Raw genomic sequence first — 72089 nt, forward strand, 5'->3', positions numbered from 1 at the left:
ATCATTTGCTGGGCATGGGAAGATCACATCATGATCCACTCTGCTAGACTGCTTTACTGATGCACTGCTAAGATTGCCACGTGCCCCATGCTAGCATTCCATAAGTACCTATGCATACCATTGAGAGGTTCATTAGACGGCTTCATGACTGAACAAAACACCTGACGTGAGCTACAAGCTGCCTGCAAAGGAGAACTCTGGAAAAGTATTCCACCGATGCAAATTTCTCTTGAGCAGTGTGCAGTTATTTTTTTTGCAGTCATTTAACAAAATTTTGATACCACTTAATTGCAAGAAAGCCTCCAAGTGGCTTACAGAAATATGAAGTATTTTGATCTTTAAAAACAGTTAAGATTGATATTTAAAAATATTCAAAAGATTAAAATCAACAATAGCTAACTAGATGTAAAACACATGCAACTTCTGCATGTTTCCATAGGCTTGGGTAAACACACACATATTTAAGCAAGTACAGTGGTACCTCAGGTTAAGAAATTAATTTGTTCTGGAGGTCTGTTCTTAACCTGAAACTGTTCTTAACCTGAAGCACTTTAGCTAATGGGGCCCCCCGCTGCTGCCGTGCCGCCGGAGCACAATTTCTGTTCTCATCCTGAAGCAAAGTTCTTAACCCGAGGTAATATTTCTGGGTTAGCGGAGTCTGTAACCTGAAGCGGATGTAACTTGAAGCGGATGTAACCTGAGGTACCACTGTACTGAAAAGAGTACAGCCAAGGCACCTAATGTCAGGAGGCTGGGAGTTCCAAAGATCAATTTCTTACAACAGACCCTCCAAGCGTCCCTATTTTCCAGGGACATACCTAATTTAGAGAAGCCATCACGGTTTCTGATTTGATCCCAGAATGTCCCACATTTCCTTAAGGTAAAGGTAAAGGGACCATTGACCATTAGTTCCAGTCGTGACCGACTCTGGGGTTGTGGCGCTCATCTTGCTTTACTGGCCGAGGGAGTCGGCGTACAGCTTCCGGGTCATGTGGCCAGCATGACTAAGTCACTTCTGGTGAACCAGAGCAGCGCACAGAAACACAATTTACCTTCCCGCCAGAGCGGTACCTATTTATCTACTTGCACTTTGACGTGCTTTTGAACTGCTACGTTGGCAGGAGCAGGGACCGAGCAACGGGAGCTAACCCCGTTGCAGGGATTTGAACTGCTGACCTTCTGATTGACAAGTCCTAGGCTCTGTGGTTTAACCCACAGTGCCACCCGCGTCCCTATTTTCGTTGAAGAAATGTTGGAGGGTATGGCATTATCTGACCCCCCAAGCCATCCTGTATAGAGAGGGGTTTTGTAAAAAAATGTTTAATCTGTTATTATGTTTTTATGTATGTTGGAAGCTGCCCAAAGTAGCTGGGGCAACTTGGTAAGATGTCTGGGGTATAAATAGTAAAATTATCATTATGGAATGGGATGTCCCTATTTTCCTCAAAGAAATGTTGGAGAGTATGTTACTAGTGCAGAGTCTGTATTATGTGGCATCTATAACAGTACCAGTTCCACAGAATAAAGTTGCCAAGTGGGCATATGTGAGGTGAGGAGATCCTGCAAGTACAGAACACAGTCTATCAGGACGGTTCTGTGACAAGACATCTGTGACAAGACATCTGTGACAAGACAGCTTAGTTCTCCTAGTGCATGGGTAGGCAAACTAAGGCCTGGGGCCTGATCCGGCCCAGTCGCCTTCTAAATCCGGTCCACAGATGGTCTGGGAATCTGCATGTTTTTACATGGGTAGAATGTGTCCTTTGATTTAAAATTAATCTCTGGGTTATTTGTGAGGCAAAGCAATTCATTCATTTTTCTCTCTCCAAAATATAGTCTGGCCCCCCACAAGGTCTGAGGGACAGTGGACCGGCCCCTCGCTGAAAAAGTTTGCTGACCCCTGTCCCCTAGTGGTTAAAAGATTAAAGGTGATGGCCCTTAATGATATCTTCTTGGCTCCCTTCTCCAATTTTAGCCAAATTATGACCCCACCTCCAGTAACTTTCTAAGAAACAGTAACTAATCATGGGATTTCACAGAATATGTGGGGCCGGCCTCCCTCTGACCCTCTGGAATTGGAACACCAGTAACCCTGGAAGGCTCAGTATTCTGTGTCATTTGAAAATCTGAGCTATCTGACTGAATGTCTTTATGCAAACACTCATGGAGTCATGGAATTGTGGGGTTGGAAGGAGTCACGAGGATCATCTTGTCCAACCCCCTGCAATGCAAGAATCTTTCACCCAACCAACGTGCAGCTTGAGCCCAGGGATTAAGTGTTTCATGCTCTACCGACTGAGCTATCCAGACTCAAAATATGATTAAAATTAAACTGGCAGCTGCTTTCACATTTCCTTAAAAACAAATCACTAAACCATTTCAGGGTGAGCCTCCTAAATAAAATCAGGTAATCTATCCATCTGCAAGACTTCCTAACAGCATAAGCCTAATCGTGTCAGAAGTCAGTCCTATTGAATTCAATGAGCCTTACTCCCAGGTAGGTGAGATGAGGATCGCAAACTCAGTATGACTTTCCACCTTATAGCAAACATACATGAACTGTGGTTAGGAGGAAAAGAATAAATCCATTAATATTTAGTACTCATTTAATTTTATTTTAAATTGTATTTTTAAATTATGATAATAAACTTAGCAATCACGAGATTTGCAAACCATTTGGCAAATATTTTATTTGCATCCTACTATCAGAGCTTTTCAGATATGAAGTTCACAAAATACTAGCTACTGTTCACAGAAAATCAGAGGCAAATTCTGGTATGGATATTGTTCATCTTTGGTTTAAATTCGTACATTAAAAAAAGAAAAAGGAAAAAAAGGAAAAATGTCAAGTACTCAGCCTTATCTCTGTTTATATCCACAAATCACTTATTTTGAAACATATTGCATATTAGCAGATTTAGCAGCTGTTTATATTCTGGGTTATGGCCATATTATGGGAAACATTTTATATGCAAAAATTAAGCCTACAGAGCCACCTTCTGGTCCTACATGGTTACTACAGCATTATTTTTTAGCCGTTTATTATCCTAAAGTGCCTTTAAAAACATACACAAGACAGTGTTTGGAAAATCAAAATACAAGGGTAATTTAATATTGCACGAAAACTATATTAAAAATCTGATTCCCAAATGCCTCAGAGATAATTATGGCATTTTCCAAATCATGGGACAAACAAGAAGGAAGAATAAATATGTATCTGCCCAACCTTCATTTGTTTCCCTCCCCCTTTTCTTAATGGCATCTCAAAATCACAAGGCAAGCTTAGAGATAAGGAGATCTGGAAATCACCAGGCAATGATTTCATTCAAATTCTGATGTTAGCGCTTTTCAGAGACGCTGCCTTTACTACGCACTGAATCCAGACAAAGTAGAATGGATATGATATGGATGGTACACATAGCTCTGATTTATACTTGACTTCCTGCAACACAACCACTTCATGGTTCCTCCACAAGCTGCTCAACATTTGCATTATTTTCTGACCACATAGTTATGCTATATTGCAGCTTTCGCATCCATGCAGGTTTAAGCAGTCTAAATTTCCATGTGGCTCACTGCCACTGTATGCCTGTGAGGTTCATACAATAAAGACTCGGATTATCCTGGAAGGCTTCAGGCCCATTTTCTTGTTCATTGCACGATGAGTACATTCCCTCTAATTCTTGAATAGAGGTGTATTTAACTGGAGGAGGAGGTGGCTTGAAAGACGGCGGTCTGTTCAGACTAAAATGAAAAAACAACACCCGGTGTATTTAAAAAGAATACTCAGCAAAACACAACAGCAACACACAATAAAATGGTAGGGAAGGTAAACAAAATTAAGAAGTCATCGTTCTGAGGAGAAAACGGCCTCATACATAAAGTTTCTGGACAATATACAAGAGCAGCCCCACATAGAGCAGATTACAGCAATCTAGTTTTGAGGTTGCCAATGAATGGACTACATTAGCCAGACTACTCCAGTCCAGAGATGGGTATAGACCATGCTGATAATCCTAACCACAAAGGTCACTTAGGTCTCTGATGGCAAAGGTGCATTGAAGGCTACCCCCAAGTTATGCATGTGCTCCTTCAGAGAGCGTGCAAGCCTCGGTCCAGTATATCTGAAGGAGCATCTCCACTCCCATTGTTCTACCCAGACACTGAGGTCCAACGCCGAGGGCCTTCTGGTGGTTCCCTCACTGCGAGAAGCCAGGTTACAGGGAACCAGGCAGAGGGCCTTCTCGGTAGTGGCACCCGCCCTGTGGAACGCCCACCCACCAGATGTCAAAGAGAACAACAACTACCAGACTTTTAGAAGACATCTGAAGGCAGCCCTGTTTAGGGAAGCTTTTAATGTTTGACACATTACTGCATTTTAATATTTTGTTGGAAGCCGCCCAGAGTGGCTGGGGCAGCCCAGCCAGATGGGCGGGGTATAAATAATAAATAATAAATAATAAATAATAAATAATAAATAATAAATAATAAATAATAAATAATAAATAATAAATAATAAATAATAAATCATTATTATCAAGAACAAGCAAATCTGTTAAATTAGCCAAGGTTTTTACACAGCACCACTCTTGTTGTATTCCAGTTCTTTAATGTGATGCGGCCCCCAAGTGGGGCAAGTCAATGTGATGCCTTGAAATGTTGCTGGATTCCACTCCCATCAGCCTCAGCCTAAATGGCCAATGTTGATGGGAGTTGTAGTCCAGCAATGTTGAAGAAGGGTGCCATCTTGGCTACCCTGCATTATGCAAATCAGTGAAGATGCACTGAACATGCTCAAGTCCCACTGTGGTCAATGGGGCTCAGCAACTGCAATTTCAAGTATACTAAATTACTGTACACACCATCCTAATCAGATTACAAATCGCAGGCATGCATGAAGCTGCTTTATATTGAGTCAGACCATTGGCCCATTTACCTTATTGTCCACCGTGACTGCCACCATTACCCCAGGTTTTTGAGACAGGGGTCTTTCTCAGCCCTTCCTGGAGAGGCTGGGGACTGAACCTGGGAGCTTTTCCATGCAAAACAGTTGTTCGGCCACTGAGCTATGGCCCTTTCCAAGTGCTTTCATTGGGGATTTATTTCACAACAGCACATTTTTTACTAGCATGCAAATTGCCAGGAGGGCATGTACTACTTACATTTCTCTTTGATACTGACACCATTTTCTGACTCCCAGAATGAATAAGCATGTGCATAAGAGAAGCAGAACGGCTACAACTGCTGGCCAGGGGAAGGAAGTCTTTCCTGGACTAGTTGCAGTACCTGAAAAAAGAACCCCAGCTATCATAGGCAAAAACAATACAACTTCAAACAGCTGCTTTCTCCTCCCCCATTTCTAAACCAAGGGCTGATTCAGACAATACATTTTTCTTGTCAACATGTGAGTTGTACCTGGTAGTCACAATGAGAAACAAATTGTGTGAAATTGCTGCTTGCAAGTAAAGCAGCAGTGCTTGTTCACAGCAGCTGGTAACTGAGGGGCTATGATTCTGAGGTTCCTCTAGTGGAGCTGTTAATTGAACATTCATCCTGATTTGATTGCACAATGCATTCATGGCGGTTATGCAATGTCCACTATTTAATGAGCATTCCTTCTGATGTGTTTGTGCAGAGGCCATACGACTTCCCGTCAACCAACCACTATCTATTTCTAATGCATCTCCCTGTCACTTTCCTTATAGCAAAATGCCTGGGTGTTTCTTTTTTAAAGCAGATTTGTTGTGATAGGGTACTTTAATCCTTTTTAATTTCACAAATCTGCATTTTTGGTATGCAAACGAATCCCTCCCACGAAACAGTGACAGTCTGGAGGCGACCCTGGAAGCTGCGACAGCCATATCTGTTTTTGACTGATTGACACATTAATACACATCTCAGTCATTGCAGCTTTGGAAAGGTAGAAGTGCCAGTTAGCTTTGTGAAACAGAAGCTTGAGACATATGGTTGTCTGAAGTACTGTCAAGATCAAGGAAGCCTTACCCTGACTGGTACAGGCTCTCCAAGATTTCAGACAGGGGTCTCTCCCAGCCATATCTGGAGATGTTCGGGATTGAACCTGCAACCTTATGGGTGCAAAGCAGATGCTCTTCCTTTGAGCTTTGTCCTTTTCGTCCCATCACCTTTTGTGATAGGACAAAAGGTTCTGCTTCTAAGCAGGCAAACCATCCCCAATGGTTTGCAGTTTCACAGTCAAAACCAGCATCTTGCAGCATGCCTAGCAAGCAATAAAAAGTAGCTCTGAGCTCTGAGCAACTAGTTCCCACTCAGGATGTGAGTAGCCACATCCTGCAGTTTCAGTCTTTCAGGGCAACTGCATGTATGTCACATCTATGTCAATAGAAGCATTTGGAGGGAGCTGTTCAAGTGCTCCTTTGCCTGTTGTCCTCTGACAAGGGGAAAATAGAGGCTTTTGCTTATCTCTGCTCTGCTCTAACCTATATTTTTGGTGTTGCCCTTTCTGCCCACACAGAAATTCTCAGATTGGTCTCTGAGGAGTGAATGGTGCAAAGGGAAGAGCAAAGAACAGGAAGCCTAATTTAGTTTTGTATGACTGCTCAGGTGGTTATAAATGGCATTGTGAGACACTGACATATGCAAACTAGTGGCTGTTACTTCGAGCAAAAGGAAATGAGGCAAATGTAAGATGTTTCTCTGGAGCACGTACCATGGCATAATGGTCACTGAGGATTTTTAATTTGAGTCAAAATAAGAAAATCAAACACATGCTCATGTCTCAAATTGTCTGTCGGTTCACCGGATGTATGTTTCAGCCTTATGAAATTGCTCTTGGCGGATATGCTTAGAGTTGCTCTGTGCCACTTTTAGGGCTTATTTGATTGCATTCACTGGCTTTTGTTAGGCTGTTTTATTTGTTTTTGTTCCGAGTACATTGTTGTATTACAATTCAAAAATATCACAAAAGCTGTACAATGTACACACACATACATAATTGGTATGCATTAAAAAGAACTGACCAAGAATAGCACATGTTTCCTGATTAAGAAAGGGCAATTTATGCACAGATTTATATCTACAAAGAGCAATTTTTGCATGAGATTCTGTGCTACTCATTTTTCTGCATGTGCTCTGTGACAGATTAGGTCTCCCAATTAAAAAAAAACTCATAAGGAGCACCCACTGCTCCTGTACCACATACACAGTCCCAAGTGAATGGTTAGTACTGGTGGTGTTCAAACAGCCCACTCCATGCAGACATCTAATATGTGGCTGCACCTCCAATAGTGTACAGTCTGCTGGCACCATCACCCTCTGATGTCCATGTGTGACATTTGAAAGAAAGCCAGCCAACGTATGTACAACTGTAAAGCATGGGCTCGCCATCCAGTCAGCTGTCCTGTGAACAGTTTTTAACTGAATGGAGAGCCCATGAGCTATACTCATGTGGGCTCCCGTTTCAAACTCTATGCTGAGCATGTGGACAAGGAAGTAAAAAAAAAAGGGGAAAAAAGGGGTAAAGGAGCCCTGGATGGTTAAGTCCAGTCAAAGGCGACTATGGGGTTGTGGCTCTCATCTCTCTTTCAGGCTGAGGGAGCCGGCGTTTGTCCACAGACAGCTTTCCAGGTCATGTGGAAAGTCCAGGTCATGACTAAACTGCTTCTGGTGCAACGGAACACCGTGACGACAACCAGAGCACATGGAAATGCTGTTTACCTTCCCACCACAGTGGTACCTATTTCTCTACTTGCACTGGTGTGCTTTCAAGCTGCTAGGTTGGCAGGAGCTGGGACAGAACAATGGAAGCTCACCCCGTCAGTGGGATTTGAGCCTTCTGATCAGCAAGCCCAAGAGGCTCAGTGGTTTAGACCACAACGCTACCTGCATCCCAGATAAAGAAGATAGGAATATGGAACCCATGGTACTGGAGGTGGAGACACCAGGCTCAACCTGGTCCTCCCTCCACTCATTGCATGTATGCATAGAAAAGGCCATTTGAATGCTCTTACTGCTAGATTTAATGGTGTTGTGGTGGAGAGCCAGTATGGTGTAATGGTTAGAGTGTTGGACTAGGACCTGGGAGACCAGAGTTCAAATCCCCACTCAACCATGGGTGACCTCAGGCCAGTCACCATCTCCTAGCCTAACCTACCTCACAGGGTTTTTGTGAGGATGCAATGGGGAGGAGAAGAACCATGTACACCACCTAGAGATCCTTGGAAGATAAAGGTAATAGATAGATAGATGATAGATAGATAGATAGATAGATAGATAGATAGATAGATGATAGATAGATAGATGATAGACAGATACAATCATTATCATCAAGGGTTGAAGGGTCGGATTTAAACATGAATCCCCTTCATATAATTCTCTCACCTAAGAGATACATGTTACCAGAACCAGCACTGGAAAACCTACTAGATCTGGGCCCAAATGAAGTAGGTTTAAAAAAGAAACAGTAACTCACCTGTGCTTTTAAACTGGTCCTTTATTGTGGATGAATTATCATGGCTAGTCAGAGGGGTTTCTTCAGTCACTCTTCTGGTGGAGTTAAGATCACCTTAAAAAAACAAAAACCCAGTGATCCCCACATGATATGTTACAGAAACTTTAAATTCCTATTCTGAAATGTTAACCATCTTAGCCTTTTGTTTATCTTGATGATAAAATTGTAGCCAACTAGATAATTTCCACCTTGAAAAGGGCTGAAACTGGCATCAACATAAATAAAACAATCTTAAAAGCTCAACCACACCCCAATGGGTTATAATTAAGGGCTAATTTGTTTTGTTTCAGGCACTTAAATTCAGTAATGCACACACACAAAAAGCATGGAAATGGTAAGTTAAGGTACCTGCCTTAACTTTTGTACACGTAAGCATTAGCGCATTCTCTAGCTGCACATTTTGTGCTCACTTGTGCCTGAACCTTCATATATCCAAATGCATATGATGCCATGCAATTAATTTTTATGTATATGCTTGCTCATACACAAAGGGAGACCCATAATGAGCACCCAGTGCCCCTGTACCAGGTAAACACTTCCAAATCAATGGATAGTACTAGAGGTGTTCAGGTGACCCCTTTCATGTGTACAACTAATGCATTCCCTCTTCTTCTTTCTTCTTCTTTGGCGATCACTTGTAGCTGAGTAAGATTGTCTTCCATGAACACGGTTTTAGCAGTGAGTCCATAAGTGACTGTGGAGGCCAGTTCTGGATCCACACGTCCTTCCACAGTGGGGTCATAGGTTTCTAGGTGGGAGTTGATCCTGGTGAAGGTTTGCCAAGCGTGCCTTCCTCTTAGCACCTTTCTCCCTTTCATCCTGAGTTTGAGCATCTTCAAAGTCCATGACACCTTTGGTAAAGGCTGTTCTCCAAATGGAGCACTCACAGGCCAGTGTTTCCCGGCCAGTTATCAGTGTTTATACTACATTTCCCCCCAATTTGCCTTGAGAGAGTCTTTAAACCTCTTTTGTTGACCACCAGCATTACGCTTTCCATTTTTAAGCTTGGAATAGAGTAGTTGCTTTGGAAAATGATACTCAGGCACCTGCACAACATGACCAGTCCAATGAAGTTGATGTTGAAGAATCATTTGCTTTGACACTGGTGATCTTTGCTTCTTCCACTTCTCTTGCACCCTGCAAGGTTGGAGGATGGATGGCGGCTAACTGATTGAGGTTGAATCCTGACAAGACAGAAGTACTGTTTTGGGGGGACAGGAGGCGAGTAGGTGTGGAGGACTCCCTGGTCCCTGAGGGACCAGGTGCACAGCCTGGGAATCATTTTGGACTCGCAGCTGTCCATGGAGGCACAGGTCAATTCTGTGTTCAGAGCAGCTGTTTACCAGCTCCATCTGGTGCGCAGGCTGAGACCCTATCTGCCCGCAGACTGTCTCGCCAGAGTGGTGCATGCTCTAGTTATCTCCCGCTTGGACTACTGCAATGCGCTCTACATGAGGCTACCTTTGAAGGTGACCCAGAAACTACAACTAATCCAGAATGCGGCAGCTAAACTGGTGGCTGGGAGCGGCCACCGAGACCATATAACACTGGTCCTGAAAGACCTACATTGGCTCCCAGTATGTTTCTGAGCACATTTCAAAGTGTTGATTCTGACCTTTAAAGCCCTAAACAGCCTCAGACCCAGTATACCTGAAGGAGCATCTCCACCCCATCATTCAGCCTGGACACTGAGGTCCAGCGCCGAGGGCCTTCAGGCAGTTCCCTCACTGCGAGAAGTGAAGTTACAAGGAACTAAGCAGAGAGCCTTCTCAGTAGTGGCACCCGCCCTGTGGAACACCCTCCCACCAGATGTCAAAGGAAAAAGCAACTACCAGTCTTTTAGAAGACATCTGAAGGCAGCCCTGTTTAGGGAAGCTTTTAATATCTGAAGGACTATTGTATTTTAATATTTTGTTGCCAGCCGCCCAGAGTGGCTGGGGAAACCCAGCCAGATGGGCGGGGTATAAATAAATAAATAAATAAATAAATAAATAAATAAATAATTTTCTAATGTCCACAGGTGACATCTGATGGGGACTCCAAACATATCCAGCTGTACACACATCAGCTCCACCCAATACACAGCCCTGTTTGTGAACCATTCTCAATGTAGAGCCGATACGTACATATCTGTACTCTTGAGGGCTCCCACTTCAAACATGGTGCTGAATATATGGACAGTGAGGGAAGGGTTGCTGTGACACCGGAGGGAGAGACACCAGGCACACCTGGTTCCTCCAACACACATTTGCTGTATTCGGAGAGAAGGTCATTTGAACATCCCTACTGCCATAATCGATCGTTATGATCATGGAGATTTAGGGAGGGGGAATTTAAGCATGAATCACCTTCCTTTATTCCTACACCTCCACCCAAGAGATCAATGGAAAGATTTCTAGATCAGGATCAAAAAGAAATGTTTGCAGCAGGATACATCTGAAAGAGAAACAGTAACTCACCTGTATTATTAAACCAGTCCTTCCCAGTGGATGAAAGATCAAGTGTAGTCAGTGTGGTTACTTCCGGCTCTCTGCTGGTGGATAGATTCCCTTTAAAAACAAATCCAAACCAACACCCCCAACATGATATATATTATACTGGCTTGATTTCCGTGTTCTGAAATTGTAACAATCTTAGCACCATTATTTATTTATATGATAAAAAATTAGCCAACTAGATATTTCAGTTTTGTAAAAGGGCTGCTGTTGGCATCAACATCAAGCAAAACGAAAACATTGGTTAAATGATGAACTAGTGAGTGTAAGATGTCACTCACTGTGTTGTATCTCAGGGTTGCCATATTTTAAAGCGTGAAAATAAAGACACAAAAGTTGTTGAGTTTTGTTTTGTTTTGCCAAAGTTGTTGCGCTTTGGGCAAAATTGAAAAAAAATAATATTTTTGAGATATTTTTAAGAAAAATCAGCAAAAAAAAGGACATAGGTTGCCATACATCCAGATTTCCCCAGATATTTTTTGCCAATTTCTGACCACACACTGCTTCCGACTGCAGTATTCCGGTAAGCCCGGGAAATTCCAGACATATGACAACGCTATGAGCAGAAGTGATGGTACATGGTGGCTTTAATTATACATGTTTACAATTAAACTGCATACACACAGAGATTTTTGAATATAACAAAAGCAAAAAAGCAAAACAGAAAAGTAAATAATGTTCTAGCATTCCTCTGCACATGTCATAAATATATGTGGACATATCTTCACTTAGCCCCATATCTGAAAATAACCTTTGTTGTCTGGGCAATTTAAGACATTGTGGAACAGGACGAGGGAGGAAATCTGTGAGAACTGTCCCTCCTTTCCCCAGATTTCCATTATAATATCCAAAGCTTCTCCCCCCGTGGTGAGGGCATTGAGTTCCCTCAGAATCTGCAGCTCTTGCACCTCTGCATTGGGGAGATTTGAGCGAATTTAATTTCTTTTCCAGTGATCTATTGCAGCCCATGTATTTGGGTGGGTGGGTGAAGGAGGAAAATGGTATTCTTGTCAGACCCTTGCCCTCCACACTTCATCCGACACTTCTCACTTGTGTAGGAAACAGTTTGGGAGCGAGCGATCAATATTAGTTTGTTGGATCCTAATTGCGTGTTATGTATGTGAACTTTTAAGCAGAATGACTTGCCACAGGGAATAGCTTTTCGCAGCTTGTAAGTCAAGCAAGCATCCGCAGCCTGAAAGAGGAGCAGCTTGCTAAGCGTGTTAGACATGAGAAATGATTGTGTTAAGAGAATTGTAATTGTGAATAGCAAGCACTAAGCCTTAGGCCACTGGTTAGAGTCTTCCCGGATTAATGACTGGGAGCCTTTTTCCAGGCAGCAAGACATGCCAACATTTCAGTCGGAGCAATATGGTACATCTGGGGGGGAAATCTAGCACGGGTTGAACTATTCAGTCTCTATGGGAAGGGCAACAGAGGGCTCAGAGTGTGGGTGAGCCCAGAGTAGAAGGCAGAGGTGTAGTGGGACAGAGACAGGCATGGATGTGCTCCTGCCACTTAATCCACAGCAGGGAGGAGGATATAACCTTCTGCGTGCCAAATAAATGAGCTTTTATCAAAGAGAAAGCCACCTGATAAGGTAAGCAGAAGAAGGGGTTGGTTGTATCTGCATGCCCAGCTAAGGGTTATATTGCCACATTTAGTTTGATAAAAAAATAATAATCCCAAATTCCCTGTCTTATGGACAACCAAAACGTCACAAAATAGTGAGCAAGCTCTATCATCTTTCTTCGATCGTACAGTCGTACCTTGGTTCTCAAACGCCTTCTGACTCGAACGTTTTGGCTCCGGAATGCTGCAAACCCGGAAGTGAGTGTTCCGGTTTATGAACTTTTTTGGGAAGCTGAACGTCCGACGTGGCTTCTATGGCTTCCGATTGAGTGCAGGAAGCTCCTGCAGCCAATTGGAAGCCACGTCTTGGTTTTTAAACGTTTTCAGAAGTCGAACGGACTTCCGGAATGGATTCCATTCGAGAACCAAGGTATGACTGTATATGCAAAGGGATAGTTTGCATTCCTCTTCACTTCTGGATCTTTCATTGAAGCTAACTTCCCTCTCCCCCCCCCCCGCCAAACCAAAACAACTGGTCTCTGTTGGGCAATGGGTCAGCGCATCTGGCTGTTAACATAAAAAGCTACTATAGGCTACTTACTTTGCGGCACTGCAGAGTAACTGGAGATCTTAGTAATGGTGTTATCTTGCAGGTTTTTAGTCGAAAGCCCGGGCTCTGTGGAAAACAAAGTGTCTTTAAGGTCCTTGTTCAAAGTGTTGCATCAATGCTTTGTTGAAGAGATTTCCCATGGGATAGGTCGCAACGCTAGTGAGAAACCTTCATTTTGTGGGGATACAAATGTTCATTCATTTGAACAACATATGGACATGAAGTGTGGCTCAAGTGGGGTGTGTGTGCTGTGCATAGCAACACCAATGCCATGTTGCTGCCACCTCCATCTCTGAAGGGGTATTCTTCCTGCATTTGGAAAGCGGACTTAGAATCTTCCACATAAACAGCGGGACATACTTAAAATCTTCCTGAGCTTCCCTTTAGCCTCCTTGCCTCCCCCCCCTTCTTCTGGCTTCTTCCCCATTTCTCCCTCCTCCTCCCTTCTACTGTAGGTTCCAGTGCTTTTGTCCCCTTAAAAAATATTTAGGGCGACTCTCATTTTGACTCAAGAAAACCACCAATTTATAGTTCAAATCAGGAAAAATAAAAATAGTAAATGGACATTGTGGGTAGCAACGGAACTTATGATTCACCGTGCTAGAGAAGAATCTAATTTTTTAATTTTTTTTTAGTTTTTACTCCCATTAGATTCACAAAATGTTTAGGGGTACACGTACCCCTGTGCCCCCCCCGAAAAAAATGCACTGGTAGGTTCCCTCCCTTTCCCCCGGCCATAGCTTTCTCAATACCTCTTGCCCAAATTTTACAGAGTCCATGTTTTGAAGGATGAAACATTTCAAAGTCTTATTTCAGACATTTCTATGGGAAGAGGTCAATCATCCTTGACATCTATCTGGGTTTGGGGAGAAAAGAAACTGGCTCTTTGACACTGGCTACAAGCCTGAGAAGGAGAAATGTACAGTGATTAACACTCCGTGTCAAAGTGTCTCTTAGTGCCTGGCGCACAAAGGATGTTCCTATGGAAGCTAAGCACCGAACAGCTGTCATTCGGATTATCTCACTGAGCAAAGTTGAATGGAAAACTTTTACAGTGAAAAGAAGAAGGCAAAGGGAAGTTACAGCTTTATTAAGGCAAGCAGGGGATTTGTCAGACAGCAAGAGCAACAAAAGCACTTTGCAACCAACATGACATTTATGAACCATGACATGGGACGTCTAAGGAAGTCGAGTGCCCTGTTCAATTCGGCAGCAGAGATATTCCACGCACGCAGTACAGATAGTCATGTTGAGCAGTGCCAATCAATGAAGTGAATAAAGAAGGACTTCCGCAAGTGTTTTCTCATATAACATTGCTGCATACAAAAAAGGAGGCTGTATCAGGGCCCCCTACACATCAGCTAGATAAGAGAGCAGACTTGAAAGCAATTGAGTTTGTATTCAGGTTCATGTTTTTAAAAGGCAAGTACATGTTGACATTTCAAAGGAGCATAGGAATCTGTTTTATACTGGATAAGGATCCCTCCTTGTTGTCCTTCCACTGGCAGGTGAAGACTTTCTTGTTCCAACAGGCTTTTGGGAACTGCCTGCTTTTATTGAAAGAGCTAGTGCCATGCTGTTTTTATTGGAATTATTGGTATGTTTTTAGCATATTTTACACACACACACACACACACACAGAGAGAGAGAATATATATATAATTGGTTTTTAATGATTGCTTTTTCTATGTTTTTAGTGCTTCTTATTTTTATTGCAATCCATTCTGAGTCCCACCAAGGAGAAAAGGTGGAGTATAAATATATAAGTGCATTGGGCCATCTCAGGAGCTGGAGCCAAGCAATCAAAGCACAACATGGTTTCAGTGAAATCAATCCCTTATTCAAGAAACCAAAACAGCGCAGAGCTAGTGATCCCAGCAACCCTTCCCTTGTTGCTCCAACAAGGCAGTTGCAAGGCTGAAGGTCCCCACCTTCCCATCACTTCCTAAGGCTCCTCTTCTCCAGGGTCTTTCCCAAGCAGTCATAAACTGTGCCTGCACACAACCCCCCTCCGTTCTGCCTTCTTCATTTCTTTGAGTTCTAGGAAACTGGTGGGGTGGGGGGAGAGAGAGAGACAGAGCTGGTCGCAACAGGAGGGGGAAACTGCCTGGGTTCTTCAGCAGCCTGCCTCTCTGTCTCCTGACCCCACTCCCCTCTAGCCTCTGCTTCTGCCTCAGAGTCTGAACTGCCCTCTGCCACAGCCTCTTCCTGCTCACCAAATCTTGTTACCGCTTCTGCTTCTGACACCTTCTCCTCCCAGTCTGCTCCTTCTTCTCCCTCTGACCACTCATGGTCATTCTGCCACCACTCCCCTGGCTCTGAGCCTTCTTCCCCTAGGGGTGCCCTTGGGGGTTCCGCAGCTGATGCCTCCCGCCACTCCTCAGCATCCAGCCAGTCCATGACAATCCATGTAGCTCAGTAGATGGGTGTCAGACATTCAGCGACATTCTTGGGTTTTAGACAATGTATCTTCCCCATCCTATCTTGAGATGTCAAGTATCAAACCTGGAACCTTCTCTGTGGAAAGCAGATACTCTACCACTGAGCTACATCCCAAACCCTGGCACCGATGATCACTTTCTCACAGGCATTTGTGAAAGAACTTAAGAAATAATTTAGAAAAGGTTAGTTTGGCGACAAATGCGGCCGCAAGAAAACAAGCTCAGGAGTAGGTGAACCTGAACTAAAAAAAGAAAAGGAGAAACAGCCGACTGCTGCCCTTTGTCAGATGTATGAAATCCCATCATGATGCTATGCTGTGCCTGTCCTACAAGGAAATCTGAGCCAGCTCAAGACAAATGTTCAGCAAACAGCTGACTTGGTGCTCCATCTGGACCTCGGCAGCTCCTAATGTAATTTCACATGTGCACAATGGCTCCCAGGAGAGATGGATTCAGAGAATATTTTAAGAATCTCTCAGATTGCATTCCCTTTTGGGCTGCATCACTTGGCTATGATGAAGTCACTTCACTGCCGGTGCCTTGTCTGCTTATTTTACGAGGTGGACTTAAATATGTATATTAGAGATTTGGCAAATAAAAATGCTGCAGATGAACAGAGGAAGCGGGTTAGTCTTTTGCCAAGTGACTTGGCCAGGGAAGGCAAAATGAAGAGAAAAACAAAGGAGAGGACACAAAACCACCCTATAAGAACTTGGAGAAACACACACATAGATTTTATGCTGCTTCATGTTCCCCTCTCTCCTTCTCTACCTTGAAAGATCACATTCCTATATGTAGGAGCAGATGGGGGAATATAAGGAAAAGGGAGATGGTGGTTGAGAAGATTTGGCAGTGGTGGTAGATTAGCACAGGGATGGGGAAACTCAGGCCTGAGGGTTGAATGCAGCTTTCCAGGCTTCTCTATATGTCTCCCAGAATCCTCCCCAAACCATACCCCCGTCTGCCCAGACCAAACTCCTGCTTTCCACACTCATTGCCTGGCTAGATTGCATCTTTGAACTTTGCTCATGCTTCCTGTTTGCCTGGATGGGGGATGGAGAGAGGTATGCGAGTCAATCAATATTTTGCTTCTGGCCCCTGCCCACCACTGACCTGTGGCTGCCTGTTGGGAGGTTGGCTAGAAAGGAACTGCAGCTGTTTGGCTGGAAAGAGGTCCTCAACCCGAGATCAGAACATTCTCCCTTCCTTACATGAGTAGTGTGTAAGAGCAGCCTGAGAACATATTGACATACTTGATATATCTTTGGTCTATTGAGGTGCAAATCAGACATTCCTGAATCCCTGCACAACACCGCACTGAAGGAAGCTGCTCTAGACTGAGTCAGAGCAGTGGTTCGCCTTACTCAGTAGTATCTGTTGGCTGACAATGGTTCTTCAGGTTTCTGGTTTTGGTTGTTTCTAAGCTTTACCTGGAGATGGTGGGAATTGCAGCCTAAGATTTCCTGCAGGCAAAGCACACACTCTACCACTGAGCTACCACCCTTTTCCCATCCTTAGGCTTTGAGGGAAAAACTTGATGCTAATTAGCCTAGGGGCGTTGCATGGAGCATGTGGGTTCAATTTGCCATATTGAACTTTCCACATAAACAACAAATGTAGTTGGACCATCCTAGGTGGAATGGGATACATGTTGGAATAGCAATATCAGAGCTTGGTAAGTATTTTAATCATTTATTGTTGGACGAATTTCTCAGAAAAGTGCAGAAAGTGTTTCATACATATAAACATAACTTACCGGTACTTTTTGTGAGGGAATCCAAAACTGGAGTAACCTGACTACTGGATGTTGAAGCTTCCATCGTCGTAGTCTGAAGCCCTGTTGAAAATAACAATAGTCTCAAATGTAGTGGATGAAATGTCTAATAATAGCTTAAGAACAACTTAGTACTAACCGTGAGATTTGATTCTTGATAGGTGAAATCAACAGTAGGGTTTGTATGGTGGGGTAAGTCAAACCATGATTAAGCAAAAGTTCAAGAGTGCAAGAATGCAGGTTTCTCACCGGTCATTTTGCCACTGCACATGTGCTGTGCCATGGTTTGGCTTAGGATATTGACTGAACCTGGTCTTGTGGTTTAGCTCTTCCAGCTTAGTGTGGCATGCTAGGCCAATGTCACAAAACATGATCTAACATTAGTATTAATAATGATATAGTAGTTTGTATATGTGTATTTTAAGACACACAAACACATTTGCAGATTTCCCAATGAAGATGTCCAAAATACATTGAGATAAAATAATTTCATTAGTTTTGCACCTGAATATCTTTACTTGTTAAATTCATTCTTCTTACAACAGAGTTACTTCAGCATGCAGCTTTAGTAACCTCCCAGAAACTTTATGGTTCTGTATTTAGGTGGGGAAACAACATCATGGCAGCTGAGAAAAGGCTCTACCATTGCCACATTTACTCTCAGTATTTATGTGATTTTTGTGTGTGCAGGTTTTAAGAAAAGCACAAAAATATAGACTTCACTTACTTTGTGTAGGGGAATCCGAGACTTGAGTAACTTGAGTAACAGATTCTGAGAGTGGCAAAGATGTAGTCTGAAACTCTGTTGAAAATAACCATTGCAGTGACAATCCAATAATAGGTTAATGACAACATCACAATAACTGAGAGTTTGATTGGATTCTTGATGTACCAACACAATACACACAAAACATGACTTTTCATCAATATTGCAGTGAACTTACAATGACAACACAGGCTAATCCCTTGAGGCCAATGTTTTAAGATGAGAATACAAATTTCTAAGTACTCTGTGGTGCTGGGCAACATAATAAAGAGTGAAGTTTCATGTCTATTCTAAATAATTTCTAGATTATGAAAATATTGTAGAGAAATTGGATAGAACTTTGAGGCCACAAAAATCCAGCAGCATTTTTTGCAAAACAATGTTTGCACTGACATTACAAACTTTTCTCCAACAAACGAAGACATTTTTATTTGCCCAGGCATTTTAAATTTGTTTTACTGCCTGAGCCTGCTTCATAGTATTGCTGCCTTTCAGGGTTTTTTTTTCCTATAAAAGATGTGTGGTGTTGATGTGATGTATTATCATTTTTACTGTTGCTGTACACCACTGTGGATTCTGTCATAATTGTGGTTTAGAAATTTTATAAATAATACAAAAAAAAAGAATATATTGCCTGCTGAATATGCATTAGTACTGAATATATACCAGCATATTCAACTGTTTTCTTAGCATGACTGAATTTATACCTTGAAAACATGTGTGCAGTGATTTATGGAACGAAGTGTTTGTCTTTTGTTTCTGCAGACTTTGCATTGTCAAAGAGGCTTCAGTTAGATTGAGTTCATGCATATCATATGCTCTTTGGATTTCAGGTGGCTCATAACTTAATTTGACTTACCATAAGGGAGAACTATTTCTTCAGATGAAATGTCATTTCCAGGGAAAGGATACACAGACATGCATTTGAAAGGTTGATAAATGGGTGGCCAAGTTGTACTTCGTATTGTCAACAGTGATCTCCTCTCATAAAAACCTCCCTCAAACTTTGCATCTTCTTTTTGTATGGATATTCCTTTGAAAAATAAGAAGAAATGAGATCGGTCTTTATGTATTCCTTTTTTTAACCTTTAAAACTCATATTCAAACCTTTAAAACTCAAACCAGCTAACAAGAAGGATAAAACCATAGCTCAGAGGTTTAGCACTGGGCCACAGTAAAGTGACAGAGCACCTACCGGTATTTTGCATGCAAAAGATCCCGGGTTAAATCTTGGTGCTTCCAGAAAGGGCTGACAAAGACTTCTGCCAGAAACCCTGGAAAGTCAATACTGAGCTTTCTGGAGCAATGGTCTGACTTAGCTTAATGTGAACATCATTTCAGTGCCAGCTTAAATTGCACCTCTTCTCCCTGCTTTTGTCGAATTATGATAATGGAATCCTTACTGTTGTGTGTGCCTCTTTCTCTGTATTTTTGAGGAAGGTGGAATATTAGTTTATCGTTAAATGAGAGTTGTGTTCAGCATAAAAGCTGCTTTTCCTCCCACATAGATTATGAATGTTTACATTCTCCTGCTCACAGAAAGAGTACTGTGCTCTCTGGTTACAGCCGGATATTTTTTAAAAGTGAATTTTTGAAATGCCATTTTAGACAATGTTTGCATTACCTCTGGATTTGTCCTTCAGTATCTCTCCACCCATGTACCACTGAAGGTCAGGCTTAGGAAATGCCTTCCTTACCACACAAGTAATATTAGCCTATTAGAAAATCAAAGGAAAACAAGTCAATAAAGGCTTGGCTATAATGAACATTACATTGCAGAGTAATGTTGAATCTTTGTGTGGGATAATCAGCTTCACATAACCTGTCCTTTTGTACTTATTTATTTATAGCACTTATGTGCTTATCTGCCAAGGTACCCAAGGTGGTTCACACTTTTAAAATACCCAAACAATTACATGTTATTAAATGTAAAGTTGCCCTGTGGTGGCGATGAGACTGTCCAACTGATGTTTTGTTTACCTGTCTCCCTCATTGCCTTCTTCCCTGAAGAAGTCCCAGTGTCCTTTAACCTGAGGAGGAGAGCAGTTTGACTGGAACAGGGACAGACCTGGAACAGGGACTGGAACAGGGACAAGCCCCCCTTGCTTTCTCCTTCTTCCCCCACAGGGAAGATGGTTTAAATCACCATAGTAAAGGTGCCATATCAATCAATAAATCAATAAGATGTTTGAATATGTCAGGGAACTGCCATCGGAGCCAAGAGTGGAGGTAAGGCTCCCCAACGATGCAGGAGAAGGGACCAGCAGGGAGAGAGAGAACACTTCCTTTGGGGAAGGAAATCGGCGTGACACCAGGAAGAAAGGGGAGCAGGGAAGGACTTCGGAGAGATGGCTCCAAGACTCTTCCGCAGAGACCAGCGGGGAGAGCCCAGGACCTCCGCTGGCCACGCCCACTCTGCGCAGAAGACTTCCACGCAGGGAAGCTAGGCGGAGACTTGGCGTCAAGCAGCTTTTATGTTGGAAGAAGTTCAGGAAACACCCACTGACGGATTCTGCCAGTGACTGACACAGCCACGGAGAAAGGGCTGTCCAGCCAGGGAAAGGTTTAGCCAGACAACGTTGCCTAGAGCAGCAGCCCACTTACGCACGAGCAACCCCAATTCCCTTTACAGAATACTTAAGGGCAAGCTTTACAGAAACATTCAGTCTTTGATCCTCTGTCCCCATAATCACCCTGAACATTTTGTACAGAGCTGCAGGTGTAATGAAACCACTAAAATATTACCGCTAAAATAGTTCAGAACGTTAAGGAGAGGATGATTATAGCTGTGGCTCCATCTAAAAGCAGAGAGGATGTGGTTTGGTACCCTGTAGACAGTGCTAAACATGAGGACACCGTGAGCAGACCACAAGAGCCTTATTCTCGATGCATACAATGCAAAATACTAAACCACCTAGAGAAAGATGAGCTGTTAAAAAAACGCTTTTACCTTCATAGATCTGCTTGTACCTGCAGAGTGTTTTGTTAACTGAAGTTTTAAACTGAATGTGATCTGAGGTGCAAAATATAGTCAGGGACTTAACATTTCCAGCCGTTTTAGAAAGCTCAGAACTGTGGGTGGTTCCTGTATTTTTTACTGCCCCCCTGTTGACCGTATAAATAATTTATTTCACTTTTCTCTGCGGGTATAAAACTGAGAACAAGAAACGCAATAGGAAGATGGACAGATATAGGAACAACAACACATGAGATTGAAATGACTCCTTAGGCTATCGAAGCAGGGATTATGTTAAAAGATGGACCTGTGTTTTCAAGCATATCAAACTTAGGAAAAATGTTATGATCTGAAATGGGCCAAATAAAACATTTTATTTTAAAATTAAAATAATATTGTTTTAATACTATATATATATATATATATATATATATATATATATATATATAAAATAGTCTGGGATGTGTAGATTTTAAAATCTGAATTAGACAGGATAACTCCTGGAGCCTTCTTCGGGTGTTCTTCTTGCATGTAAATATATACAGTTACCAGTGTACAAAGCTTGGCTCCCATTACCAATCCCCTCTATGCACTGCCTGATAATGCATAGAGTGGATTGGTAATGGGCGTGGCCTGCTCCTGAGACAATCCCATTCATAAGAAGGGAACAACATGGAGGGGAACGACATGGGCAACTGCCTTATACTCAGTCAGAGCATTGGTCCATCTAGCTTTTCATTGTGTACATCGACAGGCCTCAGCTCTCCAGGATTTCAGAGAGGGGACATTATGAGCCCTGGAGATGCTAGGAATTGAACTTAGTGCCTTTTGTATGCTTCCAACTCTATGATTCCATGATTCTATTCAAGGCAGCTGCTCCAGCACTGAGCTACAGCCCTTTCCCTGTGGTCAGGTAAATCCTGAAACAGGTTGTATGTGAACAAAGGACAAGGATGAGATAACGAGATAATGTGTTGTTCTTTTCTATTCTTTTATGATGCCTGCAGATGTCAAAGAACGAGTACTTCAAGCTAATGAGCATTCTGAATTCTCTCCTTTAAAGGTTCAATACCATCTGAGGGCCACATAATTACTAGGAGAAAATTCTGACTGGATGATTCCAAACTTGAGGGGGAAACGTTCCCAAATCAGTTGCCCTAGCTGGTTTTCTTGTGGACGAATTCTCAACTTTGTCCCATTTGATTGGATGACTGGAGCAATAAAGCTATACACTAACTCATGCATTGGTACCTCTAAATTTACTCACCTCTCTTATGAAACTTGCTTGGAGGCCAATAGAGATTTCTGGTTTCACTTGTGCACAGAAAGAAAATACACGTTTACATTAGTTAGACAGCAGCCAAGTCAGCACTGCAAATTCTTGCACAATAATCATTACTTTGCATTTATGAAACAGATTCAAATAGAAGAGGAGATGATGTTCAAGAACAGTACTACAGATACTAGGATCCATTCAACAGCCTAGAAATAGCTCAGTTATGGCTTTGGTTTCAACTCCCCACTGAGTACAGTTTCTTGGGGGAATGAGACTACCGTAGTTTCCTTATTTCTACTTTGCCAAAATCTGAAGGACAAATCACAGAGGTTTAGTTATTAAATTAAGACATTTTCTTCCCATTTCTTCCTATGCAGCCACCTGCATCCTTTCTCAATCTTGGGTCCCCAGATGTTGTTGGACTACAACTTCCATCTTCTCTAGCTATCAGGCCGGGATGATGAGAGTTGTATTCTGACAACATCTGAGGACCCAAGGTTTGTTGCAGATATTAATATTGCACAGGATGAAGAAATTGGATGCATAAAAATGGAATAATTTTGGAATATAAATATCCATAAGTATTTTTCAAAGTTCTTCAAAAAACAGATACAAAACCATCAATGATACATCCAGAAATTTGTATAAAGCATATGCATATTCAAGCATAAGCTCTTCTTCTTAAATATATAACATAATTGTGATCAAATCAAAGATCAAAGCTCTGTTTCTTTCATATCCTGCATTAGTCTGCATCCAGCCTAAGGTTATGCAACTCCTAGAGAGGAATCTTATCATATCCTTCTACCACTGTACCAAAAGGCAAAGGCAACTACCTTTCAAAATGAAGATTTACAAGTGAATACATTGAACATGTGATCTAAGTTTAAACACTCATGTGAAGGCCAGCAGAGAACATCAACAATTAATTATTAACCCAGCTAGAAGCTCAGAGAGCTCTTTCTAGCTTAGTATATTCCAATGAAATTTTCCAATGTCAAAGCCTTAGCAACACACATACAAGCATTCTCCATCTCAGTGTGCAATTAAACAATTAACAAAGTTGAGCAAGGCTGTTCTAGAGGGTCAGAGAGGCTTTCTGAACAAGGTGAGGTAAGGCACAGATGACTGCTGAGAAAGGATTTGCCACAAATTGGGCTTGGATCCTAAACCAAGATAATTTAAAGAAGTCCCCAGAAGGAAACTTTGCTGTCTTTTCTTTTGTCCCCTGAGCAGCCCCCTGAGCCATGTCCCACATTTTTCAGGAACAACTCCCCCTCTGAGGAAGGCTATAGACTGGTGGAAGAACATCTGCTTGGTCAAAGGGTTCACTGCTGCAAGTGACCGCAGACCGTGCTAAGCTAGATGGAGCAATGTTTGACTCAGTATAAGACAACTATCTATGTTCCTCCATAGAGACTTTCTTAGGGTTGCAGATGGCAGGTAGTGGGAAGAGATGACTGGAAACTTTCATTCTGTGAACTCCCTTCAAGTCACTTAGATTGGGGTCCAAGGCAATTTTCCATCAATGGCAATGATCTATGGGCAAACTTAGATTGTACGAGTTGATGAAGCTGTCCTCACAGCACCCCATCTCAAGCCCAGAGGCCAAGCACTGGGCATTCCAGCACATGGATACTGAGGCTATTAAAACACTCCAGATATCATAAGCCACTGGTACACCAGATCATCTGAGGATTTGGGATAATATCAAACATGCTTAGGATTGCAATGCTGTAGAGCAGAGCCAACAAAAGGATGCATTTCCTGAGACTTTATAAGGTAGGCATTACTCTCCCCTCACATCGTTGGCATGCCTTTCTTCACTCAAACTCCCCAGTAGAAAGTCTATTTATACAATTAGGATGCAATGGGTTGCAATGCAGTCATTCTGTTATAGCAAGGACATTGGTAAAGAGATTCCTGTGGCAAAGAGAACAGCCTGCTTGTAATTAATTTTTGGCTCCTCTGTGAATGTAGACTTTGCACTGAAGAGCACCGGCCAGAATGTAACACAGGAGAGGGAAGAACTTGTGGTCCTCCAGGTGTTAGAATCCTAGAACCATAGAAATGTCGAGTTGGAAGGGACCCTGACTCTACAATTGTTCTAGCTCCCATCAGACCTAGGAAGCACAGCCACTTGTCAGAAACAATGGATGTTGCAGTCCAACATATGCATGGCCACAGTTTCCCCATCCCTGCAGTACAGCATTGCCACACAGTGGCCTTGTTTAAACCATACTATGGGGTTGGACTAGATGACCCTTAGGTGCTTTCCAACTCTAGAAATGTATGATTCTATTCAAATGAGTTTGGATGAGCCTCAGGTTTGCATCACCTCCTCCACCACCACCCTGCTTCATATCCTCTCTTCCTCTAGCATGGCTGCAAGGAGGCGAAGAGAAGCATTTGCTTCCTCTTTCAATGGACCGTGGTTTGGTTTTATGTCTGTTGCTCACCCAGCCTTGTTCCCACAGTGCTGAATTGTGGTGTTTAGCATCATAGCCAAGGACAGTGTTTGCTAGAGAAAGAGCAGGCCAATTATCTAGTCAACCAGTAAACACCCCAAGCGGATGAATGCAAAAAACGCAGACCAGGTGGTTTAAATTAAGGTCAGGAAGAGGTTGGTTAAGTAGCTGAATACTTTGCAGCTCTCAGAGCTGCTCTCTGCATTCTCACAATGCTGCGTCAACAGTTTTATTGTGTCATCCTTCCTTTGATCCAGTTCTGCAGTAACACTCATTGCCTCCACTTTGGTCCTCCACGTCTGCCAGTTATCCTTCCCCAGTGACTTGGGTTGGGTTTTGTTCCCTCCAGATGGGTTTGTTTTACTTTGAAGTGAAGTTATGTTTTCTTAATGACTAATATCCTTCATCCTCCAACTCTGTTTCTGAGCATCTTCTACCCAGTTGAGTGAAAAGACAAATTTTGCAGGATGTTGGGGTTTGTTTGTTTTCTTGCTAGCTATTATTTTGTACTCTCAACCAGGCAATGCAGCAGACAGCAAGGGATACTGCTGTTATATGGAAGAGAAGAAGAATAAAATAAACAGTCTGTCTGACTTTTGTCCAGTTGTTAGTGATAATGCTGGGGTGGGTGGTCACACTTCTGTAAGAAGTGAAGAGCAAAGCTTGAAAGAGCAGCATCAGGAGCAAACAAAAATCTATCTCAAACAATCCATCCATTCCACTAGATGCTCTATCCATTTGACCAGATCATCTTTATGGCCTTGGATTTTTTTCTTATCTATCAAGTTGTAAATGGCAGATAAAAACCCTGAACTATGTATGATCAGTGTGCCTGTCACAATCAAAACTGCATTTATCAGTCCAGTTAGTCCTGCCTCCAATACTTGGTGACCTTCAGGTTCCCTTCCAAGTCTATAATTCTATGATTCTGTGATTATCAGAACAAACAAGTCCTGTCCCCTGTTTCCATGCATGCCTGCAGCAGGACAGTCTGCAAGAAGGGAGCTTGTGCAGTAAATCCTTGCTTGCTATGATCCTGCCTCCAACCTTTGGCAAGCATCCTTATTCAAATGCTTGTAACATCCCTAGACTTATATAGACATGCTCTAGGAAGTTTCTTTCCACTGAAAAATAATAATCTTCCACATATTAAACTACATATCAAGGAGAGGTGTCGACTCTGTCCTAGTCCCTGACATGTTAGTTTTCCATATGCAAGAATGTCACTCCTCTCCTCAATGGAGAGCATTTTGTTATAGAAACCATCACCAGACATAGACTTATCTAATCAAGGAGAACTGGGACTAAGGGCTCATACAGACTGCCACTTGCCCCTGGGGAAACCTGCTCTTTACCACTGAATCGGTGCAAACATCAATTGGGTTTTCTGCAGATTGACACAGTGGTGTAGCGTGGGTTGTCAGAACCCGGGGCAAGGCAAGTAATTTGCACCCCTAACCCGTGGATTTGCGCCCCCTAACCCGTGGATTTGCGCCCCCTAACCCTAACCCCCAGATGTTGCGCCCGGTGCGGCCGGCCCCCCCTGCACCCCCACGCTACGCCACTGGATTGACATTTGCTCTGATTCAGTACTAAAGAGCAGGTTTTCCTGGGGGAGGTGGTGCTTTCTAGACATGGCACAAGCAGGTGTGTGGGCAACCCGATATTTCAGGAGAATGGTAAATTCACATTATGGCAACCTTTCCAGCATCTGAAGTATTCTATATTCCTTTCACTCTTCATCTCAGCTTTCATGGAGTATGATTCCCTAACACAGATGCTCAATCAAATTCTGATTGCCATCGGAGCTCCTGCTCCAGATCTCACAGCCATGTGAGGAAAGGCAGGTGTCAACTTGGATTAGGGCTGCTGCTACTGGGCTGCCCACCCAAGCACAGTTTGACAGGTCACTTCTTTGTGGGCACCAGGCAGGGATGTGGCTTTTTAGTAAAACATTTTGCTGATGAAATAACTTTTGGGCTGGCTCACCTTGCATTTATGTTGATGACTGCTGGATTTGTCAATTTGAGTTTTATTGCATTGGTAAAACAAACATTATTGGTTTTACACAGCACAATTATTTAATCTGTTGGCTGCTTTGACTTTCCTTGGAGAATAAGGCAGAGCAGAATTTTTAAAAACTCGTCGTTTTACTGTTTCTGCCCTGAATGGAAGCATTTGAGGTTCTTCTAAAATGTAAACTGAAGCACATTACTTGCAACAAGAACGCGGTCAGTCGAGCAGCAATGTAAATGCATTATCTGGAGTCACTGCGAAAAAGATACTGTTTAAAAGATTATAATGCCCCTCATTAAAAACAAATCTTAATGTGTCAATTACTGCTTACCACTGTTCTTAACAAGAAGATTGATTTCTGAGCAGCTTGTTCCAGTTGGATATGTAGCAAAGTTGCACTCATACAAGCCAGACATTTCCAGACTCACGTTCTTCAGCTGCAGAATCCATTGACTGCATTCTATGTCGCTGGCTGTAATATCAGTGTGGCCGCCCAGGCAATTGTGGACATCCTTCCTGAAACTTACAGAGTAGTTGTAAGCCTTTTCATGGTATCGTGTGCCATAGGTAGGGTGGTACACAGCTATCTTTCTTGGCCGACCATCTTGAATCTTTGTCCACTGCATTTGTGTTACATAGATATCCTTTTCCTTCGGGATGCTACATGATAGAGTCACATTGCTACCAGGCAAACCATAGACAGTTTTCCCGTCCTGAAGGATGATGTTAGACTGGGCTGCAAAAGAACACAAATGCACATAGTGTCATTTTCACATGCTCTATATCCTCATGTTTATAATTCATAGGCTCCCACTGCACACCTGGCAGTAGAATATGGGGAAACTGGCATGAGTGATGTGATGGAGATAGTGGTGCAAAAACAGTGGTTCTCAAAGGGTGTGGCCTGGTGTGGCAGGAGAAGCTGACAAATGTGACACGAGATTCAAGGGCAATCTATATTATATTTGGGAATGATTCATGTTATTACATAGCTGCATTATATTATACCTTCTGGATGTCCCACAAACATATGATAAATTAGCTGTGTTCTATGTTATAAATCTAGCACTGCTAGGAGTTGTCTCTTTTTGTTTTCCATTGTATTTGTTATCAATAAAAAAATTGGAATGGCACGAGCAAATTTTTATTCTGAAAGTATGGCCTAGAGAAAAAAGGCTAAAAGATTGGCCCCCACAGCCCTTTTCTACCTGTGTTGCCCCTTCATGGCTTCAATGCTGGAAGAGGCTTTTTGCCTGCTATCACACCTCAGAATGCCAAGAGATCTGGGGACCCCTTCTTATGTGCACATAAGGTAAAGGTAAAGGGACCCCTGACCATTAGGTCCAGTCATGGCCGACTCTGGGGTTGCGGTGCTCATCTCGCTTTATTGGCCGAGGGAGCCGGCGTACAGCTTCCGGGTCATGTGGCCAGCATGACTAAGGCACTTCTGGCGAACCAGAGCAGCGCATGGAAACGCCGTTTACCTTCCTGCCGGAGCGGTACCTATTTATCTACTTGCACTTTGGTGTGCTTTCAAACTGCTAGGTTGGCAGGAGCAGGGACCGAGCAATGGGAGCTCACCCCGTCGCGGGGATTTGAACCACCAACCTTCTGATTGGCAAGTCCTCGGCTCTGATGCCACCCGCGTCAATTGCACAAATCCATGGAGAACAAGGCTGCCAGTGGCCACTTGCCTCCACTGCTGGAGGCAGCATAAAACCACAGAATAGCAGAGTTGGAAGAGCATGTCTCTGAATACTAGTTACTTGAAATCACAAGTGGGATGGAGCTCTGTTGCACTCATGTCCTGTTTACAGGCTTTCTTTAAGAATCTAGTTGGCCACTGCATACCCCACAACCGTCCCATTTTAACCAGGACATCCGGGATCACAGCAACCAGGTTTGGGGAGGAGGTGGCCTTGCAAAAGCTACCTTGACTTTGGCCTTGCAGCGACAGTAAGCCACCAAAGCTAAGGTGGTGGGGGGCAGGCCTGGGCAGGTGGAGGTGGGGGGGGAGGGTGCGGCAGCAGGCCAAGGTGTCCTGGGCATGCTTGCAAATGGTGGTGGGCCAAGGCAGCCTGGGCTGCTGAGAGACGGGGGGTTGAGGGAGTGTCCCCGATTTGGGACAGAAAATGTTGGGAGCATATACCCTTGTGAGAAGAGAATGCTAGATTGCATGGGTTTTTATGAGATGGTGCAGGGGTCAAGTGAAGAGCTTTATCTAGGACCCACAATCATGGTATCCCGGCCTTTAAACTCTGCGTGAGTACGCCTTAAGAGACTTTTTAGAATAAAGAGCAAGAGTATATATTTCTCTAACGAGGAACAAAGAACAGTATAAACAGCCCAGGGATCTCAATTCAGCATCTTGCATTCAGGAAGCTGCTTCACTTTTGAGAGAATTCTACACAGGAAATTCTTCCTGAGAATTATGCTTAAGAGCATGCATGAAGATCAAAGTGCAACATCAACAGGGAATTAGGAATAAATATTTTAATACTTAACTTTTATTAATAGTCCTTTTATCTCAGAACGTGCTGCAACTCTTGAGTATCTGTATCTTTCAAGTTGTCATGAGGGGTCTATTATCAGGCCAAAGTTGTTAAGTACGGGCTGACTCTAGTTTGACTGTCTGGTCTGCATTTAGACTTATAATCCTATCCAGAGAGATTCAGCTGCTTGCCCTATCTGATAGGATCAAGTCTATCCATGAGACTTGCTGAACCAGCACAGGAGCACTTAGGGAGAACCAGTAGATAGAACTACGGTAGCACCAAAGCCATTTTGCTTATATTGGTTTTTGGCACATCCTACCATAGCGGTAGGGATAAGGGAGAAACTTGATTCCGTTCGCTTTTAAAGGCAAACCTGCACAATTTGTCCTTTCTGAAGCATTACACAAAGCAAAGCAGCCATTTTTCTTAATTCACATTTCTCTAAATTCAGCACTGTGGTTCTTCAGTCAATCAATGTGGAGCATACACTAGGCTGAAGTCCACATAAAATGCATTACTGAAAAAACCCATACAAAATGCATTATATTAGGGAGGAAAATTGCTTTTAAAAAATGTATATTGTAGGCAAAACTGCATACAGCTTCTCCCGTCTGCAAACATGACCAAAGGCTCCAAAAAGGTTGGCAACCCCTGTCCTACCAGGATATTCCAGCAGCAGACTTAGGGCACCAAGCTGAAGAGAGGCTAAATAATAATAATAATAATAATAATAATAATAATAATAATAATAATATTATTTATACAGGTACATACTAAGAAGATACATTAAAAAGAAACTGTACTAAAAGGAATTATTGTGAAAATAAGAAATATTTGGGAGGGTGCACCAAATTTTGTTCTCACTCAGGACACCATATTGCCAAAGTCCGCCCATGGATATTCTCTTAAGCCCCACATGAAGGAAAGGCTGCATAAGATCACAACAATTCGTGATCAAGGCTGTACAACTAACACCCTTACTTTTGAAATGTTGCAACAGAGTGTGGAACCTGCGGCCCTCTAAATATTGTTGGGCTAAAACTCTTATATCACTGACCAGTGGCCGTGATGGCTGCAGCTTATGGGAGCTGGAATCCAATATCATCTTCAAGATGCTTCCCATTTCCCCATCCCCTGTGTTACATTCTGTCCTCTTTAGTGCAAAGTCCACATTGACAGAGGTTCCAAAAACCAGAGAAAAACAGACAACCCAGCACTTTCCTTCAGAAATGAAAGTATAGCTTATTCTTGAATTCTTATTAATAAATGGGAAGGATATTTTAACCGCATAGTTATTAGCAAACTCCCCTTGAAAATACACTTATGATAAGAACCAAAATATTTGCTCTGCAATGTCAGCCTAATGCAGTACTTCATATCCCAAAGTGGCTTTTCGGAAGTCCCCAAGAAATACGACCATGGATATAAAGCTTGAAAGAGACACCACCACATCGCCTTGGGTCCTCACCCTCAGCTCAGGCATGCAACAGATTTATCAACCTAACAGGAAGAGGTTTCTTTAAAGAAAATGAACTTACCATTGATCAAGTGTGTGAGGATGAACAAATAATGCACCTGAAACTGCCATCTCCTCTCCATCTTTACCTCACGTTGCTAAGAAAAATTATTTTTAAAGAAAGAGTAACAACACATTCAGATGTTTCTCAAAGAAGATAAAATGTTCTGTCCGTGGTTAGACATACAACAGAAGGACTTTTCTCCTATTTGCATGATGTGTTCTGCTTTTCATGCTTTCTTTCTCACATCTCTGAGAGGAAATAGATGCTTACAGGAAACCACTGTGTTTAGGGTTTTTTTATTTGAATAAACGTATGTTCATATGCAGTTTGCCAGGAAGGAGGAGGAGGAAGAGGAGGAGGAGTAGAAGAAAATGAAACAGTGCATGATAAGAAAACTTGCCCCTATTTCCAAAATATTTTTGGTCACGTTTAGCTGGAGTTTTCAGCTCTAAATAAAACAGTTTGACCTGACAATGGACAACATTGTTATTATTATTGACTTAATTTGTATAGCACCCTTCACCCAAAGATCTCAGGGTGGTTCATAGCATAAAAATGCTAGATGAGAGCCAGTGTGGTGTAGTGGTTAAGAGCGGTAGACTCGTCATCTGGTGAACCGGGTTCGCGTCTCCGCTCCTCCACATGCAGCTGCTGGGTGACCTTGGGCCAGTCACACTTCTCTGAAGTCTCTCAGCCCCACTCACCTCACAGAGTGTTTGTTGTGGGGAAGGAAGGGAAAGGAGATTGTTAGCCGCTTTGAGACTCCTTAGGGTAGTGATAAAGCGGGATATCAAATCCAAACTCCTCCTCCTCCTCCTCCTCCTCCTCCTCCTCCTCTTCTTCTAGATAAAAACACAAAATACATATTACAAACAAGAACAAAACAAACCAATAACACCTTCCGGTTCCCTGGGAGAACATGAAGCCATTAGTGATATATGTGTATCTCATGTGGTGTTAGAGCAAATGCTTGTTCTTTCCCCTTTTATATTATAGCAGGAGTTGCCATCATAGTACCTGTGGGCATTATTGTGACTGCCAAAGGCCTAAATAAATAGCTGCTCAAAAATTCACAATACACAAAGGTCCATTTGCACTTCCTATTTGGCCCATGTTTTCAGCAATTCAGCCTTTCCTACATTGAATACACACCCTTAAGTACACCCATATTTTACTGGATGCCAGGATGGCACACCCACCACCCAATCTGTACTGAACAGGAGTGCTGTAAGTAGGACCAAAACCACTGTAACACAGTGCCCCCAGTTCCCATCCCACAGAGCCAGACCAGGAGGGAACCATGGTCAGTGACATCAAAAGCCATAAACAGATCAAGAAGCAGGCCCAAAGTCACATTCCCCTTGTCCCTCTCTTTGTAAATGTCATCCATCAGGGTGACCAAGGGTGATTCACTCCCAGGGCCAGGCCTAAACCTGGTGCCATTGATGAGAGATGCTCACCTAAAGCTCACATCCTTTGCTGGTGGGGAAAAGGTGTGTGCGTGTCTGTGACTGCTGATGGCATTACTGCAGTATTGATGATATTTGAAAAACAAGAGGGTCGTGGCAAAGATTCTTAGCAAATGGCTTTTTCATAATTTGAAAGGAACCAAGGATGGGCCTCTGCACCATTATACGTTTTGCTTCAGCCAACCAACTCTGAAATGTGAATTCAACTGCAGAAGTAGATGGGCGGAAGCTCAGAAGGAAGACTGGGATGTTACTAATTTACTGTAAATTGGGGGTGAGTGTTGGTGGGGTCCACTGGCAGATCTCTGGATGGTTTGAAGTACATAAATCAGTGAGGATTGCTTAGCAATGGCAACCAGAAATGAATTCCCACCCTACCCCAAATTATTTGGCTGAAATGCCAGAGATGGGAGGTTCTTTGAATTGTTTCCTATCTAAGCTCAGTTAAGTTTCGGTACTCAAAATAAATTCTTGCGCTGAAAATTCTTCACCCTTAAATGATAACACCTTATATGTACAGTGGTACCTCGGGTTAAGTACTTAATTTGTTCCAGAGGTCCGTTCTTAACCTGAAACTGTTCTTAACCTGAAGCACCACTTTAGCTAATGGGGCCTCCTGCTGCTGCTGTGTCGCCAGAGCACGATTTCTGTTCTCATCCTGAAGGTACTATTTCTGGGTTAGCGGAGTCTGTAACTTGAAGCGTCTGTAACCTGAAGGGTATGAAACCTGAGGTACCACTGTACTTTATATACTCTGCTTGGCAGATCTTAGGGACCTAGGAGACAACAACACAGTAGACCCCACAAGCCTGAAGTCTACTTTCACCTGATTTAAATAACTGCTTCAACTTTCACCCTTTTTTTGGAGGCACACTGTTCCATTTTCTGCTTTGTTGCCTTCTACCTCTCTCTCCCTTCACCTACTTCTCCTTTAACAGCAGGAGGAGAAAAAGAGCAAGAGGTCAGCATATACAGCTATCTGTGTGACACAGTAGAAAAATTGCACAGTAGCAGTTTTATTGATCCCATAACTATTCATCACAATTGGAGACGACAGCCCAAGCGCAGTATGATATATGCCACGTGCACAAGAGGGTCACTCTGAACTCCGCTGTAGTTCCTAGTTCATTAGGTCCTGTCCTCAGAGAGGTATGCTAACAACCATTATTCATCTGCACTGGCTTTCCTTGGACCCTGTTTTCTGGCCCTTGTCATAACACAGGGAACGGGCACGTCAGTGAAGATGAGACAAGAGGTTCCTGCTTGGTGGTGAGATTTAATTTATCCTGTTCAAGCTGATGTGGACAGGACCGCTAGTTATTTACACTTGAGATAAAATATAGCATTGGAAAAGAATGTGAGATCATGAGTTACGACTCCGATTCAAAACGTGCCTTGGCTTGCCAGTGGTATCCTTATGCCCGAAATGCTCCTTTGCAATATTCATGAATGTGCAGCAAAAGATAAACAGATAGCTTGCTTACACACACACACACACACACACACACACACACACAACCTAACACTGCAGTCCCTTCAGGTCCTGCAGTCTGGGCAATAATACCTCAAAGAGCAATCTTGCAGAACTGATTGCTCAGCAGAAGACATTGTTTCTTTCAATGCAATATATGAAACGATTCTGAAAAATCTCTCTCTGCTTGACTCTTGCAGATGCCAACTTCAGAATGCCAGTGGAATGGAGTTATTCCTTCTGCCAATGGGTCATATGAGGCAACATAAACCAGGAAGCAAGGTTTGTCTAATACAAGGTATCCCCTCCTTTAATTTGCCAGTTTGATCGACTATGTATGCAGCAGATTGGGCACTGACATTGCTCAGTGGGGAGAAGAGGGCCATTAGAGAAAAAAAGAAGCAAACCCACTGAACAGATTTGAGTATCTCGCCTATAGAAAAGTCAGGGCAGGGAGAGGTTGTTGCAGCACAAAGCTGCTGCAACTCTTCAATATCATGTAGGGAAACATCAGGAAGAACTTTCTGACAGTAAGAGCTGTTCAACAGTGGAACGTTGTGGAGTCTCCTTCCTTGGAGGTTTTAAAGCAGAGGTTGGATGGCCATCTTGTCAGGAGTTCAGCCTACACTCGAGTAGGACCATGGCAGAGATACATGCCCAACTGGCATGTTGCTTCATAAGCTTTCTTCAACCCGAACATCACAGCGACTGATGCCAACCAACACTGGCACACTTAGGGATCTGCAGAGTTTGCGCATGATGCGTAACAGACCTCAGCAACTCAGCTTTTTGGCTTATCTACTTTATTTACATATAAACACACACGGAGCACTGCAACATGACTCCCTCTCTCTTTAGCATCAGACAGCAAAGAGAAAAAGAACAAAGGACAATAGTCCCACTTCATGGAACACAGTAACACAAACATCCTGTCTCCGTCACTTCCCACTCTGTGGAGTCAAAACATATACTGTCATGTGATAGACAACAATCCCATGACTGCAATCATGGAGCAGGAATTCTAACACATCTGTCATGGATGCTTTAGTTGAGATTCCTGCATTGCTGGGGGTTGGACTAGATTGGCCTGAGGGTCCCTTCCAGGTCTACAATTCTGATTCTAAGAGCTCCATTCTAGGACTGAGTTTCAGAGGATGTTTGAACAATGCCTTGTTCCAATTAGTCTATGCCTTGTTCCCTTGCCTTATCCTCATACTGCTCCTGGCAGTCTGCACTGATACATTGGTGCAAAGACCCCTGGTCTCTAGTCTGTCTCTTGAATCTGTACTAGGCACACAGGTATTTCTGACATCACAGATTTATTAAAAAGGGTTATAAACAGATCCATGGCAGGGAACTATGCAGAGGACCTGAAGCACAGTGCCGCTAATCCAAGAGGAAAGAGGAAGAAGGCTGAAAGCTAGGCCACAGTGTGCAGATAATTCTCGAGAGCCAGTGTGGTGTAGTGGTTAAGAGCGGTAGACTCGTAATCTGGTGAACCAGGTTCGCGTCTCTGTTCCTCCACATGCAGCTGCTGGGTGACCTTGGGCTAGTCACACTTCCCTGAAGTCTCTCAGCCCCACTCTCCTCACAGAGTGTTTGTTGTGGGGGAGGAAGGGAAAGGAGAATGTTAGCCGCTTTGAGACTCCCTTGGGTAGTGATAAAGCGGGATATCAAATCCAAACTCCTCCTCCTCCTCCTCCTCTTCTTCTTCTGTGTCTCAGATAGGGATGGAATTTGCAGGATAAAAAAAAGCAAACCCTGACAAAAATTTGTTAGACTTTTAGTGCAGATTTCTCTTGATATATATACACATTTTTGTTACATTATTTTCACTACTATTATAATTCACAGTTTCCCCTCAGATACATACTTTCCTTTGGTGAACAACACCACAGAATGAGGAGAAGTGCAAGTTTTGAGGGAATTCTGAGTTTCAGTTCACAATTGTTCCAGGAAGCACGGGTTAGGTTGGCATTACAATGCAAACCAAACTAAACATCTTCCGCATCCTTAGACTGAATATAGCACAGCCAGTGCCACGTGAGAATCCTTGATGGAAGACAATGTGCAAGACTCTCTGCTTTGATATGCAGACCTCCCTGGGAAACGTGCAGAGCTTGCAGCTCCAGAAGACACGATAGTTAGAAGGGAGAGTCATGAAAGAACTCGGTGGAACTGTGGCCACAACTTCACAAAGCTGGACTGCTAACGTAAAACGAGACAAATTCTGTGTTCTGTGTAGACAGTGTGTAGTGTTCTGCTTCAAAGTCATCAGTTTAGGAGGCACTTTGATGCTCTGCTTTAGAGAAGACAGAAGTCATTAGCCGTATCCCAAGGACATATGCTTTCATGTGAACATGATTCAATATCTACGTTTCAAATCGCCAGCTATCCATGCTGGAACACTTCCGTTGCTGGTAAAACTGAATTACTGTGTCGCGAAATGATGCAAAACCGAATTACTGTGTCGCCAAATGAAGCATGTCTGAAAAGTGTGTCACCAACATGAAAAGTTTGGAAAGCTCTGTTTTAAGTTCTTGGCAGTTCACCCGGATCCCACTTTCGGAATACACGGCTTTTTGCTACCGCTCCCCAGAGAAGCAGTATTGAAGAACCGTCGGTAGGTGGCGCCGCAATCTCATTTGCGAGCCTCGACGTGCAGCGAAGGGAAATCAAATCCCCGGGCGCGCGTTAACTTTGCTCACATTTGGAGGATGGCGACGGGGGTCCCCCAATTATCTCCTCTTGGTGCTTTCACTTCCAGAGAAGGCAATCCTGAAGATTTTGGGGGTTTTTTTTTTCTAAATCGCTTTCGCAACCCAAGGCCCACCAGCCCCTTCCATTATCCCTCCCGCTCAGAAAAACAACATCAATTGCCTGGCAATTCTTCGACGGTTGCAGCCGCGCCGCCTCCGAGAGAGCAGCGCAGGCATCTCCCCCCCCCCCTCCCAGCAAAAGAAATCCTGAACTCTGGGGACACTTTCAATTATTCACAAAGCGAGCCTTTTTTTCAGAGGACTTGGCGCGAGAGCTGTTCGTGCTAGAGGCGAGAAATGATTCCCTTGCAGCCCGGTGTCCTCTAAACATCGCTTAAGGAAACGCAGCTCCCCACCGGCCGTAGGGGGGGAGGACACTTTGAAGCAGGAATGTCATTAAATGATAAACTAACTTTGCAAAAAAAAAAAAAAAAAAAAAAAAGACTTGTGTTCAAATACCACATAGTCTTACTTTGGCCTATTTTCTGTTCCGCAACTTTAGACAGCTATATTAGTTAGCTGGGGGACGGGGTAACTTTCAGTCTTCTTCTTTTTAAAGGATATATCATCTCTTCTCATTTATTACGTTTAAAACCCATCTTTCCTCCCAGGCAGTATCCATGGCTCTCTGCCCTCTGTTACATGTGAGTTAGGATAACCTAGTGGCTCCTAATTCCCCACCCCCCCAAAGCATCTCTCACTGTGTTCCATAATTCAGGTAGGTAGCCGTGTTGGTCTTACGCAGTCGAAATAAATTAAAAAATTGTCCAGTAGCACCTTAGACACCAAGTAAGTTTGTTCTGGGTATAAGCTTTCATGTGCATGCTTCTAGTGCCCCTTATCCTATAAAAAGCACTTTTCAGAACTGAGGTTCGCACAACCCACTGACAACACAACAGAATTCAAAACAGTCACAATTAATTGCACATTTATTCGAAATCCATGCACTCCCCAATCTGTTCTGGGGGGTTGGGGGACCCAAGAACAATTTAAGGGGTACTGCAAGAGAAAAGGGAGAAAGCTCTATTGTGCATGCATGAATCTTTCTGCTGACAGGACATTTAGCACTACGTTGGATGCAAACCTTAGATTGCTCTAAGGCTATTCAAAAGCTGCAGCTGAATCTCTCTTCAACACTATCAACAGGACAGAATCCTCCGCTGTACTGGCAGACAGAGGCTAGCCTAGAAGGGGCAGACCAAGCCACATGACACACACACAGCCCTGTCCTCAAACAACTCACCATCACTCCCTTTCCCTTAGGATCTGCTGCCTGAGGTAGCTGCCTCACTCAGCCCAATGGTAGGACTGAACTGATTGCCCCTTATTCTGAGGCACCTTTTGAGGTGTGACACACTTGATGGATGTCAGCTCAAAAATAAAATATGAGCACATTCCTGCTTCCTACACAGAATCTCCCACTGAATAATTCTTAGGTTCGTCTATCACACAGGTTACAAAAAGAGTTTTATTGATAGAGTCCAGCTGTATAATTTTATTGTGGGCCTCAGACCTCTGTGAGGTCTCAGTTCAGATTCTGGTTCAGTCTTGAATACAACTGGTGGAGTTTCTCAGTCGGTATTTCTCAGCCTCACCTGTTCACCCTTCATATGGGAATAGTAGCAGTTTGCCTCAGAGAGTGAAGACAAACAAGTATACGAGGGTGTCTCACCCTCATATTAAATAGCCTTTAAGCGTGCCTCACACTATTTGTGCATGCAAACAGTCCAGAAGTATCTGGATGTTGCTTACCCCTGCAGAATAAATATTTCATGGAGGAGCCGTTCAGAAGTCAATAATGTCTTAATTTCTTTCTTTCGTTCTTTTCGTGTGGAAACCGCATTTCATGCTGCATCTTAAAAAGCCAACAGTGAGGATTAAGAGTCAATTCTCCAAATCCCCAGAAATTAGAAACATAAGAGACTTTGAATCAAAGCAGAGACAAAAATAAATACATAAAACAAACATCCTTCCTTCCTCCCCAATCAGGGCTTATCACTGTCGTTTTTTCATCCGAGCTGCCACAAAGCAGAGAAGAACAATTGGCAGAATCTGTCTTTCCTGCAGGAAGGAAACAAACCCCCACTTCACTCACCAAGATTAGGGTTTTTTTTTATAAATAAAAAAACCTCCCAAAAGTTGCATGACTCATAGACGTAAGCAGTTTGAACTAAATAAAGATTAAAACGAAAACCAACCAACACATGTATTTATAAAGTTTGAAGATGCATGGAGGGTATTCTGAATATTCTGAGCTACTGTGCAGACCAAGCAATGCATAGCAAAGGACCCCTGGAGGGTTAAGTCCAGTCAAAGGCGACTATGGGGTGTGGCGCTCATCTTGCTTTTCAGGCCGAGGGAGGAATTTGTCCACAGATAGTTTTCTGGGCCATATGGCCAGCATGACTAAACCGCTTCTAGTGCAACAGTACACTGGGACAAGTGTCAGAGTGCATGGAAACACCGTTTACCTTCCCACTGCAGCAGTACCTATTTATCTACTTGCACTGGTGTGCTTTCAAACTGTCAGGTTGGCAGAAGCTGGGACAGAGCAACGGGAGCTCACCCCGTCATGTGGATTTGAACCACCTAGCTTCTGATCAGCAAGCCCAAGAGGCTCAGTGGTTTAGACCACTCACTTCCCTTTACCTTTACCAATGCATAGTATCTAGATAATGACTCCAGTAGGAAATCAGAATCACCTTGGTTTGTCATGAGGGGAATGAGCCTTGCTCCCCCTGTTTCCACCAGTTGTAAGGAGGTGCTCAGAACGTTTTACGTCCCTTCTTGATTAACTACAGCTTGCAATAAACTGTGATTAATCTTATCTATGGCTTGCTTGAAACAAGCCAGCTTCATTTTGCAGTTTATGAAGCTGGCTTGTTTTTCAATAAACCATCATTAAGATTAACTACAGTTTCCTGTTTAGGTTTAATGCTAAATTGTGGCTAATTCCAATCAGAAGCTAAAGTATTGAAGCCCTTACTTGTGGCTATACCAGAAGAGGACACGGGGGAGTTTGGAAGCCCAGGAGAAGGCTGGGATTATTACTATGAGGATAAAGCATAGTTTATCATGACATTCGCATGTACTGTAGCAAGGGACTTAACTTTTCAAAAGCAGGAAGCAGCTCATCACCTTGCTTGGAGGCTCAAAAACGCAAAGTCATTGGTCCTGATCCAGAAGCAGACTTCCTGACTGTGATGCTGAATGGGCAGAAAGCCGTCAAGGTGTTGCCTGGCATAGTTGCCAAGGGGAATCCGTTACACACAGATGATCTGAATTGCGGTGCTTATTTCTCATGTTGTGTCTCAGTGGTTAAACACACAGAGACACGCAAATGATTGACATTGTGCTTAGCACAGTTTTTTGAATACCCCAACACCGCTAGTCTTCTCCTCCTTGGACTAAATTGCTCAGTAAACTTTCCCTTCTAACATCTTGCATTTCAACCTTTTTGTAGTTTTTATGGCTGTTCCCTGAACACTCTCCAGTTCATTAATCACCATAAGTTGTCAAGCCCAGGCAACCACTTGACTAATAGCAGAAGGCTAGGAAGGAGGTTCTTTTTTCTAGTACATTATTTCCAACAGGTTTTCCCCTCCTCTTCAGCTGGGGGCATATGCTACATTCGAAGAACCCAAAGTAATGATAACTAATTTTGATCTCTTTGCATTTGGGAAGGGTTTTATTGAACATGTAGTATCCAGCAGTAAACAGCAGGCTTAGGTCAATAGCATCAATGGTTACTGGTCCATTGTTTACATCTTAATACCACTTGCTGGGGGAAATGAATGGAAGGGGTGTTGTGGCGCTCAGATCTTCTTTGTGGACTTCCTATAGGCATCTGGTTGGCCAATAAAGTGGTCATCTAGTTAGATCATGATGTGCCTATTTTGGCCATTGAGATCAAGAAAGGAGGCTTTTTGCAGGTGAACTATCATTTGAGTTGAGAATGCTCATATTGATAATACAGTCATACCTTGGATCCCAAACACCTTGCAAGTCGAACATTTTGGCTCCTGAATGCTGCAAACCCAGAAGTGAGTGTTCCAGTTTGCAAACGTTCTTTGGAACCTAAACGTCCACTGCACTTTGGTTTCCGAACATTTTGGAAATCAAACAGACTTCCAGAATGGATTTTGTTTGACTTCCAAGGTACCACTGTATGGCCTTTTTGATGCTACCTCCTTGGTTGTGGATTTCCCTGCCTCCTTTTTAGAAAAGCAATGAAAACCACCCTTGACCAGTCCTATGAACATGCTTATGGATGATGAACTTTGCTGTTTTGAATCTTGCCTCCTACCTTATCTTGATTTCTTTAACTGATGTTCTTTTCATGTCTTGCAGTTACTGGGCTGGATCCTAAGGTAAGTTAACTTAAGTTCAAAGAAAGAAGTTTTCCATCTCCTGCTCCCCCTGCAACCGCCTGTCACCATCCAACAAGATTTGAAGGTCTTCCTGAACAATGTGGTCTGAGGTAAGGCGGGCAATTGCCCCAAATTAGGCTCAGATGCTAACACATGTTAATTGAAGGAAAGCTTCCTTCCGACTTGAGCATTTTCAGGTGCCCCCCCAAACCCTCTGAAGAGGCTTGTCGAAAGAAACAGGGGTCAGGAAACTTTGCTTCTGCAAAGTTCTTTGGCAGAGACAAAATGGCTTGGCTTCTAAGATATGTCATAAGTCATTTAGGGGAGGTGAGCAGGTTATATAAATCAGTAAATTGTCCTCAACTAGAAGTGGCAGTTTTGCCAGGCCTGTGCTGTGAAACGCCCTTCCAGCAGAGATTTGTCAGGCATTCTCACTTTGAATTTCAGGTGTCTCTTGAATGGAATTCAATGAAAGAAGTACAAGATCCAATTGATGTGGGTGTGACCCAACAATCAGCCACAGGTAGCTGGAGCTGGCTAGATGATGTTTGATACCTGCTACTGCTGCCATGCAACTGGTTATTTTTAAAAATAAAAACAAAGAAAAACAAAGCCTTTTCTAATACTGCCTGATAAGTCAGGGTGACGGCAGCTAGGAGAGCAGACTGACGAGGACACTGAGAAAACAGGGTAGCAAAGGGACCAGGGTGTTGTTGTGTGGGTTGCCAATCCTCCCCTAAAACCTAGTTGTGTTCCTCCACATACATTAGTTCAGTATTTATTACAGAACACTAGACTCCCAAAAACATCCCTGGAAATGGATGGAGGTAAGTATGGTGAGCTATGTGCTGGTTTTGTTATTAAGTAATCACACATGACTGATTTACTGTGGGCCCAGTAAGCAACACACACAGAGGATGTGGCTACTTACATTGGACACCTATATGGCACTGCTAGCACAGTAATACCATGTCTATGGTGCGGGTGGCGCTGTGGTCTAAACCACTGAGCCTCTTGGGCTTGCCAATCAGAAGGTCAGTGGTTCGAATTCCCGTGAGGAGTGAGCTCCCGTTGCTCTGCCCCAGCTCCTGCCAACCTAGCAGTGCAAGTAGATAAACAGGTGACGGGAAGGTAAATGGCATTTCCGTGCGCTCTGGTTTCTTTTCTTTTTTTAGTAATATTTATTCAAATTTTAAAGGTTACAAAAGAAAACACAATATGTAAAGACAAAGCATATCCAAGAAAAAAATAAAACCAGAAAAATAAAAGAAGCAAACACAACTAAAAAGGAAAAAATAAAAAATAAAAAAGACACAGTCCAAAAAACATAAAAGAAAGACAAAAAAACAGATCAAACCTTAATATAACTCCCTTTCTTAACTTGTCTCCTTGACCTTCTCACACCTCCCCTCTTTGTATTCTAATTCATATATATATTTCAGCAAATCCTTCACCTTGTTTTTATCCTTATATCTTATCTTTTTATACTATAATTTCCCATTCTTTCTTTCCCCAATTAATCATCCACTTTTACTTTATTTAATCTTATTTCTCATTGAAACTTATATGTCTGAGCTTATTCTTAAAACGTTTCCCCTAAGGTCAGAAAAAATTCCATTCCACGATTTTCCCATCTCTCCTTAAAAGATAAAAAGAAAAACAAATTATAATATATACATTTTAGATTCCCAAATTTCTTTCACCCACTCTCCTCCCCAGTTTCGGCCCCTTACAATAGTTCCATCAATCTCAAAAAACCATCAACCCGGTGATCTTAAGTCTGAGGCTCTTAAATCTCTTTCATGTCCCCTCTGCCGGTCTTTTTGGTAGTCTTTGGTGTTAACAAACAGATCTCGGAGAAACTCCAACCCATCGGTGGTCATATTCCTTCTTAGCAGGTATGCCAGACTTCCATAGTCAAGAGTAGGGCCTATAGGATATTCCAAATCTTGCTTCACACTCTTTTCAAATCCAAAGGCCCCAAAAACTCCAGCCTCCGCTAGACTCAGATTTGTGTCACAAAAGTCATTTGATCTCCACATAGGGTGATCTCTCCATCTTTCATTTTCCAAACCAAGCCGGGCTTCCATCTCCAAAGGTTGGCTCCTCCTAGTTGCTATCATGTACGGCCTCAAGTTATAATCCGCCATTTGCCTCTGTGGGGTTACGGCTCCCCCTTGCATCACTTTAATCACAACAAATTCCTCCTTCTCAGATTCTTCAATTTGTTCAATTGGAAAAGATTCCTGTGCCGGGTTAACTTCTTTACTGATGTCCACTTTTGTTTCCAAGGTTACAGCATTGGTAGCCATAACATTTATCTGGTCTTGCAGCTTTCCCAAGAAATAAAATGTTCTGTTCAATTGACACTCAACTTCCTTCCCGACCGCCATCCTTAGGAAATCCAAGGTCAAAGCTAGTTTCTCAAAACTTTTATCTTGAACAATTTCCCAGCTGCATCCTTACGACAATGTCTCAAAGCTCCCTCTAGAGGGACACAAGTTCCTTTTATCACTCCTTCCAGCACAGTCCCAAAGGTCCCAAACGTAAGATTGTAACAGTTCCTTCCTTCTTTTTAAATACTGAGACGGACAGTAGAAACAAAGTCCTTCTTTTATATCTTAATAGCTAGCTTGTATCTTGGCAGCTAACTTGACAGCTGTCAAATTTATCCGTCAACGGGCTCTCACCAACCACTCCCGGGTTTAGGGAAGTGGCGCTTCCATTACTAAATTTTAACCCTCTCCTGCAGGTTTCCCTGCTTCTAAAAAAATAAATTGATAGTTGTTTCAATCAGTGGAATTTAAATCCTTTACGTAAGGCTCTCCAGGACCTTAGTTAACAAATTCTTTGCTTCCGTTTATTTACAGAAAGGGGAGATGGACTTCCTGTTTAGACCTTCCCCGATCGGTGCCAATTTAAAAATACTTTTAAAGCCAAATTTCCGTTCTACTCAGGGGTTGTTGTTTAAAATCCAATTGTCCACAAGAAAAAGTCAGCGCTCTCCAGCAACGGCTATGCAGCTTCGCTTCGCGAAAAAAGCAGTTGACTCACAGCACCGCGCCACTCACCCCGCTCCACTCCGAAGCCCGTAAACGGGTCTCCTTGTGAGTTGGGGGGGCGCAAAAGGTGCCCGCCGAGTCCCACATTCATAGGCTTCACCCGCCTATGATTTCTATAGGGTCTTCGCTTCGCCGTAGCGGTATAGATCCAATTTCCGCGGAGCTAGTCCCTCCAGATCGGAGGGAATCCGCCATTAGCTGATGGCGCTAACCCGGAAGTCCCCGTGCGCTCTGGTTTCAGTTACAGTTTTCCATTGTGCCAGAAGTGGTTTAGCCATGCTGGTCACATGACCCTGAAAGCTGTCTTTGGACAAATGCCGTCTCCCTCGGCCTGAAAGCGAGATGAGTGCCACAACCCCATAGTTGCCTTTGACTGAACTTAACCGTCCAGGGGTCTTTTATCTTTTACCTTACTATGACTTCCTCCCTCCCCCCCCCCGTGTGTACACATACACACACACACACACACACACACACACACACATATATATATGACAAGCTATCCTTCATTTGCAGCAAATTTATGGTACCGTTTCTACAGCATGGATTGTGCAAGTCCAATTGTAGCATTTATAAACATTTTACATCAACATCGGCTATTCCTCATTCCTTTTGGGGGTGGGGGATAATCAACTGAAGCCAGTAGAGGCTTGCCCAATGTCAGTTAGTAGATTAGTAATTGATTTTCAGATTTTTCATTTACCTATTACTCTCTATATTATTGTTGTTTAGGCAACTCTGAAGTTTATAATTATTTAATTGTTCCGAATTGTTGCAGCCAACTCCTGCCCCTTGAAAAATCAATGATACAGTAAATTAATTTCAGTCTGCTTCCGTAATTGGATTTTGAAGAGAGCAACTTGCAATATCTTTTTAAATTAAAAAAAAAAAGGCGGGAGAAATGCAATGTTAAGTGTTTTGAAAATATCATAAGCAGTTTTCCTTTTTTATATACTTTTTTCCATTGTAACTGCAAATAAAGGGATAAGTTTAATTGCCAAACTGAAAGCATATGCATTATGGGCAACTGCTTTTTACATATAGGCCAGAGAGAATGGCTGTGTGTGTGTGTGTGTGTGTGTGTCTGTATGCATGCATGTGTATATCATTACACAAGAATGAACAACAGAAGCAGCTATTGAATTATATTATATATTATGAAAGAGGAAGAGGAGGAGAGAAGGAGATTTACAATGGCAACTTGGAGCATAATTTCCCAACAGGATTTAGCAAAAGGGCACTTAATTCGATTCATTTTAATACCAGCTTTACTGTTAAGTGAAAATGCTACAGATAAGTTGGCCTAGTTGCTCAGTTTTGCGTGTGAAGACCCCCAAAATCACCCCCAAATGAAGACACAATAGACACAGATTTTAGTTTAAGGTTTTTGGCATTAAATTTTGGCCACAACTTTATTGATTACAGCATACGAGTGGTTGCTTAGGCATTGGTTCCAGACTATCTGAAGCTGCACAGTGGCAGGAACAGGACTGACACTGGGCAAAAACATCCTGGGGGAGCGAGAACTCCTTTGATCTCACAGCTCACCCCAGATGCTTCCAGGGGCTCTGACGTGGCCCTAGCCCCTTGACAGGGTTCAGAAAAAAGCAAGGCGAGCCCCTGGATTCCTTTAATGGAATTCCCTAGCAGCAGCAATGGAGGGGCAGGAATAGCCAACCATGTCCCCTCCGCAAAACATTGAACCAAATGCCTAACCGCCAACCTTACAAAGTTGTGATGATTTGCTGCACGGTAGGCAAAAACCAAGTGGCACATCCAAACACCTGGAAAGAAGCGTATATCACCTTAATCCCTTAAAAAGATACAGATGGCTTAGAGGTAAAAAACTATAGACCTATCTCATTATTAAATAACTATAAATTATTCGCAGATGTATTGGCGGAAAGGTTAAAAAAAGTCTTAAATAAAAGAATCCATAAAGACCAAACGGGTTTCCTCCCAGGGAGACAATTGAAAGATAACGTAAGAAATGTGATAGACATTATTGAATATTTGGACAGTATAATAGACAAGCAGGCGGCGCTGATTTTCATTGATGCCGAGAAGGCATTTGACAACGTCTCCTGGCGTTTCATGAAGGAAAATTCAAAAACGATGGGAATTGGTGAAGGATTTAGAAAAGGTATTGAGGCTATTTATCAAGAGCAAAAAGCCAAACTTATAATAAACAACAATATATCGGAGGCCTTTGATATTGCCAAAGGGACTAGGCAAGGCTGTCCCTTATCCCCTTTATTATTTATAACAGTGTTGGAAGTGTTTAATAAAAGGTTAAGGGAAACACTGGAGGTTAAAGGAATTAAGGTAGGAAGTAAGGAATTCAAAATAAAAGCATTTGCAGATGACCTGATATTAACATTGGAAGATCCTATGAATAGTCTAAAAGAAGCCCTACAGAAACTAGAAGAATTCGGAAAAGTGGCAGGTCTCAAGCTTAGCAGGAATAAGACTAAAATGATATCAAAAAATATAACCAAGGAAGATATAGTAGAGCTAGAACAAAGGACGGGAATTATGGTTGCTAAGAAGGTAAAATATTTAGGAGTGTGGATCACAGCAAAAAATATAAACTTATACAAAGATAACTACGAGGCTACTTGGAAGGGTGTCAAGAAAGATTTAGAAATCTGGGAGAGATTGAAACTTTCCTTCTTAGGGAGGATATCGGTTATTAAAATGAATGTCCTGCCCAGAATGTTATTTTTGTTTCAAACTATACCAGTAATGAAAGGACTAAAACAGTGTAAAGATTGGCAAAGGATCTTAGCGAGATTCATTTGGCAGGGAAAAAGACCACGAATAAAAATGAAAATACTGGTAGATAAAAAAGAAAGAGGGGGTTTTTCTTTACCAGATTTGAGTTTATATTACGAAGCGGCTTGTTTAACGCGGGTGAAAGACTGGATAAAGTTAGAGAATACTGATATCTTGGATTTAGAGGGCTTTGATAACAGGTACGGGTGGCACTCGTACCTGTGGTACGAAAAGGTGAAAGTTCATAGAGGCTTTCTAAATCATATAATTAGAGGACCATTATTTCAAGTATGGGAAAGAAATAAGAACCTGCTGGAAAAGAAAACCCCATGGTAGATCTCACCAAGAGATGTCTTAACTGTCAAAAAAACTAACATGGAGGGGGGAAAAGCTACCTATGAAGAACTTATCAATAAAACTGATCAGGGCATAAAACTCAAGCCCTATGAGGAGGTAAAGAATGTACTCACGGGGTGGCTGCAATACCATCAAGTGAATGATCTGTTAAAAGATGATAAAAAGAAACTGGGATTTGAAGATAAAAAAATCTAAATTTAATGTGGAAGTCATAGAAGGTAAAAACAAAACATTATCTAGGATGTATGACCTCTTACTGGATTGGTATACAAAAGACGAAGAGGTGAAGGAGGCCATGATAAAATGGGCCATAGATATTGGTTACAACATTGATTTTGTAAAGTGGCAAGAATTGTGGAATGTAAATATGAAATTCACGGCGTGTACGGCACTAAGGGAGAACCTCTGGAAGATGATTTATAGGTGGTATCTCACACCAGTGAAATTGGCTAAGATTTACAAACTGAAGATTAAGAAATGCTGGAAATGTGGAGAGGGGGATGGTGAGTTCTATCATATGTGGTGGACATGCAGTAAAGTAAAAGGCTTTTGGGAACTGATTTACAACGAACTTAAAAAAAATTTTAAATATACTTTTCCCAAAAAGCCTGAAGCTTTCCTGCTAGGAATAGTTGGCAAGGAAATCAAAAAAGAGGACAAAAATCTGTTTCTATATGCCACAACGGCCGCTAGAACTATGTTAGCCCAAAGCTGGAAAATGGAATTAATACCTACTATAAATGACTGGCAGATCAAGATGATAAATTATGCTGAACTAGCTAGAATAACAGGAAGACTAAGAGACCAGGATGACCAGAAGTTTCATGAAAATTGGAACAAATATCTGACGTATATAAGAGATAAGTATAGAACTTTGATGACTCTGGCAGGGTTAGAATAACTCTAACAGTGTTCGGCAAATATGTAAAGGAGATAAAACACGTAACTTCAGAAATTATCTGATACTTACCAATGAAGTGAAGGGAAGCCCGAGGCTCGGCGGAGCCCAAAATAACTGTGTATTATGTATATGATTCTTGTAACAGCTATGTTATATGCAACTTATGTAATCTAGACTGTATATATGTATAATCAATGGAAAACTAATAAAAACTTATATGGGGAAAGAAATCAAATCCCGCAGCGCCCTGGTCTCATGAGACAGAGCGTTCCACCAGGATGGAGCCAGTGTTGAAAAGGTCCTGGATCTGGTTGAGGCTAATCTAACTTCCTTAGGGTCCGGAACCTCTAGGGTGTTGCTATTTATGGACCTTGAGGCTCTCCGTGGGACATACCGGGAGAGGCGGTCCTGTAGGTACGAGTGTCATAGGCTGTGAAGGGCTTTAAAGGTCAAAACCAGCACCTTAAATCTGACCCTGTACTCCACCGGGAGCCAGAAGAAGAAGAAGAAGAAGAAGAAGAAGAAGAAGAAGAAGAAGAAGAAGAGGAGGAGGAGGAGGAGGAGGAGGAGTTTGGATTTGATATCCCGCTTTATCACTACCCTAATCTCAAAGCGGCTAACAATCTCCTTTCCCTTCCTTGCCCACAACAAACACTCTGTGAGGTGAGTGGGGCTGAGAGACTTCAGAGAAGTATGACTAGCCCAAGGTCACCCAGCAGCTGCATGTGGAGGAGCGGAGACGCGAACCCGGTTCACCAGTTTACGAGTCCACCGCTCTAAACCACTACACCACACTGGCTCCTAGATGATGTGCTGTTGGGATGATCTAGCAGGGCTCTTCATGCATTCTTATTTTGCTACTGACTGAATAGGCTGCTGTCATACAAAACATTTCACTCTCTAAGTACGGCCCTGGTTGCCTATTCTACCACTGCCCTTGTCAAGCATTGAGTGAAGGGAGATCCATTTTAGAACCCTACCAATTAACTTAAATTCAGCCATTTGTCACAACGTCAATGGTCCTTTGAGCCAGGCCCAAGAGATGGCTGTTTATTTGCTTGACTTTAGCTAGCAAGCTCAAGTTGGCATTGCCTATCCAGACACAAGGAAGGTGCTTTGTCTGGCTTCTGCAGCCAGACCCCCCAGTGTGATGTACTTTGAGAAGCAGCCAAGTGCAGTCTCAGGGGATTGTTGTCTCATTTCCAGAGAGCAAAATCCATCCATCCATCCTTGCTTAGTGGTTCTGGAATGGAAGATTAGGACTCTCAAGGCAGTGAACTCAAACCTCTCAATTAATTTTTCCAGGATCAGCTAGATGCTCATTAAGTCAATTATCAACGCAGTTGGTCAATGTGCATATTTTGTATGACATCGCTTAGCATCGTTATTATCAAAGCAGTAAAATTGGGGAGGGGAAAAACTTTTTTAAAAAAGAGATTTTGTTGCTTCTCTAACCAATGGAAAAGACACACTGTCCTCTCCTTTTCTCTTTTGGAGAGCTTGACAGAGAAAGATGCCAAAACAAGAAGGGACTGAATTCAACTTTGCATTTACATTTCCCACAATGCAACAGGGACTGAAGTTGGACTCTACATTATTCTTCCTTGCAGTGTGAAAGGTGAAGAGCACTGTAACAATACCAGCATGACAAAAGTCCCCCACTCCTGCAGTTTCATGTCCTGGAGCTGGCTGTAGATCTCATTGTTGCCCATATTTAATCCCCACTTCTTGCCAAATACTGAGAAAATCCTGAGATTGCAAGATCTGAGTCATATGAAAACAGAACTGAGTGCCATCAACATATTAATGGTTTTGGCACCTTCCTCTAGTCTGGTATCCTATTTTAACTGCTAGTAGCTTTCCAATACTTCAGGCAAAGTGTGTGTGTGTTAAATTGTGACAATCTAAATGCAAAGAATGTGCTACATCGCTGAGCTATGTCTGTTCTGCAGCATCTGATTACTGGAAATACCTGGTATAAAAGCAGTTAATAGCAAAAAAAGGTGTGTGTTGTAGGTAATCAAGCAAAGTCCTTTTTTATTTCCTAGAATTTCCAAACCTTGTTTGCATTTTTGTACACGGCAACAGCTAGTGCTCCCATTAAGTGAGTGCTTCTCTTACCCAGCAGAGTGATAGGAATCTTCCACAATGCTGGAAATGAGCCCTAAAACAATGGGATCCATTTCACATGCAGCATGTAGTGTGCCTTCGAGGTCTATGTATCTTCGGAGTGAGTTATGGAGCAGCTTTTCTGTCTGACAAATGATGGTGTGGGAAGCCTTGCCAAAGGTGGCAGCAGTGGGCACAAAACTATTACACTGCATGCAGATTAAACCGCCCTGTGGAATTGTTGAGCAGGAAATCAGTATAAGTGCTGTCATGCTCTTTTTTCCTATTAAAAATTGTTAAGTCTCACTCATCCTCTGCCCAGCTTCCACTAGGAAAGTAACATGGTGTACCAGGCCACTGCTTACCCACTTGTAAGGGTCGCTTACAAGAGATAGTTAATCATGTCACACATAAAAGGCTGGATGATGCCGGTAGTCTCTTGATCTGGTCTCTTGGGTGTAGGTTAACTTCCTGCCTTGAGTTGTAGGGAAATAAACAAATGACATTGCCTGATAAATGGATGTGAAAATCACAAAGGGCAAAAGGAAAGGAGCAGATAAGCAGGAAAAAATAATAATTGTGAAACCTTACCTAAATGAAGTGATGCATCCTGGGAGAGCTACAGAATGAGATATGGAGCCCCCTTAGTGATAACAGCTTCAGGACAAGCTCACTTCTAACTCTATCCATCTCCAAAGATTTGCATTGCAATAATAATAATCTACCTCACCAATTAAAAATGAGCAGATGGATTTTTGATTTTTTTTAGGTCAACAGTGATGCTTTGTCTCATAATCTCATTTCAGATATTCCTTTTTGGTTGCCCAAAGGCAATATGGTCTAGCATAGACATAGATCAGGAAACCTGCACAACACCGCATAAAAGTAAAACAATTGATGAAATCACATCAAGATTGCCATTTCTGTGGTGTTTAATTAATGCACATTAGAAACAGTGATGCAACTGAGACAGAATGCTAAACCACAGTGTAATGTAATCTGCATGGAGCCAGTTTCCTACTCCCCTTCTTGTGCAGCTGTGAAAAAGATATCAGAAGCATTCACTTCTGGTTTAAACTGTGCTTGTTGCCTTAGCTGTAACAATGGTTTAAAGAAACAAGCCAGAATCGGAAACTGTGGTTTGATCTTGGCTTGTTCAGACAAACCATAGTTTAAACAAACTGACAAACTGTGGGTGGTTCAAATAGAAAGACTCCTCACAGCCACGCCAGAAGAGGACAAGTGTGGAGCACACAAGGCTGAAATATGATTTAACATTACATTTGAAACAAAGATGCAAATGAACTAAATGCTGCAGCAGTTTGCAGAGGTTCCAATTCCGGAAATAGGTTTTTTACAATAGATATTCTCCTAGTTAAACTAGTTACTAGCAGAGTAATTCAATGGAACAATAAAGGAACTGAAAGGCGTGCTTATCTTTAAACTGAACCCAGTGGGATGTACTTCTGAGTAAGCATGCTTAGGATCTGCTTTGAAGTGCCTCATCTCACCATTCTCCCCCACCACCGCTGACATTTTCTCTGCAGCGATCTTTGGGAACTCATTCCCTTCCTTGCTGTGGAGGCATTAGGGCAGCAAAGAGAGGACATCATGTGCAAGTGATGAAAAGTGTGATGAGGCCCCATGTTGCCTGCATACTGATGGCTCCGATACCCAAAGGAGTTGCCTGCTCCTCATAATTCCCAGAGGCTTCATTTACATGCAGTGCTGCAGATGCCCTGAAATAGAGCACTCTTGCGAGATAGCTCCCGATGAAGGCACAATTTACATCTAAAAGAATTCGCACAGAATGGGAGAGAAATTGTGTCTTTACGGTCAAACACTTTAGAAACCCTGATGAATGCCATCCGTTTGTATTGGATCCTCAAATGGCAGGCGCCACTGGGCAAGGACAGGCATGCATGTTAAAATATCACATAGTAATATTATATTAGCAGGATCGGCATGAACAAAAACAGTCTGCAACAATATTTAGCATTATGAATGCATCTTAAGAACCAAAGTATTTGATGTATTGGTTAGTTAGGTAAAGGTAAAGGGACCCCTGACCGTTAGGTCCAGTTGCGGACGACTCTGGGGTTGCGGCGCTCATCTCGCTTTACTGGCCGAGGGAGCCAACATTCGTCCACAGACAGCTTCCAGGTCATGTGGCCAGCATGACTAAGTTGCTTCTGGCAAACCAGAGCAGTGCACGGAAATGCCGTTTACCTTCCCGCCAGAGCTGTACCTATTTATCTACTTGCACTTTGACGTGCTTTCAAACTGCTAGGTTGGCCAGAGCAGGGACCGAGCAATGGGAGCTCACCCCGTCGCGGGGATTCAAACCGCCGACCTTCTGATCGGCAAGCCCTAGGCTCTGTGATTTAGACCACAGCGCCACCCGCGTCCCGTTAGTTAGTTAGTTAGTTAGATGTTTTATTGTATTTTTAATATTTTGTTGGAAGCCGCCCAGAGTGGCTGGGGAAACCCAGCCAGATGGGTTGGGTATTTATTATTATTATTATTACCACCAGCAGGACAAAAGATAAAATCATAAGAAGAGCCTGCTGGATCAAGCCAATGGCCCATGTACTCCAGCGTAGCCAAACAGATGCCTGTGGGAAGCCTGTAAACAGGACCCAAGCACAAAACTGCTCTCCTTTCTCTTTGGAGCAGCTGTTACCAACTTAGGTTGGTGCACCAAGTGCAGTTCTTCCTGGACCGGAACAGCCTTGCTTTGGTAGTCTATATACATTAGTATCCTCACAATTTGACTACTGCAATGTGCTGTATGTGGATCGATCCTTGCACCTGGTTCAGAAGCTGAGGCTAGTGCCAACGGCAGTTGCAAGGATGCTTCATGGGGCACCTGGCTTTACTCATCTCACACCAGTGTTAACAGATCTGCACTGACTGCCTAACAGCTATAAGGCCAAACTATAAGCTTTCATTGTTGCTATTTAAAACCATGAACAACTTGAGACCGGGATATCTAGTAGATTGCCTTCCCCAGTAGGGTACAGATCTGGGAGATCTTCCTCATTGTTCCACAACCAGCGGAGAGCAAAGTCCCAGAATACGCTCCAAAGGACCGGCTGAGTAGGTCTTGCTAACCAACATTGTTACCTACAGCGAATGCTCAAGCATTCTTCTCCATCTGCTTACAGCACCTGGACTTCTGCTTGTGAAAACTCATGGCAAAAAGGCACTGAGCTTCTATTCTCAAAGTAAAGGATCATTAAAAGTTCACTCAAGTACATGCTTAACCTTCACTCGCAAACACCAGCCTCTGAAGCAAACTTCTGTCTCATCCGTAACCTTTTGCCAGTACAGCTGAGCCCCCTGGCACTAAGGGATAATACATTAGGTTTAGAATCTTGCAATATAAATCTCCAGTATTAGGACTTAACAAGGAAAAATACATTTCCAACAGGCACTGGTGTTCTGTTCTCCTCTTTTATCTGTTCAGCACTTTGAACCGAAGGGCGCAATGTGTTTACATTCTATTACTATAAATTCAATTGTTTGCAAAAATTCTCTCTCAATTTTCTGCCCTCTGGCTATAAAAGCTACATTTAGAGTGGCTTGTCTTTAGCAATTGCTTCCTTCCCTTTTATTGATGGGTTCCCTGGACTTTTCACTGCGTGTTTTATTCTATTATCCTTTTTAATGGCTCCTCATTTCCTTAGCATAGCCAGGCAGGCACAGATGTATCCAAGGGAGCATATCTCAGTAACAGGTGGAAGCGCTGTTGCTCACTATCCATGGGGGGGGGGGGGGACAGCATGCAGAAGATGTGTGTTTTATACAGTAATTCAAGAAGTGATTTCATAATTCACTTACTAAACTGAATTTAGCTTTTGCATACTGTTCAACTCTAAGTGGTATGGATTATACCTCAGGATTTCTTTCATTTTTAATGCACTCCTTAGGTGTAAAGCTGCTGAGATGCATGTACTCTCCTCTAGAGTAAAGCAATGCCAACCAGAACTCAGATGTGACAGGTGATCTAAGACAGGTATCTCATTTGGCATTTCTGTGCCATGTACAAATTTGCTCTTCAGAAATGTTATCATAGTGCTAGCAAAATACATGATCTCAGGAATAATTTCTTGTTATTTCTGAGCATGCACATTATTCAATATTCCATCAGCCTGCAGATTCATTGATAATGGAACAGCATGATTTGTTATTGGGAAGGTAGATTAGTCCACCATTTTCAAAATGCCCATAAAAAGCAATGTAATAAATGTTAATTGCTGGCTGGAAATTTACATTATTCAATACAGGCAGTCCCCCATTTATGCACATTCATTATGTGTGTGTCTGTGTAAACATGCATCATGCCAAACCTTCAAGTGATCTTGAAATATCATGAAGACGTCACTGAAACATCACTAAAAGGGCAGAATGAGGGTGGAACAGAGTCAGGGTGGGGACAGAATGGGGTGTTTGCAGGCTTTTTTCAATGGGCTTCAATTATATGTGTGATTTCACTGATGCTCACAGTGCCTCAGAATGTAACCCCCAGGTAAACAGGGGGCTGCCTGCATTTTAGAGGCTACAGATGCACAAAGGCTGTGATTGGCCTCACAATGAAACTGGCAAAAGATAAATGACAAATGACTTACATGATAAAAAGTTTAAGGTTCCCCCTTTTGCCTTCCTTGTTCACCTCGTGCAAAGCTTATTTATTTATTTTGCCAAAGTTCAGCATGCAATACAAATACAAACCTATGCGGAAAGGGAATGCAGTGGGTTCAAGGTGGTAGGTCCCAAACATATCTAGCATTCATTCACTAGAGAGAAAATGAATGAAATGCCATTGCTTCAAGTCATAGTTCACCACAATATAAATTATAGCAATCCATTTAACATATTCAGCAAATATATATACAAACCCTCCCATGCCAAGAAAAAACCCCTAAATACTCCCTGCATAATATAAACCATACATGTGTTAAAAATACAATACATGTGTTATACATGTGTTAAAAATACAATAGAACAAAAGCACATTTTACCCAGTCACCCATCCTAAGGTTTTTGGAACCTGGCTTGTATGCCAGAGCAAATTTTGCTACCTTGATCTTAGTTAATACATGTTTGCCTGCCTGCAAGTACTGTAGATATCTGGCCCAGGAGGGATTTATTTGACAATGATCAAAAGATACAAGTAAGAAATTTGTGCGTAGGGTAACTTAGTAAATAATTCTAGTTACAGGTAGGTAGCCGTGTTGGTCTGCCATAGTTGAAGCAAAATTATATATATTTATATATTTCCTTCCAGTAGCACCTTAGAGACCAGCTAAGTTAGTTATTGGTATGAGCTTTCGTGTGCATGCACACGTCTTCAGATACCATAGCAAATAATGGGAGACATCCTTGAGCTCATCTGACTCACAAAGTCTTTTGTGGGTTGGAAAGTTTTTTAACCACCCAGCCAAGAAATCAGAGGGCAATAAGGCTGTGAATGATTGTCTTAAAGGGTTACAAAGTAATTCTCCAGAACAAGTATTGTTTTGTATAATGGGTCCTAAGGTGAATAAGACGTATGTGTGATTGATCACAACCCCCACCACTTAAAATAGAGATGGATGCTTTCTTTAAACATCTGCTTGACTCTATTAGAACAAAAAAGTAGGTAATGCCTCATTATTAATCCCATAAGCATGCAAGGTAGTGCTGAGAGAATTTAGGGGATCAAATTTGCAGCTATTCTAGAAAGCGTTTTGGGGTGACAGTTATTCATGAAAACTAGAGCTTCAACCAAGGCAAGTGCAACATGAACACAGGTTTCAACAGAGAAATCTTAAACCTAGTCAGGACTGGGAATGCTCAGTAGTCACAGACTATTGAGTGTGACTTGAAAGAGGAAAACATTAAAGGAAAGTTGGTGGGAGCTTCAGTCCCTGACAATATGCAATATCCTGCAGGAGGGTATGGCTGGCAATAATTCTTACCACTAGCTCTCTTGCTAGTGCTGACGATGCTCTGCAATGTTTGTTAAATCTTTTTTTTAAAAAATAATTTTTATTAACCGGCCAATCAAATCAAATCAAATCACATCACATAAATTCCGAATTACAAAGCTGAATTTTAAATTTTGTTGAGGGAACCCATATTTCAAGATCCAAAGGGGGATTCTGATCATCTTCTTGCCACTGCGTTAATGTCCAAATCAGTCCAAACAAAGTTCATAATTCTATCCAGTCTTATCTTGCTGTTTCCACATCACATCTTGTTCATATATTTTCTCTTTTTTCTTTATGATCTCTTCTGATAGTCTCCTTAAGCCGATAAACACCAATAATAATCCTGTATGAATTTTTCCATTCTTCCAATCCTCAAATCGAGATGGTTTCCATATATCATCGCCTTCATAGATAACAGCGCTCTTTCCATCATTAATTACAGAACTGTCGTTCTTAAGTCCCACTGAGGAGTTTCACCCACAATATAAAAACAGCTCTATTTCTCTATTTCTCCTCTCAGACTTAAGTCCTCCGACAGAACTTCCCAATATGGCGACGGAATTTTTAACTGCGTCATTCCAAAGCCCTTATACATTCCACGCTCTTCTTAAAACATGCTTTGGTTCGAAAGTTTATCTCCACACAGCCTTAAATCCACAGCTTAAGTCCTTAAAACAACATTTCTGACTTGTGAGGGGAGGGGGATTCTTGTTTAATCACATAAGAGAAAGAAAGAAAAGTTTTTTCCCCTCCCCCATCCAGTCCTTTTGCCATACCGAGTCTTGGCGTATCTTCTCATGATTTATACTTGTTCCTCCGACTCGTCTTGTTTTATCAGAGATCTCTTCAGTTAGCAGTCTTTACTCCCCCTTCTTCCTTGAGATATGTGCATTCGCTTCATCCAAATTGTTTCTTTTGAAGTTCTTGCAGCTAGTGGCGCGGATCAGAGACGGCGTCCAGGAGCGCCGAAATCCCACAGGAGGGCGTTGTGCCTAGTGCCCCCATCCCCACAAATTCGGGGGTGGTATAGGGCACAGCAGGCAAGGGCAGTCCCCCACCACAATCCTGGGGGGGGTAGGGAGGCTATTTACTCCCATCACAGCCTCCAAATTACCTCGTGTGGGTCGGAGAGATGTTATTGTCAGCCATCTTCTGATGCGCCCCTAGTGGTCCCCCCGCAACGTTTGTTAAATCAAATATAATAGCTGTTCTCCAGGACTCTCTCTCCTCCACTAACACTGTCCTTGGACTTCTTAACATCTGGAAATGTGCAGAACACTTAACAGCAACTTTTCGGAAGTCCATATAATTAAGCTTAGTAATGAAGCAAACTTTCTGAGCATCTTCAGAAGCAAATGATTGTTTTATTTTAGAAGGGCAGTGAAAAAGGAGGAGAAAATAATCTGGGGTCAACTCATCATTATACAATTATTGGCTTAGCATTGCTGCAATTTGCATTATTAACATAAAAGAGGTCAAGCCACTAGAAGGGTGGCATAAAGGTTTTCAGTGCTCCATTCACAAGGAGTCAAGAGGAGAGGTGTTTGGGAATCATATTAATAGATGTGGGTGGGAAACATTAGTAGAAAATATTTCCACCCTTCATTTTGGGTAATGTTGCTTCTTGGAACTTTTAACCTGTGCTTCTAAAATATAATCACTTTGCTTCTGATGAAAGCCCCAGAGTGAGCAGAAGAGACTCTTTTCTATTTGACTTTTAAATAACTTTGATAGATCCACAGACTTTTATAGCCGACTGAAATTTCCTCAGTCCACTTCAGGGCATTTCATGAGCTCCTATAGGGATCCCAGGATGTAGGAGCCAACTCCTAGGGGCCGAGAGGTCTTTGCTCTCACCCAATAAAATATTTGAGGGGGCTGGGGAGCCCCAAAGTTGATGGGTATTGCCATTCAAATGGTGCGTGTGCACTGCGTCATGTGATTGATTATGTGGGGTGGGGCTTAGCTGCCTCCCTCAATATTTTCTTCAAGTTGGCATCCCTGTTCCAGGAAGTGTTGATTGCATCACTGTGAAGATTGTGGAATACGGCATACGTTCACCGAATCCTATTGCTATGAAGTGCACTAGAAATCGGAATCACTCTCAGAATCATTTCCTGTCTTGCTATTTCTGCCCCAGTTTTATTGGTCCAGAATTTACCCATCAGGGCTGAAAAATGTATCTATGTCACCTTCTAGCCTATCTTCTGGAGATCTTTCCCCTACAAATTGTAGCCTCCCCATCAGCTTCCTTATCGTCTCTTGACTGTGTGTGACAGCTCTTTCGAAGCCAACCTCAGATCCCTTCGTAACTCAGTCTCCCATTCAGTGTCATGGCAGCTGCACATGACTGAGGCCTAGTGAGTCAGAGTGAAAGAAGAGATAAGTGTACCACTTCAAGCAGTACTGAGGTCTCTCTTCTTCTGCAACCCTGTGTTGCCTCATAATTCAGATTACACTCTCTTTCACTCCTCCATTTCTATAGACTCACCCTTCATCCACCTCTTCTAATGCCTCATGTTCCTCCTCAAGTGTGGGCTGTATATGTATTAGTTTAGTTGTGGCTAGAATTATCTAGCTAATTTTTTCAAACCACACACACACACAGGGAATAATTTATATTCCTAAACTAATCCCCATTGCCATAATAAATGTGCCTGTTTGAGAGCTATTCCCCACTGCTGTAATAAATGTACATATTTTGATTCCATGTGTATATTCAATAAATATTATCCCCATTTTAAGACCTGTATGAATGTAAGTTACTGGATAAATCTGCCAGATGCCCTATTGCACTGCCTAAAAGCTCTAATACATGAGACTCTTAGAACATCTGTAAGTGTCTATCAAAGAGGCTTCCTAACACAGCATAAGATTATCTGTCCTTTAGTCAGAATTAACTGCAAATGCTTCTACCTCTCTTCTTCCAATAGCAAATTCCCTGAGAAGGGTATTATTATTATTATTATTATTATTATTATTATTATTATATTGCATGATAGTTATCTGTGCATGTGTGAGCTTGTGAGACTGTGGAAGATAAACTCTCTTACACATAGATGTATAGGCATAATATAGGATAAATGTACGCCTAGATTCATAGCTTATGTTAAACTATGCTTGGACTGAATAATTTTATGCAATGGAACAAATCTATTTTCCTCTTTCAAAGCTCTCTTTCCTTTTAGTTGTCATGGAAAGACATTTGGAAATGATTCTATAGAAACATGAATCAAAATGTTCCCATTTCCCCCCATCTTCAGAATGATGCATCCCATCATATTATAAAATCCTAAACTATCTTCACCAACTACATTCGGGTGTGTGTGCAGATACGGAGAAATTAAATTCAAGCATGTTTGTGTGAATTTATATCATCACTTTGGTTTTACCACTATAGGAAGGCATTATGCTTGAAGATGTACCTTCAAGGGGAAAGAGCTTTCCTGGATGCATTTTTCCAATAAGTTCTTAATTTGCCTTGCTCTATAAGTTTTCATATTGTCATTTAATATTGCAATAAAAACCAGTGAAGCAGCTAAAGTCCTCAGTTTTATCCTTAGTCTTGATTTATCGAATAGCAGCCAGGATATCATTGGTCTGTATAATTGAAAGTCATCCAGTTTCTACAATTAACTTCCACAAGGCAGCTTTGAACTATCTGTTCTGTTTATGAGCAAACAATATTGAATCTGGATAACAATGGAAAGACAGAGATGCTCCCATGATATGGAAATCCCCAGAGAAGAATACTGTCAGTAGCAAATGATACAGGGTTTATTGTTTATTTCTAATGTGCACATCATATACTCACCAACTGGGAGAACCTATACCTGTCATAGAGGACCAGGCTGATGTCCATTGGATTTGGCCAAATCCTGAACCAAATAGGACCCATCTGGGCATTGGTTAAGTCAAATCAAGACAGCCCAAAATCAGGTTAGGATGCCCAGGGTGATCCAGAGCTTTCAGGAGGTGGGGCATCAGACAGGAAGGCAGAAGGCTGCTCCTTCGCCAGCATGTACCCCACAGTGAATGCGGTAGGGACCACATCAGGATTGAATCTTTTGCTCACCAGCTGCTGAGCAGACAATTCAAGCCTGTGGGCTGCTCCTTTGCCATGCCATTTGTTGATGATGAGCTAGGATGAAGTTACATGCACAATTTTCCCTTACCTATTCCATAGGGTCAGATCTACCATTAGGCAAAGTAAGGCAACTGCCATTTGATTGTTACTATTAGTAAAACCCTAATGACCGATCACATTGTTGGATTTGATTTCTGTACCGGATAAATGATTTGGTGAGTAAGGCCTCTCTGATAGCTGTATCATCCAGGGGATAATTATTGCAATGTGTTTCAGCTTTGACAGTTCAGTCTCTGTTGCTTCTACTTATTTTCTCCAATGTTGCATTATGCATGGTGATGGCTTCTGGGATATAAATGCAGTATACAACTTGGATAATTAATGTATTAATGTACATTAATACTACTATGCAGAATTTAGCCCACAGAGAATGTTCTTCCGCAGAAACAATAAACAAAACCACACAAAGAGAGCAGGGTGGGAGTCCAATCGTAGCATCCAACGAAATAGGAACGTGGAGGCATCTTCAACAGGGTTGCCGTAAGTGAAAATCCAGACACAAAAGGTGTTGAGCTATTTTTAGTGGCATTCATGAAAATCTACACTACCAGACATTTCAGCGATTTCCGCCTGGATGCTGTTTATGAGGGCCGAATACTGACTGTGTCCAGGAAATTCCTGACGTATGGCAACCCTAATGTAGGAGATGTTGAGCCAGTTGAAATTTCCTGGTCCCTGACCAATATGCACTTAGAAATTGTGCCCATCGCTATGCTGTTTTTCTCCAGACAGAAAATCTGGGGAATTGTGAAGTGAATACGGAAAGTGCAGTCCACATAAATTTGCTCAGAATGTTCTCTTTTGTGTGAGGTACTACTCCTTGCACTTCTAATTCAGCATGAAATTTTGTATTAGCACAGCTGAAAGCTGCCCTCTGTATGGATGCAGTTTCTGTTTCCCCGTCTTTGTAGACAGGTGCAGAACTGTAGGCCCTGACTATGGCTAAAAGACCATCTCCAGTGGACAGATCGTGTAACTTCACCATGAAACAAAGGCAATGATTTGCACAGCAAGCATCCTGAAATAACTTTAGCTGTGGCCCAGGAAACAGTAGATTTGTCACAGCAGCTACAGCAGCACCAGAGAGTCGAATTAGCTGGCTCTGGCTCTCCCATATTTGCAAACCACATCCTATTTTCCCTTTGGATTGTCAACATGGAAGTAAGCCAGATTTCTCCAGCCTCAGCCAAAAGTTCATCAGCTAGGCATACATGAGATAGCCTACAGCAGGGCTTCCCAAACTTGGGTCTCCAGCTGGTTTTGGACTACAATCCCCATCATCCCTGACCACTGGTGCTGCTAGCTAGGGATGATGGGAGTTGTAGTCCAAAAACAGCTGGAGCCCCAAGTTTGGGACACCCTGGTAAGGAAGCTTTCTCCAACCTATTAATGAATGTTAGAAGGATGTTGGAATGAAGCTATATGGCTTTAGTAGGAATGTTATAAAGAATTAAGTAAGAATAGATTGTTCAATGGGCCAAAGGGGAAAAAATAAGATTAGATTGGGTTAAGATAAATTATAGGACAAAAAATGGGAAAGATGGAAAGGATTTGCTGAAATAGCTAACTGAACTGGAATACAAAAAAGGGAGGTGTGAGGAGGTCGTTGAAACAAGTAAATGAAAGACAAGATATGGAAATATTGGATGTGTTTTTAATTGTTTCTGTTCTTGCTTTTGTTTTGTTAAGATAAATAGTGTTTTTTGTTTTTCTTTTATTGTATTGTATTGTTTTGCTTTGTTTAACTCTTTTTCTTCTTTTTGTAATCTTTAAACTCTTAATAAATATTACTTTTTTTTAAAAAAAGGAAGCTTTCTCCAACCTGGTGGCCTCTGGATGTTTTGGGGCCACAAGTCCCACCATCCCTGACCATTGACTGTGCTGGGTGTGACCAATGGGCATTGTGGTCCAGAACATCTGGAGAGCACCCGAAAGGGCAAGGCTGACCTAAGGCCGTGTCTCCTTTCTCTTTTCATACTACTGCCACTCAGATATCATTGTGTGCAACATACCCAACCTTGGGAGTCATTGCCAGTGGGCAATAAGACTAGATTCCTTAATTCATTTCAACAAATGTTGAAAAGAAGATGGCCAGAATCCAACAAAAGTTAGTTTCATGTGAATACCATCAAATCCAATGGGACAAGTCAGTCACAACGAAACTCTCATTCATTTCAATGAGATTTTAGCATTCTCTGGGCTTGGGCTAAGTATGTTTAGCATGCTCTTTCAACCGATATGAATGCAGTCAAATCTGAAATCTTCTCTGCCAGAAATCCCACTGAGCATGAAGGTATTTAGAATGCATAGATATTATTTGCATTCTTTTATACTGGTGTGTTGTTGTTGCTGCTGCTGCTGTTATACCCCTCATTTTCCCCTGACAAGACTCAAGGTGGCTTATAGATAAAGACTAAAATGCTAAAAACACAGAAGGTAACACTCTCAGCTTAGCATAGAAGCTGAACATGCAGAAAGTTAGATGGATGCCTGCCTTTTCAGTGTTCTCTGCAATAAATCAAGATAAACCTTAAGCATTCAAATGATAATGTAGAATATTTGTCCTAATTACCGTATTTTTTGCTCTATAAGACTCACTTTTCCCTCCTAAAAAGTAAGGGGAAATGTGTGTGCGTCTTATGGAGCGAATGCAGGCTGCGCAGCTATCTCAGAAGCCAGAACAGCAAGAGGGATTGCTGCTTTCACTGCGCAGCGATCCCTCTTGCTGTTCTGGCTTCTGAGATTCAGAATATTCTTTTTCTTGTTTTCCTCCTCCAAAAACTGGGTGCGTCTTGTGGTCTGGTGCGTCTTATAGAGCGAAAAATACGGTAGATTGACTAATAACATGAATCAGAAAGCAGACAGAGAGACATCATGACATGCTTGGTTCCAACTGAAATCATACGACCTCATCTAGTCAAGGGAAATAAACTCTGAAGAATTTGTACAAGGAACGCAGGCTTAATGGACAGCAGTCAAGACAGTGAGATATTTAATCTTGAAACGTCAGCCTTTAAAGTTAAAGTCCATGATGTGCAAGATGGTCTTTGCTTCTTCCTGTTATTATTTTTTAATATTATATCCAGAGATGCCTCAAATGAAATGCAAACTTTCAGTCCCTGCTATTTTTACTTTAAAAGCTTCACTGTATTGTGCTTTTTCCCATCACTTAACAATCAAACCACTCATAGCCAGTCATGCAAATGAATTAGAGAAGGCTGTGGACAAAAAAATATTTTCTTAGTTACAATGAGCTCAGCGAAGCGTAACACCACAGAATATTGGGCAGCCAGTTCAGGTTACTTAATAACCAGCATCAGATCTACAATTCCTGAGTGGTTAAGCAAACAGGGATCTTCTACATACAAGTGGTTGTACAGCTGAATAAAAACGGGTTAGCTAAGATAGCTCAGTGTTGGAGATGTGGCAAGGACAATGCCTCTCTGAAACACATGTTTGTACAGTGTTCTTTACTTAACAGGTTTGGGGAGAAAGTGCTGGACTGTTTAACTATGACTGTGCAGAAAAAAAGTTAAATCTTTCAGCGGAGAATATTTTATTGAACTATATACCTCCACTACGGAAATTATCAACAGAACAATGGAAATGGATTTTCCGTGCCCTAAAAGGTGGCCAAGAGATTGATACTGAAGAATTGGGGGAAGATAAAGATGTGATACCCTTCAGCCATTGGACTGATGAAATACCTGGCAAATTATGAATGGACTGCTTACAGGCACAGACTCTGTATGGACAAATACAATAACATTTGCAATGAGTTTATACAAAACGTAGTAGGCTATTAGCATTTACATAAGCACTAGGACAATAACACTATACCAATTTATACAAGGATGTATGGGAATATCATATATTGCTTCTTCCTTTTTGCATATTTTTGCTTTTATATGTATCTTTGTTTTTCTCCCTCTCACTTTTCCTTCTTTTTTTCTGTATCACTTTATTTATTTTAACTGAAATCATCTTAATAAAATATTGATATTAATACGTACAAGTGGAGAGGCTCAATCAAGGCAGATATAGAATGTGGGTTCCTCAAAGGATGACTGATGTGTCTCCAGCTGAACTTCCATGCCCTTAAACCTACATATGTTGGTGCCTTCACCCTGTGTTGGATCAGGAGATACTTCTCAGTTCTACCTTCCTGGCTTTTAGCTAAGGCTGTTGGCATCCGTCTGTCCTGAGGTACAATGAGGGGTGAAATCAAACTGCTGCATTAGCAGCACCAAAGTGACCTCTCTGCGGCGCAAGCCTGGCTGGTGTATCTGGAGATCCTGGGCTGCTCAGATGACAAGGCCCCCCTCTTGGCCTCACTGATGTGGTCCAAAGGAAAGCAGAGGAATACATTTAGCACCAGCTTGGCTACAGGAGTTGCCGGAAGGAGGCGTACAAGGTGCCATCCAGCAGTCTTAGGGACTCCACTCTAGATTTGTATACAGTCATACCTCACGTTACGTTCTTTCAGGTTACGTCCCACGACGACCCAGAAGTACCAGAAAGGGTTACTTCCGGGTTTCGCCACTGGTGCATATGCAGAAGGGCTAAATCGTGCTTCGCGCATGCACACGAGCGCCAAATCACACCGTGCACCTGTGCAGATATGGCGCTTCTGGTTGCACTCTTTTTATGTTGCAAACAGGCCTCTGGAACGGATTCTGTTCGCAACCAGAGGTACCACTGTATTGATTTACTCCTGAGCCTTTTCTTCTCCTGAAATGTGTGTATAATGTTTCAGAATAAAGTTGTGGAGTCTGAGCTGCATTTAGAAAGAAACATTAACCTGTAACAACTAAACCTATTCACAACTGTCCATGGCCAAAGCTCCCTCTATGTAACAAATTAATCAGAACTGTTAAAAGCCCAACACAGAAAAAAGCTAGCTCCGTGGAGGGGGGTGAGGAATAGCCAGGAACAGTTCTGGTAATAGAGAAGTAGAATACCTCAAAAGAAAAGATTAATTGGAGCTGTACAAAAAGTATGAGGAAAACAGCACAGAACCAAAAAAAACCTCCATCCTAACCCAATGTAAAATTAGTACAAGTGGAAAGAATGAACTCTAAAAGTGCCCCCCCACTGCCTACAGCATCATCATCATCATCATCATCATCATCATCATCATATAATTTATTATTTATACCCCTCCCATCTGGCTGGGTTTCCCCAGCCACTCTGGGTGGCTTCCAACAGAATATTAAAATGCAATAGTCTATTAAGCATTAAAAGCTTCCCTAAACAGGGCTGCCTAAAAAGCCATTGGGGGCAGGGAACTGTTTGTGTGAACAAGAGATGGAGCTCTTTGCCCCCAATGCTTTTTCTCATCGTAGACTGATTCTTTTTCTCCTCCCTCCTTTCATTTATATCAGGCACTTGTTTCTGTGTTGGTAAATGACATATCAGGGGGCAGAAACTTGCAAAAATAGTTTCCCACTGTTTTAGGGGTCGTGTTCTCAAGCCTTATCAGGGAACATGTTATGCCCATGAAGGTCACTCAGAGCTGTAAGCTGTAAGAAGTAACACATCCTGTATCTTCTCCACAGTGGCACCTTGCCATAAAACTGAGGTATTTCTGCTTCCCACATTTCAGAGTCTAGAGACATTTTTGCTCTCAAGACAGACAGGCAGGCAGGCAGGCAGATGGACATCCATTCAGAGTTTCTTGACCAAAGATTGCTGCCCCATCCACCCCATAGCTTTCTGAGGTTGCCATCTACACCTAGACAGAAAAAGGACATGAGTAACAAGCCCCAGCTTTCTGAAAGGCACTGGGTAAATGGACAGTAAATGGACAAAGTAAATTCAATATAATTCAAAGTAATTTGAATTATATAATTTGAAATTATATATAATTTGAAATTCAAAGTAAATTCAGCATCTTAAAAAGCAGAGACATCACCTTGCCAACAAAGGTCCATATAGTTAAAACTATGGTTTTCCCAGTAGTGATGTATGGAAGTGAGAGCTGGACCATAAAGAAGGCTGATCGCCGAAGAATTGATACTTTTGAATTATGGTGCTGGAGGAGACCCTTGAGAGTCCCATGGACTGCAAGAAGATCAAACGTATCCATTCTTAAGGAAATCAGCCCTGAGTGCTCACTGAAGGACAGATCGTGAAGCTGAGGCTCCAATACTTTGGCCACCTCATGAGAAGAGAAGACTCCCTGGAAAAGACCCTGGTGTTGGGAAAGATGGAGGGCACAAGGAGAAGGGGACAACAGAGGACGAGATGGTTGGACAGTGTTCTCGAAGCTACCAGCATGAGTTTGACCAAAAACTACAGGAGGCAGTGGAAGACAGGAGTGCCTGGCGTTCTCTGGTCCATGGGGTCACGAAGAGTTGGACACGACTAAATGACTAAACAACAACAAAATTCAATATAAGCAAGTGTAATAGAATTCATATGGTGGGATGGGGAATCCTAATTTCACATATATACAGTTATATGGTAGTCTGTTGCCCACAGCAGCTGTGAAATGTGAAATCCATGTTAGGGATCATTTGGAAAATGACTGAAAATAAATATGTCCCTGTCATAATGTCATATGGGTAGGTCACACCTGGAATACTGTTTTTAGTTCTGGTTGCCTCACCTCAAAAATGATATTGTAGAGTTGGAAAATGTTCAGAAAAGGGCAGTAAAAATGATTAAGAGATTGGAGTAACTCCCCTATGAGGAAAGGTTACAAGATTCGGGCTTTTTTAGTTTATATTCTTAAAAAAGTCAATAAGGAGGGAGCATGACAGAGGTGCATAAGATAATGTATGGTGTGGGAAAAGTGGAGAGAGAGAGAGGCTTTCTCCTCATAACATTAGATTTTGGGGCCATCCAATGAAGCTGAATGCTGGACGATTTGGGACAGACAAAAGAACGTATTTCTTCACACAGTGCATATTATGGAGTTTGCTTCCACAAAATATGATGCTGGTCACTAGCTTGTTTGAATTTAAGAGAGGCAAATTAGGCAAATTAATGGAGGATAAGGCTATCAATGGTTATTAGCCATGGTGTTCTACTTTCGTAGTCAGAGAGAACGTGCTCTATATACCAGTTACTTTGAGTCACAAGGGTTGTAGCACTGAGGCGCTGCTTGTGGGCTTCCCATAGGCATCTGGTCAACCTGTGTGGAAACAGGATGCTAGATTAGATGTGCCTTTGACCTGACCCAGCAGAGCTCTTGCATTCTTGTGTTAAAGGAAGTGAGTCAACAGCTTGTATGAGCCTCATGTTCTGCTTCTGTTCATTTCCTTTTTGTTTCTCCTCCTTGCCCTGTCCTGCTTTGCTGGCCCTTTTCCTGAACCTTTTCTGTTTAGAAGTGCTACCTTTTAGCCTGCTCCCTGTCTGCCTTCCATGAGGCCTCTTGATGCTGCAGCTGAATTGTATCTTCCTGGGCCCTTTCTAGCAATTCCCATCCCTCCCAGTCCAATACTTCCAGCCCATCCACTCTGCAGGAAATCAATCCATATCACTGTAGCAATGCTAAACATGGCTCCCATTCAAAAGTTGCATTTTGTTAACTATCTTCTTCCTCTACAGATGTGGCAGGATGATTACTGTAAGAAAATGGGGGGAAACTTAGGAGGATTAAATAAGGATTTTTGGTATAGACAAATCTGTACTGCAGCTACAGATGAAAAATTAAGTCTAAAATTAAGGGATGCTAGAGGGCAAAGAAAAAAATATTCATTTTCAACTTTGTGACAAAATTTCATTTTATATAAGAATGATAACAATGTTCAAATGCATTATATGAAATATGCTACTATTTGGAATTAATTATAACTTTACGGCTTCAAGTGAAAATACTGTAAGACCTCAAGGACAATATTCTGATATTTTAAATAAAGCAACTATTTTAAAAATATGTTACCACCTTCCTACATGAATAATATTTATTATTATTCCCAGGGAGTGTGAATGAAGCAGCCCAATTTTGGGTTTCGTGTGTGTGTGTGTGCACGTGCATATGTTAAATTTTCATTTTCATTCTGTTGTATTGTTTGCAAAAAAAAAAAAATGTGTGGAGGGAGAGGGGCTCATACCCAGTGTCTGTGGTCTCCTTATGCAGACTGTTCACACATGAAGCCCAGGTAGGTAAGAGAAAGTAAACATGCTCTCACTTCCTCTCCATGTAGTCATTGCACATGGTTGGAAGAAACGGCTGATAAATATAGCTGATAAAATATCATTAGCTGCTTCATTAATAGTCAGTCATGTTTGTTTGCTTAGACTCAATGCTTCAGACAATCACTGGGTATTTGTCAAGATGTTAGTAAATCCCCAGCACGATGTATTTTAAACTATGCTCTGAGTAATTGTGGAAGCATTTTGCTGTCATCTAGTCAAGAATCAGCTGTGATACTATGACAAGTGTAATCCATTTGCACAACCTAACTTAATGCAGTGAATGGGAAACAGCTGAAGCAGAGGGCTTAAGCAAATACTGAAGTCGCTCAGCTGTTTAACCAGCCAATAAATACACATTTACATTCAAGCACCCAACTTGATGATGTCACATCCCATGGTGTGTTGTGCGAGTTGTGTAAAGGGAAGAAGAGAAGAGCTAGAGATCACCTTTGGTGGTAGATATGACATTGTCACTTACAGCCACAGGGCGGTGTCTGCTGAGCATCTGTTTCCAGAAGGCACCCAGAGGACATCAGCATAGATGTTAACGTTCCCCCTTTTTAAGGGAAATTCCCTTATTCCAAATAGGATTCCTCGCAAGAAAAGGGGAAAGTTGACAGCTATGGACATCAGGAAACAAGTAGATATGGATCACCTGGTCTCTTGGCAATAGAAACAGACAAGCCAATGTCACATGGCCCACATAATACTCCACCATGACCTAGCCGTCTGCCAAAATAGGACAATAGCAAAAAAAAAACCCAACCCAGTTGTTCAAATAGTGTAAACTTCCACACATTCACCATCATTTTTTTTTGGGGGGGGGGTGGTGGTTTGAAAATCCTTTTCCTGAAAATTCAGCAGTCGACTTACTTTTTTGAACTGAGAAATTCTGATATTTCATGACTGGAACAGTCAAGGCTGTGCTAGTATCTGCAGGCTGAACTTCCTACCTTCTGCTTGAACAATAACAGCTGAGGAAATTGATATCACAACCCATGCATGCAGTACAAATGCCATCCACACCTTGCAGAGTGATCTGGGCAGGCTGATAACATCATGCACCCTACTTCTTATTAGATATGGTTCATCCAGTTGTGGGCTGGTGTATGTAGCATAGATCATTGAACCAGATTTAGGGCAGCATGATCAATTCTGCCACACTGCGTGCCAAGCCTAGGGGGCTCTGCGAGGTGCCACAACTATCACGTAGTGAACTGAGCAGAATGGAAGGCAAGAGGTGGGGTGGGGGTGCCAATTTTTTTTTTGCCTTGCACAGGGTGCTGCTGAAATTTGAAACACCAAAGTCTGCCACTCATTGAACCAACACTACATGAGTGGTGGGTGGAAGGGCACAGCTGGGCAACACTAAAGAGCTCTGGTGCTGAAGAGACCTACTGTCATTTGAAACATCGTTCTCCTTGTTCTTCCTGCTTCAACTCAACTTAAGCGTCCCAACTCTAAATGTTGACATTGGTTCCTGTTTGTCATTCAGATCATACTGTTCCTTTGCACCATTCTCTTCCTTATATTTCCATCTACTCTTTAAACTTCTTATACTTACTTTCAGAGATCTCAATGGCCTATCTAATGTTCCTTTTCTGTATGCTCTTATGCAAACCCTTCACTCTACAGCTCCCAGTCTTTTAGTTGAGGTTAAGATTACCCTCTCTCTTTCCCTTTCAGCTCCCTGTCACTGGAATGGCTTTCCACTTGAGAAGTTATTCTCCTCTGATTTTTACATTCAAGCATCTCCTAAAATCACAACTGATGCCTCACTCTGGCTTTTTCTAACTGGCTCTACATTTGTTTTTGTTTCATACTTCCCTTCCCTTTTTATATTGTGTCTTGGTTTTTGCCTTTGGATTCTGAGCCTGCAAAAAGGACCTATTTCATTTCTCTTGTTCGCACAGTGCTGTCTTGCTTGGGGTAGCCTAGGTATTAGTCCACTGCAGGCTTAGGTTAAAATGCAAAGTTGACCAGCTGTATCAAGAGGACCGCATAAAGTATGGGCAAACTGAAGTTAGGCACAAGAGATTAGATCTGAGATAAAACATAATCTATAACAGACAATAAAACAGGAGTTCAGGGGGTTGGCAGCTGGGGAGATCTGGAAGAAAGCAAGACAAGAAATCAAGTTTTTTTTTTTGGGAGGGGGGGGGAGTTGAATGGCCAACTGAAGGCTGATATAGCCAGACCTCCTGGGCAATGCCCAAGGTTCTCATTGAGCCTTTTCACTCAAAGGACTGCAAGTGTCCTCAAGCACCCTTTAATCTAGAGCAGCCTTTCTCAACCTGTGGGTCCCCAGATGTTGTTGAACTACAACTCCCATCACCCCTAGCTAGCAATGACAGAGCTCAGGGATGATGGGAATTGTAGTCCAACAACATCTGGGGACCCACAGGTTGAGAACCACTGATGTAGAGCCTAATGCAGTGACATTGGCATCTCTGGTGTGTGCTCTGTTGACCAGCTGCCTGGGCTTCGACCTTCCAGCATTGAAACTTTCAAGGTGTGGCTTGACCTCCTCCTTTGACATAGCCAATTTTGCTGCTGTAGCTGAGTCGGGAACCTACCCCAAAAGTGCTTCCTGGACATCCCCAGGATACAGGCAGGGAGAACATCATCCCTTCTTCAGCAGCTCACTGTGTTTCCATACTGTAAGTTCTCCCTGACTCCACCCACTTAGCAGCCCACTTAGTTCCTACGCTGGATGGGAAGGAAGCAAACCACCCTCCTTCGTACCTAGCAGTGGGCTGCCAGAAGAAGAGATGAGTGCTCCATCCCTCTCCTGGCATCCCATGCCCTCTCCAGGGTGAAATTTCTAGTCATTGATGGTGACCAGGTGTGTATGTGGAGACAAGCCTAATATGATACAGTACAAATGTAAGAGACAATCAAACCAATAAGGGAAACCTCTGGCTCCATCACACGAATCCTGAATTTTCTTGACTCCCTAGTGGAGATGGGCCACAGCTTTACATGGATTAGATCCCAGGTTCCTCTGAAAGGATTTTGGGTTGCATGTGGCAGGAAAGACCTTTGCCTAATATTCAGAAAGCTATTCTCAGGCAAAGTACACAGTACTAAGCCAGCTTCATATGTTTCAGAGATGCATTACATGCAGCCTTGCAGATGTTGAGCTCCAATTCCCACCAGCCCCAACCAGCACAGTAGGAATGAAGAAAGTCCAGCGGTCCATCAACATCTGGACCACAGGTTCCTTACCCTGATATATCGATGTGCAGATACAGGCAAACAATTCAAGGGTGCCTGCTGCAATAGAAATAGTGGGCAAATCCAGACACTCAAACTATGTTCACACTCCTATTTACTGTGCACTCACTGCATTGCCAGTGCTGGGTTTTTAATCCATGTTCATGGACACTATCCAAAATGGATCAGTACAGTGGTACCTCGGGTTACATACGCTTCAGGTTACAGACTCCGCTAACCCAGAAATAGTACCTTGGGTTAAGAACTTTCCTTCAGGAGGAGAACAGAAATCGCGTGGCGGCGACGCAATGGCAGCAGGAGGCCCCATTAAGGTTAAGAACATTTTCAGGTTAAGAACAGACCTCCAGAACGAATTAAGTTCTTAACCCGAGGTACCACTGTATCTTGCATTTTGTTATAAGATGCTACTGTCTGATGTGTTGTTTCTCAAATTGG

General features: G+C 42.4%; 1 protein-coding gene across 1 annotated transcript; it reads right to left on the bottom strand.

Moving 5' to 3' along the window:
- Positions 1-2670: 2670 nt before the first annotated feature.
- Positions 2671-31137, bottom strand: CD96 (CD96 molecule). The gene is made up of 12 exons (XM_083611625.1): positions 30896-31137; positions 27194-27598; positions 22370-22416; positions 19771-19861; positions 19006-19179; positions 18108-18182; positions 17363-17443; positions 13157-13231; positions 10948-11037; positions 8450-8542; positions 5163-5286; positions 2671-3744 (listed from the first exon to the last, which is right to left on the bottom strand). The coding sequence occupies exons 1-12, from the start codon at positions 30954-30956 to the stop codon at positions 3573-3575; spliced, it is 1488 nt and encodes a 495-aa protein (XP_083467751.1). The 5' UTR covers positions 30957-31137; the 3' UTR covers positions 2671-3572.
- Positions 31138-72089: the final 40952 nt, after the last annotated feature.

This window comes from Podarcis filfolensis (assembly GCF_964270895.1).
Source record: "Podarcis filfolensis genome assembly, chromosome: 4".
Taxonomy (NCBI): Eukaryota; Metazoa; Chordata; class Lepidosauria; order Squamata; family Lacertidae; genus Podarcis; species Podarcis filfolensis.

Excerpts from the sequence above, each read along its gene's own strand:
- CD96 (XM_083611625.1), bottom strand. The coding sequence starts at position 30,956 with ATGGAGAGGAGATGGCAGTTTCAGGTGCATTATTTGTTCATCCTCACA. Across the intron at positions 19,862-22,369 it reads AAGCAAGTTTCATAAGAGAG|GCTAATATTACTTGTGTGGT; the intron begins GTGAGTAAATTT and ends ATTTTCTAATAG. Across the intron at positions 19,180-19,770 it reads ACTGAAGGACAAATCCAGAG|GAATATCCATACAAAAAGAA; the intron begins GTAATGCAAACA and ends TATTTTTCAAAG.